Raw genomic sequence first — 72,089 nt, forward strand, 5'->3', positions numbered from 1 at the left:
ACCTTATCCAACAGACTCCCACTTGGATAAGTCTAATAACTATATTTGCGTATGTTACTTCAGGAACCAACCAGTAATCGCAGCTCTCGAAAACTCCGTTGAACTATGAAGCGCCATTTTAGATAAGTGATCATTTAATCCTCTGTTCTCATGATATCAGCCGGACAAATACATGGAACAACGTCGTACTTATTGTCCAGCAGTTTGGTTCCCGATTTCCGATTTGTTTGACAAAGAACTTAATCGAACACATCAATTTAGTTCTGACCGGCCGGTACATAGGTCACAACAAAATCATCAAGGGGCCCAGATATCGCTTCTATTTCTAGAAGGAACAGATAAACTTCGACTCATATGCTTATTCTACTACTTGTTGAATTGTACACAAAGGCACGTTTTATAACATCAAGTTACTGATGCGTTTATGTGCAATCAATGCACAACCAACTCATAGGTAACAACTCATATCTTTAGGTTTGAAGATTTATATGATATTACCGTCTCACGATCACTCGAGATAAATTCCACGAAGTGATACAAGTGAGCGTGGGTTTAATCCAATACTCATAACTTATGAGCACTCATGAATGTTGTAGCAACCATTGCTATGACTAAACCCATTTAGCCATCTACAAACTCGATTCATGACAGTCTTGATTCATACCTACTTCCAACATATGAATGACTGTGGAGTGTTTAAATAACTTAGTCATTCGGAAAGAATAACCTAGCTATTTTGGAAGTCAAAACATGCAAAGTGAAACACAATAATAATCGAATCCAATATGGTCTCAGAACCCTTTTGAATATAAATAGAACCACCTTTTATTTATCACCATATTGATTACACATTATTCATTGTATAATGTTTCAAACAATCAACTTAAGACTTGAATAAAACAACAGTCGTCCCATGCTCCTAGCATGTACACTTTGTTTTTCTAAACAATAGTTATGCCATACTCCAAGTATGCACACTATGTTTGTCTATGATCCTTACATTGTGATGTAGATCAATTGAACATGATTCCATTGATACTCATTTCACAATCCCAAATCCTTATTGTAAATGTGAGAATCCCCAATTCCTACCATTTACCAAAAAATCTGTTAGATTTTTAACTTTTATGCAATGTTCCTCTTGTAATGATTATGCACAAAGTCACCAAAACCTTGTCACCAGTCATTACCGAGTATTCCAAAGAAGGTCAACCTCTATGGAACGGAAGTCTCATATTCAAAGTACATTGCTTTGAACATCCTTCTTGCATTAAGATTTTCTAATCTTACATAGATTGAATAACTTCCACCTATGGAGACATTTCCATAGTCCCATTTTGACTATCACTTCCGAACAAGAGTTACTTCTTTTCAGAATATGTCAATATGGTCCTTTCCGATAACTTACATCATACTTCCAACTGTCCCTGAGCAACCAATCTTTGGCGAACCTCAGATTTGTCCTTGACAATTGCTTAATCACTTTAGTCATATCCAATTCTAGACTTTTCCCTTCTCAATGCCTTAAGCATTTGGAAAATTTAGAAAAGATGAATATTATAGCACATGCAATCGATCCTATATCCGAAGCATATGGGACACGATTCGTGATGTTTGACATAAAGACATGATACTAGACCGGTCTTTTGCTACAATATTTTTATTTGCCATGTTTTCAAAATTTAACTATGAAGAGGGATGTCGTAATCATAATCAAATTTTGAAAACGTAATATATATAGAATTTCTTCAAGTTGAACCATTCCAACATAAAATTCATATATATGTATATATTCTTGACTAAAGATGATTAAAATCTCAATCTAAGCTTTAGAACTGAAATGAAGTATAATTTCCTCTCCCTTAATTATAGCAAAACAACTTTTCAACCCCTGCAACTTCACGAATTGAAACTTTGTTTTCTATAATTAACATTGCTAACTTGCAACACTAAACGTAATAATCATGCTCCCACTAACATGATGAATATCAGCATAACACTTATGCTCCCACTAGCTCTGACATATTTCCAGAAATCTGTTGGACTTCTGAATTTAGATTCATACACCCTTTCTTAGATAGCTCACATGTGTGTCTAAACAATTTTCAGAACTATGAAAAGGGATACCGTAATCATAGTCTTAATTTCTTAGACCTTTGCCATTTCTCACAAGTCCATGTTAGTGTGCCGGTTAACCACACACGCTCCACTAACGACTTTTGAAAATGCAAATAACATAATTGATATCTACGTAAAATCTACTTAGTGAAAGCGTTTCCTCACCATCATTTTCATGAATCGGAGAGAAACCTTATGACACTTAGATTTTATAGTGTATGAGTTCCTATCCATGTGAATTTGTCAAAACCATAATCACAAGATAAGGTTAGTGACAAATTCAGCCTTACATGGATTAAACTTGTTCAATCTTAGTTTCTTGTCACCTTGGTAGCACAAGGCCCACCAATGCTTCCAAGTTGAACTCTGATAACTCACATGCAAATTCAACTTATTTTGAAGTAGGTACAGAAATAAGAATTATGTCAACACGATAGGTTGCAAACCTTAAGTCATGTGCTAGTGATAAATTACAGGTTTTACTCTTGATTAAATCTTGAAACTCTTTCTGGATCTTTAAGGCTCCCACTGTCCCCTTGACATATAAGTTTCCCCAGTCAAGAACCATTCCTTGACAAAACAAATATTCAAGGGATAGTGCGGATTCTTATCAAGACTAACACTTCACACAATTGGTCTTAGTTGGTCTTTGTCTCATCCAAGACATCACAACTTACCAATCTCAAATGTACAAGAGTAGGAAACATTTTACTCTTACATTTGAAAAGTACAACTAGTAAGGTCTCAAACAGTGAATACAGACCGCAGACAATATCAAATGAAAGTTACGTCCAGCGAGGTCTAAAACAATGAACACAATGAATACAGTGGATTCTATGAATACAGTGGAGACAGACCCCAGACATCATCAAATGAAAGATACGTCTTGTAAGGTCAAAACAGTGTGACTCTGAAAATGAGTTACCAGCATACAGTGTAAATTGCTGGTGAAATACCGTTACCTCAAAGCCAATGAATTATAAGGTAACCCGGGATACTCGTAACCATACTGACTAGAGTACCAGACGCCCTACAAGCGTCTAAAATGTGACATTTGTCACCCGTTGGCTTGGTAGGCCGGGACTGTAGCTAGCAATCTGGGTGCGGGGTTGTCAATCCCGTATAGATCTATACACACAATGTCCGCTCTCCCTACAGGAGACTCTGGTTACCAACTAGACGACGGAGAAAGCCGTGTCCTGAAGATGCATCCCAAATAGTGGGTTTCTAATGGAAGTTTTGAACTAGAGGTAGAGACTTCTCAATAGTGGGTTTCTAATGTAAGTGTAGACTAGAGGTAGAGACTCTTAACTGAATTGACTGAAGTAACCTGTATGCCTAAGCTTGTATACATAGTATATAACTAATGAATCAAATGACTTTCGGATGGACATTCGATCCCACCAGACCACATCTCAACGAAGAAAAGGAAATAGGGCGGACAAGCCTTCCTAAGTCCTTCAATTATTATTTATATGCCTCTATACAAGCACCGACATACATCTAACTACGCTTGAGTGTGTATCAAGTAGAAGTGATTCTTGTGAAGTAGGAGTGTCTAACAAGTGAAGTAGGTGTGTCTAACAAGTGAAGTAGGAGTGGTCGCAAGTGAAGTATAAGTGTCGAATAAGTATAAGCGTATCGCGAAGTAGAGACGACAACAAGTGAAGTAAGAGCATATCGAGTATAAGTGAAGTAGAGTCGATCTCAAGTATAAGCGAAGTAGAATCGTATCACTAGGTAACAGTGTGAATAAGTATAAGCGTCATCAGGTATAAGTGACTTCAGGTATAAGTGAAAGTGTTATAGAGTAGGAGTATAAAATAAGTATAAGCGAAGCAGCAGTAGTTAACAAGTAAAGTATACGTCGAAAAGGGAATCTTTGATGAAAAACCTTTATACTCGGGAAAATCACAATTTGTATTCTTTTGTAAAAACATGTTTGAAAGCCTTTGGAAATCCTTCATAAACCAGTTTAAAGTGAATTTCGATAAAACAGTACAAGTAAGAGTTTTGAATTAAATGAAAATCTTTTAGAAAACCATTATAGTGTCCTACTCAGTAAAACAGTGTACATTATCGTAAAATCTTGTGCATCGGGTTATCAATCACATGTGATTGATATGATAACTGACATGTTTAACTTGTATTCCCCCCTATAAAACGTATAAAAACATTTAAAAGGTTCATTCAGGGGTATGAACTCACCTGGTGTAAGTAGGTCCGACGAAGGTGCCGTTTGGGCGTTCGGTGTCACGCAAGGACTCGAACACACACAATGACCTATTTAACATATGATAACATATGTTCACATACAATTAGCATATATAATACTAATTAAACACATATACACGCTCACAGGAGCGGAAAACACTTTGGCTAAGTGTTTGGGTGTCCCGGGTAGCGTTTAAGGGTGTGTATGGCTAAGGAATGGAGTTTAATTTCCAAGAATAAACCCTTATCAACTAGTTTACGGCCCAGGGACATCTCACCATGCGTTTACGGCCATAAACTCATGGTGATGGGTTCTAGGGTGTTTAAGGCTTCTAGCTTGCTCATGGAATTATTCTAAGTACTTTTCATAAAAGGCATGAGTGGTTTTGAGGTCTCTAAGGGCATTAACTAGGAGTTTACGGCCTAGGGACACTCCTAAGGGAGTTTATGGCCATAAACTCTCACCCTTAGTGTTTTGTGAAGTTTCAAGCCCCTATTACCTTTCTAGCAATTTCTAATGAAGTGTGATGCTATTTTGGGGGATTAAATCTAACATTTGGATGTGTTTTGGGGAGTTTACGGCCTAGACACTAGCTTGGGCCGTAAACTCCTTTTTACCCCTCCAATTCATGTGTTTAAGCCCTTAAATCCTTCCTAGTATTTTATGGTAAATGTCTAAGGTCATTTGGGGGACAAAAACCAACATTTTGGCTTGGTTTGGGGAGTTTACGGCCTTGGTATAGACCTGGGCCGTAAACTCCTTTTTCTCCTTTAATTTGATGTGTTTAAGTGATCAAAACCCCAATTACTAAGTCCCTAAATTATGTGTTAAGCCCTAGTGTGGTTTGGGAGTGTTTTGGAGGCATTTAGACAAGGTTTTGAGGGGTTTACGGCCTAAGCATGTGCTTGGGCCGTAAACTCACTTTTATGCCCCCATTTCATTGTGTTTTGATGTTTAAACACTCCTAGGCTAGATCCCTAACTAGTTTCCAAGCTTAAGGGCAAGTTTAAAGGCATGTTTGGCACCATTTTAGGGGTTTACGGCCCTAGAGTGTTCCTGGGCCGTAAACTCCTTATCCCATGCCTTCTTTAATGGTTTTTGGGCTATAACTACAGCTAGTAATGTTTAGAACAAGCTAGGGTAAGCAGACTTACAATTTGGAAGCGTTTGGTTGCGGATTCGGGGCGAAAACGGGTCTAGAGATAGTGTGTAAAAAGTCTCCAATGGACTCCACTCACCCTTATATAGGGTTCACAGTCGGGGCTCAGTGGAATTTTACCCGATACTGCCGTTAAACGGGGCTTTTGGTCGCACCCGATTTAGTGGTCGTAATAATAAATCTTAACATTTTCCAAATAAATGGAAATGTGTGTCCTGTGTTTTTATTCCCTTTTATCACGACTTAGCAGCATGTTAAATGTAAACAATTGGGATATTTATTAAATTGACGACCTCTAATTAACGGAACTTCTATACAGTGGAATATTCCGTTAACGGTAACGGGGAAATGTAACGGGACAACTTGGGTTGTCACATCATCCCCCCGTTAGAGGGAATTTCATCCCGAAATTCAGTTCTAGGCAAGGAAGTAGGTATGAATGGCCAAGTAGAGGTAAGTGAGCACTTCCTATACGGTCGTCCTCGCATTCCCATGTGATCTCTGGTCTATGTTTGTCATTCCAACAGACCCTCACGTACGGGATGCGGATTCCGTCTAGTGTAGCTAGTGGGTTTCCAGCTTGTGTATCTACAAGGTTAGGGTTCTCGATGGATTCTATCAAGATGAGTGAGGCACGAAGAGTGTTGTCGGGAAATCACATATCAAGTCAAGTCATCCGAAGGTAGTAGCGGCCTGAATAGGGTTGGACCATGACTCCATGAGGATTCTCGGATGGTCCTACGCTCTCGGAAGGGTAGAGCTTTTCAGTACTTAGAACATAGTGTACTTATATGGAAAGATTATCACTGGCGTGATCGCTATTCCGAAGTTCCTAACGTTCTCTCTCGTACTGGTAGTGTAGTCCTTCAGGTTGGTTCTTAGAAATCTCAAGTGGTCTTTGGTTTCGTGTTTTCTGTCAACTGGCTGATAGAGACTTTCTAGATCGTCGAGTGGGTTGCGTGACTATGGTTATCGGTTTGCTGTAGAGTGTCTTTCTCAAGCTTGTGCAAATTGGACCTGCACTAACGAACCTTAAGATACGGAAACCCTGAGGGTCGGGGAGATAGGGTTTCACCAGACGACTGTTGGACTATCTCGGGAGGTGGTTCTACTATCTCTGCGTGAGATAGTATTCGTGGAACACCTAATAGTCCAATGAATCTCTAAGATTGTGGTTTATTCTAGCGTGGAAAGTGTATGCTCCTGCATAACCCTTCAACTAACACCAGGACTGGTGTCAAGTTTATAACCTCTTCGGGATCAGGGTTATGAGGCTTAACGCAACTACTTTCTCACTTGGCCAAGTATTCTTGGCTGCGCAGTTTATCCTGCGGTTCTCGGTATCCTAGTGTTCAATTCGGAAAGTGTAATTCATCGTCTACAGGGCGACGACGATTTCCTCCTTGAGAGAGGGTGGAGGATGATAAGCACCACTTGTCTATAACTGGGTGGACGAGGTGCATTAGTAGTGCGAGCATAATCTGCAACTACTCCTCCAAAGGTTCTGAGCTTTCTCGGTTTAGGTCAAATCTAGTGGGTATAGGGTCTCCTGGGGGATTCTACAGAGTATGCTTCAGATGGTGGTCGTCTTCTTAGAGTATCTGCAGTGTCGTTTACTTCGGTGTCCATCTGACTACGAGGGGTCGGTCAACAGTGTGCGGTACCCTCCCTTGGGTACTTCGGAAGGTTTGAGATAAGAGGGACGATTGACGGATCGCATTAGGTTTGATTATTTGTGTTGGGTTTAGGTTCGGAAGAACCTTTATTTGCCGACATGGCTATGGAGAAAGTTCTTTTTACACAGCACTAAGGATGAACACATAGTTGCGCGAAGTCAAATCATGATCAATAGAGTCGTCGAAGTTGGCACACTCCGACATGATATAAAGTGAATATCGATAGAGTCATGTGCCGAACAGGCACACAAGTTCTAGGCGTCTCGGGTTCCGTCCTATGTATCACTACCGCGGATACTTGGATCGATAGAGTCGACGCGGAACTATAGAGAGTCCTAAGTGTTTCCGAATAGAGTACCTTTTCATGAACGGATTCTCACGAGGCATTTCTATAATCGCCTCACATATACTAGTCATGTATATTTAAGGTGGGGAGGACTGTTGACTGAGCGACCCCGCCCTAAATCCACAACCAAACGAGGAACAGGAAATGAGGCGGCATTCGCTCACTCTAGGTCTGTCCATCTTAAATATACATGGCTGTAACGTATATGTTTAGCCATTATAGTTTTACCTAATGAATTTTAAATTTTATAACAGTGTTGCGACTTTCGCCTTACTGGAAAGAATTTACACTTGAATTAGTCTTTTATCGTTCTTAGTTTAGTTATCCGAGATCGAGAGACGTACCAAAATCTAACGAGTTCGTTGCCGCTTCTCCCTAAGCAGTAGTGTCAGGCTCCTTCTGTGTCTTTGTTTTTCTCTTCGGTTGGGCAGTCCTTCTTGAAGTGTCCCATTTTACCACATAGGTGGCAAACTGTACGGGTCGCCACATTGGTGGTTGATGTAATGAACTCAACCGGGGTTCGGCAGACGCGAGCAGTATGCCCCAACATGTGGCACCTAGCACAATAGAGCTCTCGGCAGACTCCATGATGATGGTAGCTGCACTTGCTGCAGTGGGGAAGGTCTCCTAGGTATGGTCTTCTTGAGGTCGGGAGGGAAGGATTTACAAGAGCATTAGCCGTCTCAGCTTGTTTCCCTTCGGAAGGTCCTTGAGCCGAGGCACTTCCCTCCTCTATCTTGAGTTTTCTCTTTAGTGGGTTTAGTGGAGGTTCTTGGGTGGCTGAGTATGGAAGTGTTGGCTGCTGTTGTCCATTGCCAAGATTGGAAATCCCGACAGGGCCCTTGCTAACATTGGCGGTGTTAGCATTCAGGTGAGCTATGACAGCTGCTACGGCTGCTAAGACTGCAGCTTGAAACGTAGCTTCATTGAATAAGAGAGCAGGTTTCTTGCTTGTGGATTGGTTACGCTTCTTCGGTTGCATGGTTTTCCAACACGGAAAGGAATACAAGGTAATGAGAGACGATGGTTAACCCTAGACATTTCTGTCCTGAACGCATTAGGCATAAATTTTTCCCGTGCCTCGGGTACTGGTTGTCTGAGTGCCGACCTACATCCCTATGATGTAGTCCTGGTAATCGAAGTGAGTGTATGAGTATCGGAAAAAGCCATAAGATGCGAGTCGTTCCTACTAAGTTACCTTTATACTGGAGAAGGTTTCACTCTCCGGCCTGGAGAGATTTGAGAACAGTTCGGAACGAAACTGCGGAAATAGAGGCTCACAAGGGCAGATGGCTAAAATTCTCTCAATAGAGATGCGGGGATCCGCCCTAATCGTGTATCTGTGAACAGGAAACGACGATTTACCTAACACATAGCGTGAGTAGTGTAACCACTAACTCACTAAATTGTATTATTTTTAAGGGTGAATTATCATGACGAATACGAGGAAAAGACAATTCCCCAGGTTTCATGTACAGGCTCCCTCGGTCTGCCTCGTATCTTTGACTGGAATCGGCGTTGGTTTCCTTCGGATAGTTTCCTAGGGTTCTCTTCTCGTATAGACATATTGAATTTCTACTCCGTCTTCCTTCTGATTCCAACTCTGGGTGTCATCACTTCATGATGGATGACTGGGAATCTCCGAAGTTTAGGCGAATCTCTCACCACTGTCCCTAAAGAATATGGGCACTTGAGGCATTCAATAGTCTCAGCCCAGTTCATTTATTTCCGAACAGGAAATCTTCTCAATGAACCTCCTCGGGGTCAGAATCAACTCTTCTGTCAAGCACTGAAGTGGATAGGGTTTTCTACAAGGTTCGTGCGAGAATGGAAATGTCTAAAGAATCTTAAGAGATTATTAACAATCCACTGGATGATCCATATCGAGTCCTGCTACGATTACACAGGGTATACAAATCATATATATAACTTAGATCCGATAGGCCTTCGAATATGTGATACTGCTCGGAATCCACATCCAAACAAGGAAAAGGAAGTAGAGCGAAACCACACATTCTTAGCCTATGGGATCCTTATTATATATAACCTTGGGAGTACACCCTCTGTAGTTGTAGGTATATCAATAAGGATCTTTTTAGTTATTCACGCAAGGTTGTTTATGTTTTCTAAAATACCCCTATGGTATTTTAATTCTTGTTTGTTTCTTATCTTCTGAGTTTCATTCTGGGATTAGTGTGAATCTTTTAGCGTTCTAAAATACTCCTATAGTATTTTAACTTTATGTTTGGCTCTAGTAGTCCTAGTTGGTAAGTTTCAGACCTGTTGTACACCACTATCACTCACGAGCACACGTCCATCGCATCTCGGATAAATGTAGTTGATCAGGTTACATTTATCCCAGCTTACGATTACCTAACTGCCCAGGTTTGACTGTAGTGCTCAACATCCGAAGACTTTTATTATTGTTCTTCTTGTGATACTTTTGTTTGAGTGTTTAGATTCTGGATGTTATTATACTTTGGTAAAATATGGTTATATTTTAAAGTATAATTCTTGGTCAGAGTGTTTTATCCCATTGTGTTTATAGGTGGTATATCTTTTATGAATTGATATACTTAGCTCACTATAAACAATGCTCTGATACCAATCTGTCACATCCCAAAACCGGAACGGCGGAAACGTTCTGGGGTGGATGACGTCATGTCAAGTATCACAACACATGCATATAGTAATCGAAGTACAACAAAACATTGCATTAATAGTAATAATTTTTACATGGTTACATTATAATACATCAAAGTAATACAGACAAATATAATAAGTACAGCAAGGTAATAAGCTATCTTCGTCAACTGCTCCTGGGATGTACCTGTCTAATGCTAACCTGAGAATACAAGTTATTTGAAAAGCGAGTATCAGCATTTTTACAAATGCTGTGAGTTCATAAGCATTTAGTGACATTTTCATTCAAATAACTTTAATGAAAGTAGTAGCTTAAGAGATTTCAGTATATTAGAGTCCTTTCCAGAAAATCCTATATTTTCTTTAACAATAGCAGCCTTCTACCAAGACTGGTCAATGATGTGTGGTAAAAAGTAGTTTTCCCTAAGTTGCTATCATTATCAAAATACTGAATTTGATTATTGAGGAAAGCAAACGACATCAGGGAATATCATATGCCTCAGCAGTAAGGACTGCTGACTAAGGCGAGGAACCATAGACTCCAGGAAAGTATCAAACGAACGACACGCCTGGTTCATTCTAACAAGTGGAGACACAGACCCCAGAAGGTACCAAATGAAAAGTACAACTAGTAAGGTCTAAAACAGTGAATACAGACCGCAGAAAATATCAAATGAAAGTTACGTCTAGCGAGGTCTAAAACAGTGAACACAGTGAATACAGTGGATTCTGTGAATACAGTGGAGACAGACCCCAGACAGCATCAAATGAAAGATACGTCTTGTAAGGTCAAAACAGTGTGACTCTGAAAATCAGTTACCAGCATATAGTGTAAATTGCTGGCGAAATACCGTTACCTCAAAGCCAATGAATTATAAGGTAACCCGGGATACTCGTAACCATAATGACTAGAGTACCAGACGCCCTACAAGCGTCTAAAATGTGACATTTGTCACCCGCTGGCTTGGTAGGCCGGGACTGTAGCTAACAGTCTGGGTGCGGGGTTGTCAATCCCGTATAGATCTATACACATAATGTTCACTCTCCCTACAGGAGACACTGGTTACTAACTAGACGACGGAGAAGGCCGTGTCCTTCAATTATTATTTATATGCATCTATACAAGCACCGACATACATCTAACTACGCTTGAGTGTGTATCAAGTAGAAGTGATTCTTGTGAAGTAGGAGTGTCTAACAAGTGAAGTAGGTGTGTCTAACAAGTGAAGTAGGAGTGGTCGCAAGTGAAGTATAAGTGTCGAATAAGTATAAGCGTATCGCGAAGTAGAGACGACAACAAGTGAAGTAAGAGCGTATCGAGTATAAGTGAAGTAGAGTCGATCTCAAGTATAAGCGAAGTAGAATCGTATCACTAAGTAAGAGTGTGAATAAGTATAAGCGTCATCAGGTATAAGTGACTTCAGGTATAAGTGAAAGCGTTACAGAGTAGGAGTATAAAATAAGTATAAGCGATGCAGCAGTAGTTAACAAGTAAAGTATACGTCGAAAAGGGAATCTTTGATGAAAAACCTTTATACTCGGGAAAATCACAATTTGTATTCTTTTGTAAAAACATGTTTGAAAGCCTTTGGAAATCCTTCATTAACCAGTTTAAAGTGAATTTAGATAAAACAATACAAGTAAGAGCTTTGAATTAAATGAAAATCTTTTAGAAAACCATTATAGTGTCCTACTCAGTAAAACAGTGTACAGTATCGTAATATCTTGTGCATGTGGGTTATCAATCACATGTAATTGATATGATAACTGACATGTTTAACTTGTATTCCCCCCTATAAAACGTATAAAAACATTTAAAAGGTTCATTCAGGGGTATGAACTCACCTGGTGTAAGTAGGTCCGACGAAGGTGCCGTTTGGGCGTTCGGTGTCACGCAAGGACTCGAACACACACAATGACCTATTTAACATATGATAACATATGTTCACATACAATTAGCATATATAATACTAATTAAACACATATACGCGCTCACAGGAGTGGAAAACACTTTGGCTAAGTGTTTGGGTGTCCCGGGTAGCGTTTAAGGGTGTGTATGGCTAAGGAATGGAGTTTATTTTCCAAGAATAAACCCTTATCAACTAGTTTACTACCCAGGGACATCTCATCATGAGTTTACGGCCATAAACTCATGGTGATGGGTTCTAGGGTGTTTAAGGCTTCTAGCTTGCTCATGGAATTATTCTAAGTACTTTTTGTTGGGGTTTGAGCAATCTAACACTTCCTAAGTGTGCATGCAACCCTAATAAACCTTGGATCTATGTTTGTCTAAATACATGCAAAATAATAATTTTCCAAGGTTCATAACCTATCTAACATGGCATGAGGTACTTTTAAACATAAAAGAATTAGATGAGATTACATACCTTTTGATGATGAGTTCAATTCCTAAGGAGTTTGAGGGCCAAGCACCAATAGTGTGAATGCCTCAAATGGAATCACAAAACACCACAAACTCTTGGAAAACTTTGAGAGAGTATACACACTTGTATTTTCGGCCACACACAAGCACACACATACTAGTTCACTAGTTACCCCTTTTTGGGGGCCATTTCATGCAACATAAGCATGCTTATATAGTGTACATGATTAGGGTGAAACCCTAATAACCCATGTCTTTTCCTTTCTAAGGATCCATGGGTTAAAAGCTCCATGGATCATCCATGGACTTCCATATAAGCCTAGCCCATTAACAAATGAGTGTTAGCCCACACCATATAAAACCAATAGCCCACAATCTAATTAGTCTTTCTTTTAATCTCTAAATTAATTCATAATTAATTTAAGACTAAGACTAATTAAATAACATAACCTCATATTAATATATTATAACTTATAATATATTAATAAACATATGTGTATAACTCTCATAAAATTATCCATAAATAGTTTGGATGAGATGCAACCCAAATGGACCATGCCGAGTCGGGTCAAGTATGTACCAAATAAGTTATGGACTTAGACACCTTATCCAACAGACTCCCACTTGGATAAGTCTAATAACTATATTTGCGTATGTTACTTCAGGAACCAACCAGTAATCGCAGCTCTCGAAAACTCCGTTGAACTATGAAGCGCCATTTTAGATAAGTGATCATTTAATCCTCTGTTCTCATGATATCAGCCGGACAAATACATGGAACAACGTCGTACTTATTGTCCAGCAGTTTGGTTCCCGATTTCCGATTTGTTTGACAAAGAACTTAATCGAATACATCAATTTAGTTCTGACCGGCTGGTACATAGGTCACAACAAAATCATCAAGGGGCCCAGATATCGCTTCTATTTCTAGAAGGAACAGATAAACTTCGACTCATATGCTTGTTCTACTACTTGTTGAATTGTACACAAAGGCACGTTTTATAACATCAAGTTACTGATGCGTTTACGTGCAATCAATGCACAACCAACTCATAGGTAACAACTCATATCTCTAGGTTTGAAGATTTATATGATATTACCGTCTCACGATCACTCGAGATAAATTCCACGAAGTGATACAAGTGAGCGTGGGTTTAATCCAATACTCATAACTTATGAGCACTCATGAATGTTGTAGCAACCATTGCTATGACTAAACCCATTTAGCCATCTACAAACTCGATTCATGACAGTCTTGATTCATACCTACTTCCAACATATGAATGACTGTGGAGTGTTTAAATAACTTAGTCATTCGGAAAGAATAACCTAGCTATTTTGGAAGTCAAAACATGCAAAGTGAAACACAATAATAATCGAATCCAATATGGTCTCAGAACCCTTTTGAATATAAATAGAACCACCTTTTATTTATCACCATATTGATTACACATTATTCATTGTATAATGTTTCAAACAATCAACTTAAGACTTGAATAAAACAACAGTCGTCCCATGCTCCTAGCATGTACACTTTGTTTTTCTAAACAATAGTTATGCCATACTCCAAGTATGCACACTATGTTTGTCTATGATCCTTACATTGTGATGTAGATCAATTGAACATGATTCCATTGATACTCATTTCACAATCCTAAATCCTTATTGTAAATGTGAGAATCCCCAATTCCTACCATTTACCAAAAAATCTGTTAGATTTTTAACTTTTATGCAATGTTCCTCTTGTAATGATTATGCACAAAGTCACCAAAACCTTGTCACCAGTCATTACCGAGTATTCCAAAGAAGGTCAACCTCTATGGAACGGAAGTCTCATATTCAAAGTACATTGCTTTGAACATCCTTCTTGCATTAAGATTTTCTAATCTTACATAGATTGAATAACTTCCACCTATGGAGACATTTCCATAGTCCCATTTTGACTATCACTTCCGAACAAGAGTTACTTCTTTTCAGAATATGTCAATATGGTCCTTTCCGATAACTTACATCATACTTCCAACTGTCCCTGAGCAACCAATCTTTGGCGAACCTCAGATTTGTCCTTGACAATTGCTTAATCACTTTAGTCATATCTAATTCTAGACTTTTCCCTTCTCAATGCCTTAAGCATTTGGAAAATTTAGAAAAGATGAATATTATAGCACATGCAATCGATCCTATATCCGAAGCATATGGGACACGATTCGTGATGTTTGACATAAAGACATGATACTAGACCGGTCTTTTGCTACAATATTTTTATTTGCCATGTTTTCAAAATTTAACTATGAAGAGGGATGCCGAAATCATAATCAAATTTTGAAAACGTAATATATATAAAATTTCTTCAAGTTGAACCATTCCAACATAAAATTCATATATATGTATATATTCTTGACTAAAGATGATTAAAATCTCAATCTAAGCTTTAGAAATGAAATGAAGTATAATTTCCTCTCCCTTAATTATAGCAAAACAACTTTTCAACCCCTGCAACTTCACGAATTGAAACTTTGTTTTCTATAATTAACATTGCTAACTTGCAACACTAAACGTAATAATCATGCTCCCACTAACATGATGAATATCAGCATAACACTTATGCTCCCACTAGCTCTGACATATTTCCTGAAATCTGTTGGACTTCTGAATTTAGATTCATACACCCTTTCTTAGATAGCTCACATGTGTGTCTAAACAATTTTCAGAACTATGAAAAGGGATACCGTAATCATAGTCTTAATTTCTTAGACCTTTGCCATTTCTCACAAGTCCATGTTAGTGTGCCGGTTAACCACACACGCTCCACTAACGACTTTTGAAAATGCAAATAACATAATTGATATCTACGTAAAATCTACTTAGTGAAAGCGTTTCCTCACCATCATTTTCATGAATCGGAGAGAAACCTTATGACACTTAGATTTTATAGTGTATGAGTTCCTATCCATGTGAATTTGTCAAAACCATAATCACAAGATAAGGTTAGTGACAAATTCAGCCTTACATGGATTAAACTTGTTCAATCTTAGTTTCTTGTCACCTTGGTAAGACAAGGCCCACCAATGCTTCCAAGTTGAACTCTGATAACTCACATACAAATTCAACTTATTTTGAAGTAGGTACAGAAATAAGTATTATGTCAACACGATAGGTTGCAAACCTTAAGTCGTGTGCTAGTGATAAATTATAGGTTTTACTCTTGATTAAATCTTGAAACTCTTTCTGGATCTTTAAGGCTCCCACTGCCCCCTTGACATATAAGTTTCCCCAGTCAAGAATCATTCCTTGACAAAACAAATATTCAAGGGATAGTGCGGATTCTTATCAAGACTAACACTTCACACAATTGGTCTTAGTTGGTCTTTGTCTCATCCAAGACATCACAACTTACCAATCTCAAATGTACAAGAGTAGGAAACATTTTACTCTTACATTTGAAAAGTACAACTAGTAAGGTCTAAAACAGTGAATACAAACCGCAGACAATATCAAATGAAAGTTACGTCTAGCGAGGTCTAAAATAGTGAACACAGTGAATACAGTGGATTCTGTGAATAAAGTGGAGACAGACCCCAGACAGCATCAAATGAAAGATACGTCTTGTAAGGTCAAAACAGTGTGACTCTGAAAATGAGTTACCAGCATACAGTGTAAATTGCTGGCGAAATACTGTTACCTCAAAGCCAATGAATTATAAGGTAACCCGGGATACTCGTAACCATACAGACTAGAGTACCAGACGCCCTACAAGCGTCTAAAATGTGACATTTGTCACCCGTTGGCTTGGTAGGCCGGGACTGTAGCTAGCAATCTGGGTGCGGGGTTGTCAATCCCGTATAGATCTATACACACAATGTCCGCTCTCCCTACAGGAGACTCTGGTTACCAACTAGACGACGGAGAAAGCCGTGTCCTGAAGATGCATCCCAAATAGTGGGTTTCTAATGGAAGTTTTGAACTAGAGGTAGAGACTTCTCAATAGTGGGTTTCTAATGTAAGTGTAGACTAGAGGTAGAGACTCTTAACTGAATTGACTGAAGTAACCTGTATGCCTAAGCTTGTTTACATAGTATATAACTAATGAATCAAATGACTTTCGGATGGACATTCGATCCCACCAGACCACATCTCAACGAAGAAAAGGAAATAGGGCGGACAAGCCTTCCTAAGTCCTTCAATTATTATTTATATGCCTCTATACAAGCACCGACATACATCTAACTACGCTTGAGTGTGTACCAAGTAGAAGTGATTCTTGTGAAGTAGGAGTGTCTAACAAGTGAAGTAGGTGTGTCTAACAAGTGAAGTAGGAGTGGTCGCAAGTGAAGTATAAGTGTCGAATAAGTATAAGCGTATCGCGAAGTAGAGACGACAACAAGTGAAGTAAGAGCATATCGAGTATAAGTGAAGTAGAGTCGATCTCAAGTATAAGCGAAGTAGAATCGTATCACTAGGTAACAGTGTGAATAAGTATAAGCGTCATCAGGTATAAGTGACTTCAGGTATAAGTGAAAGTGTTACAGAGTAGGAGTATAAAATAAGTATAAGCGAAGCAGCAGTAGTTAACAAGTAAAGTATACGTTGAAAAGGGAATCTTTGATGAAAAACCTTTATACTCGGGAAAATCACAATTTGTATTCTTTTGTAAAAACATGTTTGAAAGCCTTTGGAAATCCTTCATAAACCAGTTTAAAGTGAATTTAGATAAAATAGTACAAGTAAGAGTTTTGAATTAAATGAAAATCTTTTAGAAAACCATTATAGTGTCCTACTCAGTAAAACAGTGTATAATATCGTAAAATCTTGTGCATGCGGGTTATCATTCACATGTGATTGATATGATAACTGACATGTTTAACTTGTATTCCCCCCTATAAAACGTATAAAAACTTTTAAAAGGTTCATTCAGGGGTATGAACTCACCTGGTGTAAGTAGGTCCGACGAAGGTGCCGTTTGGGCGTTCGGTGTCACGCAAGGACTCGAACACACACAATGACCTATTTAACATATGATAACATATGTTCACATACAATTAGCATATATAATAATAATTAAACACATATACGCGCTCACAGGAGCAGAAAACACTTTGGCTAAGTGTTTGGGTGTCTCGGGTAGCGTTTAAGGGTGTGTATGGCTAAGGAATGGAGTTTATTTTCCAAGAATAAACCCTTATCAACTAGTTTACGGCCCAGGGACATCTCACCATGAGTTTAAGGCCATAAACTCATGGTGATGGGTTCTAGGGTGTTTAAGGCTTCTAGCTTGCTCATGGAATTATTCTAAGTACTTTTCATAAAAGGCATGAGTGGTTTTGAGGTCTCTAAGGGCATTAACTAGGAGTTTACAGCCTAGGGACACTCCTAAGGGAGTTTATGGCCGTAAACTCTCACCCTTAGTGTTTTGTGAAGTTTCAAGCCCCTATTACCTTTCTTGCAATTTCTAATGAAGTGTGATGCTATTTTGGGGGATTAAATCTAACATTTGGATGTGTTTTGGGGAGTTTACGGCCTAGACACTAGCTTGGGCCGTAAAATCCTTTTTACCCCTCCAATTCATGTGTTTAAGCCCTTAAATCCTTCCTAGTATTTTATGGTAAATGTCTAAGGTCATTTGGGGGACAAAAACCAACATTTTGGCTTGGTTTGGGGAGTTTACGGCTTTGGTATAGACCTGGGCCGTAAACTCCTTTTTCTCCTTTAATTTGATGTGTTTAAGTGATCAAAACCCCAATTACTAAGTCCCTAAATTAGGTGTTAAGCCCTAGTGTGGTTTGGGAGTGTTTTGGAGGCATTTAGACAAGGTTTTGAGGGGTTTACGGCCTAAGCATGTGCTTGGGCCGTAAACTCACTTTTATGCCCCCATTTCATTGTGTTTTGATGTTTAAACACTCCTAGGCTAGATCCCTAACTAGTTTCCAAGCTTAAGGGCAAGTTTAAAGGCATGTTTGGCACCATTTTAGGGGTTTACGGCCCTAGAGTGTTCCTAGGCCGTAAACTCCTTATCCCATGCCTTCTTTAATGGTTTTTGGGCTATAACTATAGCTAGTAATGTTTAGAACAAGCTAGGGTAAGCAGACTTACAATTTGGAAGCGTTTGGTTGCGGATTCGGGGCGAAAACAGGTCTAGAGAGAGTGTGTAAAAAGTCTCCAATGGACTCCACTCACCCTTATATAGGGTTCACAGTCGGGGCTCAGTGGAATTTTACCCGATACTGCCGTTAAACGGGGCTTTTGGTCGCACCCGATTTAGTGGCCGTAATAATAAATCTTAACATTTTCCAAATAAATGGAAATGTGTGTCCTGTGTTTTTATTCCCTTTTATCACGACTTAGCGGCATGTTAAATGTAAACAATTAGGATATTTATTAAATTGACGACCTCTAATTAACGGAACTTCTATACAATGGAATATTCCGTTAACGTTAACGGGGAAATGTAACGGGACAACTTGGGTTGTCACATAATAGCAACTAACACACTAAAACAAATCAAAGTGTAATAAAACATGTTCCTAGTTAACGATTAAATAAACTAAATTATGGACCTTCACTCTTTTGGTGTTGAAAGCCTCTTCCCAGAACTTTTCTCTGCTCAAAATCGCCTTCTGGAACTCCTCTCTCTAGCCAAAAGCCCCTTCTATTCGTAATGGTCAAGGGTTTATATAGTTGTTGATTTTCACAAATTCACGTCGTGAATAATAAGATATTCACGTCGTGAGTTTCAGATAACTGTTCCCGTCAAGGATTCCTTCACCCGCGTACATATCTTCTAGAACCAACTCTCACGTCGTGAATCTTCAAGTTCCCACGACGTGAGAACGCTTTTTCTAGATTTTCTTTTCTTTTAATCTTTTAATTCCCAAAGTTTCTTTCTTTAACGCTTTTAGTCCCTTTTCTTCAAAATGTCTTCTTTTTGGCTGCAAATAACATTTAAGCTCATAAGTACCATTATTCTAAACAAATTACCAACTTATTAATAAAAATGTACTTTAATATTGCCTAAAAATAGGTATAAATATGGCAATATCAAAATACCCCACACTTAGACTTTGCTTGCCCTCAAGCAAATTTAAACTTAACCCTTGATTACTAACATCACATAGAACAATCCGACTCCAGCTCAGCCATTATGCCAAGACCTCAACGCATGCATTTGTGTCTAAAATTTTCCTAAGGTACCCCCCATACTTTAAATACTCACAATCTTCATAAACACTTGCCCACTTTTTCAGAACAATGCTCATTTTATACAACCCTTCGAATCCATCCGCAGAAAACCTCCTACCATCAAGGTATTTTTAGTTGAGCAACCTAAGAATACATAATCTAGAATTACAATCTATGATACCACTATGGAGCTCTTTTGGAATTCTTCATTTCTTTGACATTTGTTCTTTGATTTCTTTGAATTCACCACCTTGTTGTTTGATTTTTGGTATCTTCAACTTTTTGAATTTCTTGGAACTTTGATCTTTTGATCTTCACTTTAATTGCTCCAAAATTCTTCAAACATTTCTCGCAATTCTCTTTTTTTTTATTATTACATGTACCTCACTTTTTTCACTCAAAACCTACATGCTTAAGCAGAGGCGCTCAACCTCAACCTTTATTGGTTAATGATAATAATTTTCCTGGATACATTTCAGGTTTAGGCTGCTAAACATATTGCATCCCTCAAACCAAGCGGGGTTATGTTTTTGTTCCATGATTTCACTAAAATAAGGGAGGCCACAAATGCACTATAACGTGTATTGGCTCAACTAAACATTTGAACTTTTATCGGATCATCCCACATAACACTAGCAACTACAGTTCAAATTATTATTACTAGATTCAATTATTAAAAATTTCAATTTTCAAATTTTAATTTTTTACTATCAAATTTTATCATTATCTAGCAATTTACTTTCTCTACCCCTACCCCACACTTATTTCATACAATGCCCTCATTGTATGCATAGAATAAATCAAAACTAAAGAAAAAAGGAGAAAAAGGAACAGACTCCCCTGGGATAGTGGCGTAAACGTCTCCAAAAGTGTGGAAAACGTGCATCTTGAAATGGACTCTTGAGAAATAGAAACTTGGATCTTGAACTCGCAAAATAAGGAATGTACCGGCAAAACATGAAATCGAGCCTTCAATCGTCTTCAAATGTGGTGTAAATCTCCAAAATAGAACGAACAATGTGGGAAAGCATACGCCACATTGTATGGTAGTGAAAATGAGCCAAAATAATCTTCAGAATTATGACAAGAAGAAAAGTATCAACCCATGGAATAAAAATATGTCAAGAGCCTTGAACTTATGAAGAACATCGATTCACGTCGTGAGATCAGAAAAAGTCACGTCGTGAAGTTGTGTTAACGCGTATTATGGGAACCTCCTGAAAACTGACTCACGACGTGAATAATTAGGGTTCACGTCGTGAAAACTGGGCAGACAGAAATACATTGCCAAATAAGATACAACCCAATGTCTTAATGTATTCACCAGTTTTTGGACTCTTTCGCTGACTTTCCACTCTCTTGACTCACCCCACACTTATTTTGAAAATATGGGTCTCGACTCTCGACTTTAAACACTCCTGGCTAAAGACGTACACACTTATACCTCGCTATCCTTTCTAGGCGCTCCTAGCAATTTCTGAGAAACAACCACCAAAGAAGAATAAAAGTAACATAATATTTAAATAGTTCTTACAATACCAACAAATAAAGCATAATAAAAACAAACTAAAACCAATAAAAACAAAAATAAACAACAATCAATCATCCTCCTCATCATTATGTGATCCACTAGTGCCAGCTCCATCGCCTCCACGTCCACCATACTCCGTCCATCTTGGGAAAATCGGGTAATGATACCCCAAATGAGGCGGTGATGAATGGAGAAAGTGATTAAACGATGGATGAGGCGGTGTATCGGCTTTTGATGCTACTCTCGGGCGATGCACCGAAATTAAACACTCCAGTGGCAATGTTACTCCAAAACTATGGCCCCAAAACTCCATCAGCATAGACCCGCGTGGCATCCCTCAAAAACAATATAAACTCATGAGTGATGGTCTCATGAGCTTCATAGAGCCCCATACGGCGAGAAAACTCCACTAGACTGCACTCCCGATACTCCCCGCCTAACCGAAACACCAAAGCACGGGGAAAAGTGGGATCTCTGACATTGTCATGAAATGTGACCGTGGAAAAGAACTCCACGCATAGCTCCTTGTACACACGCTCCTGGATGTTAAAAAGGTTGAACCACCCTTTGCATATGAATTGGAATCCGTTCCCCAAAAAGATTTTTGTGAGATATTGGGACATCCTATCAACCAAGCCAACCTCCCTCAACCTCGCCCACTGAATAGTGGGAGCCACAGCAAACTCTTGATTGTAGAGCCATCCCAACCGAATATTCCATCGCGTGTAAATTTCCCGGGGTGTAGTGGTTGGAAACTCGTAAAATGGGTGTAAGTTTGTGATTCCAAGAGGTAAGTCTCTTCTAGGTGTCATTTCTGCAAAACAGGGAACCAACACAGCCAAAACAACAACCCAACAATTTTGAAATAATAAAAAAAACAAAGAAACTTCACAGTTCAGAATTCACGTCGTGAATTTCTAAGAATTCACGTCGTGAGTTCGTAGACAGGTTCGAAAATTCGTTCTGGTTTCTGTATGAATCGGCCATGATAGTGCTTGGGGTTTACTCCTATAGCGTTTTCAACCATTAATCAACTACATTCCAAGAGTAATTTACGAATCTTAGAGCTATTTCATACAATTTAACATATGAACAAACCCTAGCCCTAATTTCAACTATTAAAGAAAAATGAAGCTTCATAATTAGAAATCGTTACCTTTGATGGAAGTAGTTTGTAAACACAAAGAAAACGTGTAGATTTGTCGGCTAAAATCACAGCAATGGGGACCAAGGGGGGGCCAAATTTCGCTTCTACTTTGTGCGGTATAAACAAATGGGGTCAACTAGTTTGTTTATGGCTTTATTCTGTGGTCACGTGTAATTGACAACTCACGTCGTGAATTCATAAAGATTCACGTCGTGAATGTCATCTGGACTAAAAGTGGGCCATATACTCAAGGATTGATCTTGGGCCTCTTAGTCTAATGGGCTAAACTATATCATTGAGTATTTATCCGGTCCATTCACGATTCACGTCGTGAATTTCTAAACTTCATGTCGTGAATAAAGTCTGGAAGAGAAAATTTATACTAATTCAATTTTGACTTTAAACTAAATTTTCAATTATTACTACTTCCATTTTAGGGTTCTTACATTCAGTGTTTAATTATGTTCTAATAGATTTGGATGACATGATCTATGTTTTTTTTAAGACTAAAATGCAAAAAGAAAAGAAAAGAAAAATTTTGCAAACCAAACTCGGGTTGCCTCCCGAGAAGCGCTTCTTTTTCTTGGAGTCTTGAGTTGGACTCCGTGCCTCCTACGTTGAGTCCTTGGAAGAATCCACCACTAGGATCTTTTGTTTTTTGAATCGCCTCTTGTAAGCTTGAACTCGCCTTTTGTACGCTTTTTTTGAATTCTCTTTTTTAGCTTTGACCTCTTCTTCAAGCTTGCGTTTGGTCCCTTTAGTTTCTTCCTTGCACTCCATAGCATCTTCCTCCTCTTTCACCACCGACTTTGTCACCCTTGAAGTAATCTCCTCTTCATCACTTGTCATCTCATCATCTTCTTTGCTTACCCAAGAAGGTGGACTCTTGTAAGTTATGACTTCAACCAAATATGGTATAAATGCTCTAGGTTTTGTTCTTTTGACTTGATGAACTGCCTTGATCTCTTCTTCCATAAGCTTTTCTAGTTCTTCTAGTTCATTATCTTTATTGATTGTGAACACCTCTTCTTGAACATGTTCCTTTGGAAAGCCATCCAAAACTTCTTTTTCATCACCAACCCTCAAGGTGAGCTTAGACTCATGAATATCAACCAAAGCTCCAGCAGTGTTAAGCAATGGACGTCCAAGGATAATCGGAACATCGGGATCTTCCTTCATATCCAAAACTACAAAATCTATTGGAAAAACGAATTTTCCAATTTTCACCAAAATATCCTCCACGATTCCTCGGGGTTGTGTCACTGAACAGTTCGCCATGTGAATAGTCATTCTTGTAGCCTTCATCTTCTGAATTTCTAACTTCTGATAAAATGAATAAGGCATCAAATTAATGCTAGCCCCATAATCGGCTAAAACATTAACCTTCATTTTGTCGGAAAATTCACACGGAAGAGTGAGGCGTCCAGGATCTCCTATCTTCTTCAGTGTCTCTCCCAACATAGCTTTTGAGCTTTGTTCACTTAGAATCACCTTAGAATGCTTCTTTAATTGCTTGCGAGTGTCTATCAAATCTTGCAGTAATTTCTGATGCTCGGGAATTTTGGATAAGGACTCGACAAAGGGAGTATTAATTGGGATCCACTTCACATGCTTGACAAACTTTCTATGCTATCTTTCTAGTGGACTAAGGGTAGCTTGGGAAGGAAAAGGAAAAGGCGGCTGATAAACCGAACCAACTACAAAAATTTTCTGTTCATGACGGGCCCACGTCGTGAATTCTGGAATTCAGCAGCCTCATGATTTTCGAGCTTGGTCTTCTTCAGCTTTGGATCGGGCTGTTATGGTTCTTCTTCCAATGCCTCCAGGAACTCAGAGATGGCTTCTTCTTCAGTGTCTATGGCCATTACATGAGATTGGGTCTTCGTTTCGGGATTTTTCGAGGATAACTTCTCATGAACTAGAGTGGCTAGTTTCCCAACTTGTACTTCAAGGTTATGGATGGAGGCTTGCTGATTCTTTATTAAAGTTTGTTGTTCAATAATAGCAGAATCGGTGGCATCGTGTCTCTTTTCCGAAGCTTCCATAAACTTCATCAACATGGTCTCTAGATCGGGTTTCTTCTCAACTGGTGGCTGCTCCTTTTGATAGAAGCCTCGACCTGTCTGCCTATACTTCTCTTCTTTTTGCTTCTTATACTCTTCATATGGCAGCCACTCCTTCTTCGGTTTCCTCCAGTCCTCATCAAACTTATCCCCACTTGAGTAGCACACTTGAGCTTTTCTGTTCCCAAACTCATCTAAATTGCAGTCCTTGGTCAAGTGTGGACCACTATATCTCTCGCAACCCACTCTTATGGCATGTATTGACTGGTCCATTTGTGTTATCATTCGATCCAAATTATTCAGCATAGCCATCACAGCTACTATTTCTTCAGTTTGGCCCCCTCCACCGCCTTTGATTCCATCTTGCCTAGGGTTGTGGTATTCGCGAGAGTACTTCACGAATTCTTCAATCAGCTCCTTGACCTCCCTTGGATTTTTCTTTGTCAAAGGTCCTTGAGAGTCAAGGAGTTGTCTCTTCATAACGTTGACCCCATCATAGAAGATTGACATCTCTTGTTGCACATTTAGATCATGTTGAGGTCAATTTCTGAGCAAGCCCTTGTACCGCTCCCATGCTTCGTATAATGACTCCCCCGGCTGTTGCTCAAAGTTGGCTATTACCTTCTTGAGTTTGGCTATCTTGGATGGCGGGCAAAACTGGTCCAGGAATTGCTCACGCATTTGAGCCCAAGTGGTAATTGTACCAGATGGAAGTGATTTTAACCACTCCTTAGCAGCTCCTTTGAAAGTGATGGGAAGCATCCTAAGCAAGACGGTGTTTCTGTTGACATTTGGGACATTGAAGTAATCCGCAATGTCGTTGACTTCATCTAGATGCTTAAAAGCATCCTCATGATCTTTCCCAAAAAATGGGATATCCTTCAGTGCAGTCAAGATGTGCCGCTTCAACTCAAATGTGGCAGTGGCAAGTATTGCGGGTTGGACTAAACCGGGACCCACATCTACTCGGATCCGCTTCTTGTAAGCTCCCATGGACATCTCTTCAATTGTTGTCATCTCGTTCCTCGGCTTGTTCTCGGGTTCACTCGTATGTTCTTCAAATTCTGGCTCGGTATCTTATTCGGATTCAGTTTGGACGGGTATTTGATCCAAGTGTTCAAAATTGCTCTTGTGCCTTGAGAATGAACTTGACTCTCCTGTCTTCTTTCTCGACTTTCTTGAAAATGCTGACTTTAATTCTTGCAGTGGCGTCTTCTTATCAGTCTTCTTGTGAAGTGCAGCTTCTGGATCTTCAATTGGTGGCACCAAAGGTGTGGTAGATCCTCTGGTCATGAACTCCTGCAACACGCTAAACTAAAAACGTAAAACTGAACTAAAATAAGAAAATACTAAAAACTGAAAATCGCAGCTTTCACGTCGTGAGTTTATAAAACTCACGTCGTGACTTCTGTGACAGAAAACAAATTTTTTTGTTATATGCTAATCAACTAAGCTAAGCTAATAAACAAAAATAAATAACCAATTAACCTTTTTGTAGATTTTATTCCACAAAAAGGGTCGATAAATCTAATGCAACTAAATAAACTAATAAATGCGCCGTTCCCGGGCAACGGCGCCAAAAACTTGATGTGCACGAAAGTACCCACTAATTTTAATATTTATAACCTAACAAACTTAAACTAACTATGCACTTATAGGCATTGTACCTAGTCAGATTACAGTATAGCTTGGGTAAGTCAGGTGTCGATCACAGGGAACGGTGTTACTAATTAATCTATTTACTATTAAATTAACCTAATTATTAACAAGTTTAAAAGGGGGTTTTATCTGATTTTACAAGATCAGATGAACTTTACTCAAATCCAATCAATAAGTAAAAACACACTCTTGTTTAGTTCGAATCCACTTCATCCTTATGGCTAGCTAATTATTATGGATTATCAAGTTGGTTGTAATTGTATTAGTAATTTAGTTCTAACTTTACCAATAATTAATTAATTCATGTCAAACTATGTATGGTCACACACAATTGAACACATAATCAATTATCAATATAAATATGCTATGTAAGATTTATTATCAAACGCAATTATAGTCACAATCCAAGTTCACTAACACGGCTAAGTTTATTTACTCTAATTACTAACTAAGATTGGTCAATCCTAGCTCTAACAATTTAATGTTCACTAAATCATTAGGTAGACAAGTTCATGCAGTTAATGGTCACTAAGCTACACAGAACATGTAATCAAGCAAATAGAGAAACAACCACAAGCATGCTAGGTAACTACAAATCAAACACAAGCAATTTACCAACTAAATAAATCCATAAAGATTAAGCTATTCATAAGTTAGAAGCTTCATCTAGCCAAACAAGAATAGCTAGATTCAATTGCTCATAATAGCAACTAACACACTAAAACAAATCAAAGTGTAATAAAACATGTTCCTAGTTAACAATTAAATAAACTAAATTATGGACCTTCACTCTTTTGGTGTTGAAAGCCTCTTCCCAGAACTTTTCTCTGCTCAAAATCGCCTTCTGGAACTCCTCTCTCTAGCCAAAAGTCTCCTCTTTTAGTAATGGTCAAGGGTTTATATAGTTGCTGATTTTCACAAATTCACGTCGTGAATAATAAGATATTCACGTCGTGAGTTTCAGATAACCATGCCCGTCAAGGATTCCTTCACCCGCGTACATATCTTCTAGAACCAACTCTCACGTCATGAATCTTCAAGTTCCCACGACGTTAGAACGCTTTTTCCAGATTTTCTTTTCTTTTAATCTTTTAATTCCCAAAGTTTCTTTCTTTAACGCTTTTAGTCCCTTTTCTTCAAAATGTCTTCTTTTTTGCTGCAAATAACATTTAAGCTCATAAGTACCATTATTCTAAACAAATTACCAACTTAATAATAAAAATGTACTTAAATATTGCCTAAAAATGGGTATAAATATGGCAATATCAGCATATCAAGGTGAGCTTCGCCTCACTATACCCGTGGGTCGAAGGCACCAATGAGGGACCACTAGTTTTGATTATATGTTAGTAAAGGGATGCGCTAGGGACTGTATATAGTCATGTAGGATAGTCTGAGGACTCTTGATCTAAGCTCTTTTATCTGTTCCTTGTTTGGTTGTGGTTCTAGAGTAGGATTACCTTTTTGGGTAGCTATCTCACCTCTGAGTATATGCGGCCATGCATTTCTTGGATTGTTGATATTTACTATGCTGCTATGTTGTAGTGATTTGTAAGATTTGTATTCTGGTGTGGAATATGTTATTATGTTGTAGTGATCTATTAGATCTATGTTCTGGTATTGAGTATGTTGTTATGTTGTAGTGAATTGTAGAATTGTATGTTATATGTGCTTGATGGTTATCATCTATGGAGTGCCCTTATGGACTGTATGTGGTTATGTAGGATAGCCTGAGAACTCTTGGTCTGGGCTCTCGTACCTGTTCCTTGTTTGGTTGTGGCTTTAGAGTAGGATCCTCTGTTCGGGTGGCTATCTCACCTCTGGTTACTTATGGTTAAGCATTCTATGGAGGTTAGCTTGTAGCAGGACTATATGATGTGTGAGGACTAGTATCCAGTAGTGAGCTGTATGATTTCTGGTTGCCTGTATTATGTGACTAGTTGATCCTAATAGTTTATATGTCGACATGTTGTGTTTGGTTTGGGTTGAGGCGGTCCTGCTTTGTGTTATAGACCAAGATACCCGGTGCGAGCCGGCTGTAAGCCGTAGGCACGGAGGTTCGGGAAGAGCGATAGGGTTGAGGTGGTAGGACAACAAACCCCAGATATTTCAGCTCGATGCCTGATTGGACCCATTGTATATTGGCTTTCCAACCTAGTGTATTCCATCCCAAGGATGACTGGACCCGGAGGTTGACTGGGTCTGGGGTATTCCAACCCGATGTTTGGCTGAACCAGACATGTTTGATTGTATATGTTATCCGTTTGTATAGTGGTATTTTGGGGAAAACTCGCTAAGTTTTATGCTTACCCAGTTGTTTATTGTTTCAGGTATCACCGGTGGCTATGGGAAAACGAAGGAAGGACTGTACACACGAATCAGCAACATTAAGGATTCCATGTTTTCTATAAAACTCTAATTTTTTAAATAAATGTCTTTTGGAATAAACGTTTTTCTTAATAATGAGTTTATAAATTAGAAAGTTTTTACCTTAATAAAAATGAAAAATTTTGGTTGTGAAAATGACACATTACAAGGAGCACTATGCTTCTCGTTTTAATGACTTTAGCTAGAAGTCAACCGATCTCTTTTTAACTTTTCACGGTGTAACTTTTTGTGTGCGGTTGATTTATATATCTTATAAAAAATCATCTCTTCCATATGAAAACGGATTTTTACAAATTTATATTTTCGAAATCACGTCGACACGTAGTTTCCAAATATGTTATCCAATTTGTAAGGTATTATATCTTTTTGCGATCCTAATTCTTGGTTTTTGTCCCTAATTGGTCGTGTTTTTACAAATATGTAATTATGAAATCTTTTGTCTTTATAAATATAACACAAACATTACAACCTTAGTCTATTACATTTATGTATATTACTATTCCTATCGGTGAGTGGTGGCATATTTTTCTCCATTGTCGCAGTGATCTTCGTCTTGAATGGAAAGAATATGTGTGCTTGAAGAGGCCTCCTTTTTCCTATCGCTCTTCCGTTTGGTGGAAAAATTGGGGACCACTCACACCATGTGAACATTATGTACGACAAATTGTACAACGTAATTGCCTTGGTATCGATTGCACCGATCTTTGTTTTATGTCGATGTTCCTCATCCTTATCGACACTATAAATGTCCGAAACCTAAGACCATTTCAACCTTCTAATGTGCTTTCACTGTTTGATCCGAGGAATACTTTTATTTAGACGCAACACAAATTTCTTCTAATTATATATAGGGAAACATCTCGCATATTTACATCAAACAAATTGTCTTCACAAAATTATAAGTATTGAGATAAAAGCATTACATTTAATAAAATTATATGAATATTTTTTCTTATAACAAATAAAGCTCTAACATCCTCGTCTGAAACAGTAAAAAAATGCGCCTTGCTATAAAATGTTCCAAACATATAACAATTAAGGAATTGTCTGTATTGAGAACATCCGTTATCAGAAAGGCCAAATGTCATTGTCCTATTTTGTAAAAATATTCTAATTCTTTTTCTGATTGAGGACATCGTCGAAACCAAAAACCCATGTTCAAGCAAAACTCTTCGACCCCAAACCATATCTTTACTAGAAAATTGAAAGTATAGTCGTTGTTCAATGTTCATTTTATCGGTAAGACCTAACTCATGAAAAAAAAAACCATGACGCAGTAACGAATTGCACGTCGTTATCGATACTTGTAACCATTCTCCGAATGTTGTCCTTGCAAATAAGTCACGATGTCGACCATCTAAATGACTAAATATTTCCCATAAATTATAATGGGATGCTTTTATACTTACACAACTATGTAGTCTTTTGTTCATATGCTTATTAAGCATTAAGAACTATTAAAAAGGGTAAATTAAAGATACTGAAAAACAAAATTGCATATGTGAATGACCTCAACTGTGGTTTCGTCAATCACCCACGATATTTTTTTTTTTTGGATCCAAGCCAAATTCATACGAAGTACTACTAGATATTTTTGTAGTACTACATAACAATGCAAAAATGCAAACAAAAAGGATAACAAAGGGGAAAAGTAATGAACGAAAATGAAGATGAGATTGCTTCATCTACGGTTTCGTCACTCATTTGTGGTTTTGTTCGTGTGCTTTTTCGGATTCAAGTCATTTCGTCACTCATTCGGTGGATTCTAGGAATGAGATTTAAAACCGGAAAATCGGACCCGTACCGGAATTGGGTCGGAACTGGAATTTTTATAATTGGAATATGTAGAACCGTTCTGGTTTCCAAGTTAAAAAATGACTTTATTCGTGGTTCGGGTAATCCGAGTTTGGGTCCGCCAGGTCCAGATAAATCGGGTTTAAGAACCGGATTGACATATGGTTTTTTCCAACGTGTATTTTAGAGTTTGTATATAACTTTAGACTATAATTTTGTCGATTTTGGTTTTATATTCAATGAATTACAGTCCTTCAAAGTCTACATATCGAAGTTGCAATTTTCAGTTTTTTAGTTTTTTTTTTTTTTTTTTTTTTTTTTTTTTTTTTTTTTTGTGAAAATTTTAAAACATATCTATCTAATTCGTTTGAGGTCGGATAAACATGGATTTGTTCCAACGTGTATTTTATTGTTTTTGCATGATTTTCAACTACAATTTTGTCATTTTTGGTTTAATGTTCGATGACTTGTAGTCACCCGAAGTCGTGATGACATCAAAGCTGGAATTTTTCATATTTTCAGCCATTTGTTTTTGTACTTGATATTCTATGAAAATTTTATAACATACATATCTCACTCATTTGAAGTCGGATTCACATAAGGTTTTTCCAGTATATAGTTTAGAGTTTATACATGATTATAGACGATAATTTTGTCATCTTTGTTTTCAAATTCAATGACTTACAATACCCGAATTCTGGATATCAAATGTGAAATTTTTCAAAGTTCAACTCACTAAGTAATTACCAAATAATTTTTGTTTTCCATATTTTCTGGTTCTAAACTCACTCTATCCGGTTCCACCCTACCCAATTTGACATTTTCGAGTTTTCTGGTTGTAGACCCATTTTATTTGGTATAATACCTGGAACTGAACCGGAACAATACTTTTATACCGGCCAATCTAGTTTTTGGTGCTACAATCAATGTTTTAAAAACCGGTTTTTTTAGTTGAACCGGTATAGTGACCGATTCCCGGTTCAACTGGTTTCTATAATTTTCATCTTTTTTTCCCTACACATACATACATATATATAAATTATGATTTTGACGTTTACAAGTTTAAACATTAAAAATATACATAAAAATAAGTTGTAGATCAATCCAAATACATTAAAATAACAAATAATCATAAGTTTAATTGTTTTACATCAATTCATATACGTCAAAAAAAAAGTATAATACCGAAACAAAACATAGTTTAAGATGAATACAACACATCAAAAAAGTTTATAACATTTACCATATGTTTTTATTTAGAGAAAACTAAATATATTTGAAAAAAATCACCAAATTTATTATGCAAATGGTTCATTTTCATATGTTTTTATTCGGTTTAACCGGTTCAAACGCTCTATTTTGATCGGTTCAACCAGATTTTTCTAAAAACCGTCCGGTCCAATCCAATTTAAAAATCGACGTAAAATCGGTGTTAGTTGAACCGCTCCCTCCCCCGGATCCCGGTCCAACCGGTTTGACTGGCTGGTTCAAACCGGTTTTTAAAACATTGCCTACAGTATCTTTTTTGTTTCTTGTTGATGGCAGGGGCGGAACTAGCTAGGAATTTTCGACAGGGGTAGCACATTTTTTCCCGATAAAATATAAAAAGTAATACCAAATTAACCACAAGAAAATTCACTGGTCATATAACTAGTAATATACAAAGAGGTTAGTTGCATTCATATAACAAACTTTTGATCCTGAAATGTTTATAAATTCATGCATGAACATTAACCACTAAAAATAGAAAAACCAACAATGATCAAAAGGAAGTCAGCTTGAAAAGACAAAGTCTATGTATGTTGTGTCCATCCACATCATATTTTATATATAAACAGAAAAACACACTACAAGAAAAAGGACCTATAGGGACGACAAATGTCGTCTCTATAGGTTAAAAATTCGTCCCTATAGGTGTCCGGGACGACATGTCGTCCCTATAGCTTTCGTCTCCATAGCCCCGTCACAATATATTTTTTTGGTCATCGCTATAAATATCGCCACAATAGGTATCCTTTAGAGACGGCATGTCGTCTTGTTCTGGTTCGTCGTTATATGGTGCTGGTCTCCATGGATGAAGCTATAGAGGCGACATGCTGTCTCTATAGGTGTATCTATAAAGACAACATGTCATCCTCATAGATAGAAATGTAGAGTAGATGCACCACTAGAGACATGTCGTCTCTATAGGTGTATCTATAACATGTCGTCTTCATAGATAGAAATGTAGAGTAGATGCACCAGTAGAGACGACGTGTCGTCTCTATAGATGCACCTATGGAAACGACATGTCGTCTCTATAGGTGTGCCCATTCAGCTAATTTTTTTTTCTCTATAATTTCCTAGTTTTCACATCAGAAAATGCTAAAGCAATAAATTTACAATATAAGCTGAAACGGTAAATTTAATTGCAAAACAATAAAATATGTTACAATCTCAAAAATTTACATTATTGCATATATAATTCATATGAAGAACAAAAGTATTAACTTGAGGAAATTTGCATAATTATCACATGTCTTATCATTTGTGTACATAACACTACATTCTACATGATTTATAAAAAAAACACCATCAACAATGGATTGCTTCTCATATGTGCCCTTCTTTGCTCCCTAAAGCTTCTTGCACTCTTCCCGCTTTCATTATTTGAACCCCCATCATGCGAGTTACTGTTGCTACTGGAAGATGTCATCTCTGCAAAACAGTTTCATTTTCTTGTAAGCAATTTGCAATATATATAATATTAAGAATCAACAAAATAGAATAATACTAAGACATTTGCAAAGTATATTATCTACCAGATGTTGTATCTTACTTAATATTAACTAATATACTTTCCAAATGGTTTAGTATTTTGATGTTTTAAACCAAAAAGTTGAAGAGATGACTCAAGAAACTAATTCAAACTATTATTCACCAAATGACTTAAGAAAGTCAAATTGGGGTGAATTTAAGTGGGACATATAAACAAAGTAGGTTGCACTAGATAAAAGGAAAAAGAAAAACAGAATCGAAGAAGAAGGTAATTACAGCTAAATTTTATATGCACCTACTTGAAAATGAATAAAAACCTGAGCAGACTGTGGACTCTTATTTGAAGCTCAACAATATTGAGGACCAAGCAAGTAGATGATCGTGCAACCACCCCATGCAACAACTGAATCGCCCAACATTTCATGGTTGTTTGGCGTAAACGCTGCATATAATCTTCCAGATATTCCTGCAAATAACAAAAAAGATTCGATTACAATTTGGTACAAAAATAGTCAATTACAATTTGGTCCCTGAATATAATATAGATTTCTATAAATTTGGTACAAAAATAGTCAATTACTTAAAATAATGACCAAAAACGGTACAACCCCAAGAAAGGTGGGACAAGGACTTTGTTCTCAGTCTGTCGTATGTGCAAAAGATGTAAATGCCCTCCTCTTCAATATCATGATAGACTTACAATTTGGAGACCGCTAAATATACAGTAAAAATCCTTTGATGTTGTAATGCCAATAAATCTGGCCTTTGGTGCAGCACTGGTAAAAGCAAGGACACTTCTGGTATTCAAGTTGGCCTTGTACAATAAATCTGCAACAGCCAAAAAACGATTTTAAATCTTTCAAAATTATTAGTTTTATAAATAATCCCTTAGTTTTTTTATAAGATACACACACACACCAGCATCTTCAGCTTGTTTTGACATTGTGTAGAAGGGTGTGGAGTTTACAGGGTTGCTGGATACAATGGCAGCAGTAGTTGACTTGAAGAGAGTGACAACAGGGGTATTTCCGTCTTCTTTGACCATCTGCACCAGGGATTAAGCCTAACCATGAGGCCACTTGCATGAATTGTGTTGTGTCAATTTCTCTCTGTTGATCATATTCATACCATACAAAATTACAAGAATAAGAAGCAATTGTTTATTTAATATAACAAATAACAGCAAATTACATTTTTGGTCAATGGGTATAGCTGATTTTTCAATTTTGACCTTATTTGAGGTTGTTGTAGCCACTTTTGGTCCATGTTCCAAGTTAAATGAACCAATATTGCAAAAACCAGCAATAGTCGGGGACCAAAAACCTCAAATAAGGACCAAAATTGCATAAGAAAACTTTTTGGAACCAAAATTGCAAAAATCATCTATATTCAGGGAAAAATGTAGCTTACTATAATATAGATAATAAGAGCAGGGAACTTACCAAAACTATATCAAGCAGGCCATCCAATATAATGCACTTCCAACCTCCTTAATCCCATGTAGGATCTCTGCTTTAAGTTCTGTTTTTGACTTCCACTTAAGAAGTTCTTTCACAAGCCTCATACAGCCTAAAAATATATAAAAAAGTTTAGATACTTACCACATAAAAAATAAAACATTTTTGTTAAAGATTAAGTCACCTGTAACGCCACCATCAAAAGGGAGTAAACCAATGGATTTGGGCAATGTTTCTTGTAATCTCATTACCATTGGTTCTAGGTAGTTATATACGATTAAAGACCATCCTAATATTCATTGTGTCCTTCTCTATTTTTGTGTACATATTGCCAGTATGGCAGGTTGTCTGTTGGTCATAATTGTATACTTTTCTCAAGCATTGGTAACTAAAACAACTACCAATGTGCAGCAGAGAAATTGCATGTTAAGGAAATTTCACCTTGTGGTTGCTGCAAAAAGTTATGTTGTTGGTATTTATGTTGCAAAAATTACGAAGATGTCCTCACACGGTCTTGATTTGTGGAATGGTAAATAAGTCTATGGGAGGATCAAAATATGATGTTGTTGTATCTGATTCCCTACAAATTGGGTTGCTGATGAGTCTGCAAAAGAACAAAAGACATAAATACCCTCCTCATTCTCATTTTCAAAAACTCATGGTTCAAGAGAACATACATGAGATAACAGAGAATCGACTTCTTTATGTGTATCCAGAAATTAAGATATTTGTCATATCAATGAAATGTAAACGGTTGCTATAAGAAGCTCCAAAATCAAGGATTCCATTAAACTGGTTGTTTCTTAGTACCCTATGAAAAACCATTTTCAGTATTTTAATTTTTAAAAAGAAAATAAAATAGGTAAAATTACGAAGATCTCCTCACATAGACTCTATTTGTGGAATGCGAAATAAGTCAACAGGTACTTCTCCTCGAAGCCTTGTATCTTGCATCATCCTGAGTTCCTGACATTAGATGAAAACAACCAAACTTTTAGATGAAAACAAATATGAAATGTTTCATTTGGCTTTATAAAAAATCATAATAACTAATGATACTAAAAAGACCTCAATGTAGCACTTGGTTCTTGGTACGTATTCTTGTATTTAATTATGTTAATGATTTACAATTTTGGCCTTGGACTCGGCGAGTTGAAGGACTGACTCACCAAGTAGAAGCGGGATGAGACGCAGAGTTTAAGTTGCGGACTCGGCGAGTAGCCACTGTCTGGACAAAAAAACCCTAATCCAGGGGTTTGCACCCTATTTAAACGACCTTATGTAGCCTCCATCACTCCTCTATGCTCCCAAACACCCCTCACTGAAACCCTAGCCGTTTTTGAAGCAATCTAAGCCTTGTTGGTGGATTTTGGTGTTGTGATCTTAAGGAAGGAAGGAGAGAAGCTTGAGGAAGCAAGTAGAGATCAAGGGAACCTGAGTTTGTGCACCTTCTTCAGCTCATTGAAGGTAAAAAGCTGTGATCTTGCTCATTCATTTGTTAGATCCCTCTTTGGGGAGGTTTAGGGCTTTTATGAGCCATTTCTGGTGGCCAACCATGTGTGCAAACATGGTTGGGGGTTTAAGCTTCTGAATCACGTCATGAAATGAGTCACTAGGCAGATTTGGGTTGCTTTTGCACCCATGAAAGGTCCCATGTGCCATATGAGCTTGTTTTATGTCCTTTTGAGCTCAAAGTCCCATGCAAGCACATACAGTTTGTAACTTTACGTGCTAGATCGATTGTAGAAGCTTAGATCTATCTTTTGATCAAAGGATGTTCATCAGAAAGAAAAGATTTAGGGAGTGGACGTGACCAACTCGACGAGTCCATTCTTGGACTCGGCGAGTCTAGGGGGTTCTGTCCCATTCTGTTGAGGGTCGAAAGGACCCAGTTGAGGGTGGAAAGTTTTAAGGGGGTCTCCGAGGAGTGACCCAACGTTCTGGACTAAGCCATTGATCTGGAAGTTCATGGGACTCGGCGAGTGCATGAAGGTGCTCGGCGAGTCCAAGGCAATCTTCATAGAACTCGACGAGTTGTTCATACAACTCGGCGAGTCGAGGACGGAACGTGTTCATCGGATGAAGATTAACTCGACGAGTTGTTCATATAACTCAGCGAGTAGTATGAAGGACCATTGGGTATCAGTTAGGAAGTGAACTCGTCGAATCAATGCCTAACTCGACGAGTAGAGACGGGAGTAAGGACAAGCGACTGGATATGGACTCGACGAGTTGGCAAGCCAACTCGACGAGTCGGGTCAACTGGAAGTTGACTTTTACCTTGACTTGACTTTGGTTTGGAATCGGTCAGGGGTAAAATATTCTTTTTACCCTGGGAATAGTATCAATTTCTGATTAAGTGTTTTATGGAAATATAGCTGGGGGATCACCGGAGCAGCTGTCAGACATTTGCAGATCAGCTTTTTAGCAGCTAGCTTTTTGAGGTGAGTTACCTTCCAATAGGGGTGGGTCTAAGGCCACAATGTCGGCCCACCAAGTAGGAGTATTTTAGAAGATGATTGTCTTTGTGATAATTATCTTGGTATGGATACGTGTTTGGTTATGAGATATATATGTATGATATGTTACGTGCATCATAGGGATAGTTTTCCCTGACAGTGGTCCTTAGGACCGAAGGGTAGGTCAGTACTCGGATATGCCTGATTGTATGCTTATACCTTGTTGATGTATGCTACTAGTAGGGGGTGGAATAGACCTCAGCTACCGGTTGAAAGATACCGACGATGATTACCGGTTGAAAGATACCGATGATGATTACCGGTTTTAAGATATCGATGAAGACTACCGATTGAAAGATACCGATGATGATTACCGGTTGAAAGATACTGATGGTATTGTATGGTATGTAGTATGATGGGGGAACTCACTAAGATTTGTGCTTACGATTTCAGTTTTTGGTTTCAGGTACCTCTTCGTCTAAGGGGAAGGAGCTGGCGGCGTAGCATGACATCACACATACATCTCATTTTACGCACGAAGTTTTTTGGGATTGTACTCTGATATGATATATGTTTATGACATGGGTTTCGGACATGATACATTGTTTTATGAAATGTCGTGTTGGCACGGTATTTTCTAAAGAATGTTTTTATGAAATAAATAATTAAAATGAAATTTTTGGGCTTGAATTTTGGGTTGTTACACTCAAGATTATAAACAAGTCCTAGTGTCAATGGAGAAGTTCCTGTTAACTGATTTTCTTCATATAACTTGCTCAGTTACCAATCAAAACACAATAACAATTTAACAAATCATATCTATCAAACTTCTGAAAGATTGTTATTCTTCTTACACATGTTTAAGATACATTTTGGAGCTGAAAAATTGTTATTCTTCTTACAAGTGTTGTTCTTGAAAAACCATCTTATGGAAGTTAAGAATATCATTCTTATGGAAGTTAAGAATACCATTCGATTTACAACACAATCAGTTAGTAGATCAGTAACAGTTCTACAAAAATCAGGTGCTTTCACCAGTTTCTTCATATTAGTTCAATAACCTACAATCATCTATAAGTCATACTAGATTACTACTGATGCAAGTCAATATCATTAATACTTCCCTATATAGAAAAAAAATCCCTAATTATTGACCATTATAACGAATGAAATACAGTGAAAATTCTTCCTTAATAGACAAATTTTCATAATCCTAACTGTGAATATATTACTTGACTATATGTTTATATGCTAAAGTTTATCAATTACTAATAATCTTTTTCATCACTTTCAACAGGTCAAGAAGCACAATGTATATAGAGAAAGAGAATCATATCCAATTATGAGGCATGTTCTAAGTTCCTAATTCCCATTACAGGTTGTCATGACAGTGATCGGTGCTGAAAGCATATCTCGGTGAAAAAAAATACCTTTCAATTGCAGAAGCAAAATCCACAGAGAAATCATATTGAATAACGAATAACTAGAAGGAAAATCAACAAAAAAATCGTTGATGTGGTTACAATTTATCAATATTGCATCTTCAAAACGAGAAGCTGTGAAACCATAGAAAATCACAATTCTAGTTTCAAACACGTAATTGCTAACATAAACCCCAATTTCAGTTTCAAACAGAGAATTACTAACCTAGGTTGCCGGAGTCGGATATGTATTCGTTAGAATTCGTAACCGGAGGTGAAAATGAAGCTGGTAGTTAGAATCGCCAACGTTGAAGGTAATCACCAGTGGTCTTCAGCAACTAGCATGAGGATTGAGAGAGAGGAAGAAGATTTGTCGGGAGTGGGAGGTGAGGAAGTCACTAGGGGAGAATTGTCGATCGATCGATCGAGAGAGAGAGAGAGAGAGAGAGAGAGACTGATGATTGAGCGTGCATGAATTAAACGAAGGGACCTGCTCTCGTAATTTCAGGCATAAAAAGCTATTAGGACGACAAGTCGTCCCTATAGTTGGATGTCCCAGTTTTATTTCGGTGAAATTATTAAAAAAATATGTTATTTTTAATTTTTGTTATTTGTTGGAGCGATAATTCGTTGCCACAGGTTTTTCAAGAACGCGCCAAACCCACTTCATTTCCCGCTTAACATGTTGAGACGACAAGTCGTCGCTGTAGCTTCAAAAGTCAAAAAAAAGATCGTCAACTCTATAGCGACGACAAGCCTATAGTGACGACAAATGTCGTCCCTATAGATGCTTATTCTTGTAGTGACACTCAAATATTGTTAGTCATGATCAAATTGTTTCGATCTAGAACGCATAATGAAATAACCGTGAGCACTTACCAATTTCCAGCAATAAGGATTGCCCAAATGACTTAAAAACTTATCAACAATTGCAAATGAGATTGATTATGAAAAAAAATACAAAAACCCATTTGGAATATAAGTCAAAAACGAATCGGGAAGGATATGATAATGTTGAGTCAGCTTTGACTCTTTCAAAGCAATCGTTAGGATATCTTTGAGAAAATGGAAGCACCATATTGAGAATAAATTAAGTGGGTTAAGATTGAATCGAGCAAGTAGACTTCCTGAACAAACATTGAGTCGATTTTGATCAAGTAAATTGAGTGTGAAAGTGATTATTTGAAGAACCAATTTTAACAAAATCATAATTTTGAGAATAAAGTGGGTTAAGAACACATTCTTCATCTAATCATCTTCCTCTACAAGGTCTAAGAAGTAGCATCCGGGTAAAATCTAGTAGTAGCACGAGGGAACATCAAAAAATTTATACTTCTCTAACAAACTTGAGGGGTAGCAATTCTACATGTGGGCTACCAAACAACAATCCATTAACCAAAATCGAAGTCAAACACGTGTGTCAAATGGCCAAACTGTACGTAACATCAGAAACCGTATGTTAGTTAATCTTGTCTACAGTTTATATGACTATTTTCCGAAAAAATGATAATTTTTTGCTACTTTATGAATAGTCATTAAGGGATTAAGGGATTAGATTGTGCTTGTAATTTTCTCATTAAAATTAGCGTAAAATAAAAATATTAGCAGAAAAATTCAATTAAGTATGGGCCGAAAAGGATTTATTAATTGTACACTGTTATTTAAAAACACTGTAAGATTAAGATAAGTTTAGTTTTATCAGTATACTAGGTTAAAACCCGTGGAACCCACGGGTGCTAATTTTGAATTGAATTTAAAAATTAATTATTTAATAAAATTATATTTCATTAATTCTGATAACTTATGAATTTTAATATTGCATTTTTCAATAATTTTTTTATTTGTAAGTATTTAATTACAAAGTAAATGGGAAGTATTTAATTAGGAATGAAGATTTTTGAAAACTCTTATTTTTGATGCATGATTCTTGTTGGACATATGCATATGATGCATTATGAATGTGTGTAATGAAATTAACATAAAATACAACAATACATAATTATAAAAAAAATACAGTAATATGATGGATTAAGTGTGATTTGCTAAAAATGAATAAAATATGTTACAAAAAAGTTGGCTACAATTTTCGAAAAACTTCCTTATAAACAACATTGGAAGTTTTATTTGTGGGTTTTCCATCTTTATCTAAAATTAATAATTTTAATCCCTCTCTACTCTGAACTCTAGATAAGGCAACATACAATTGTCCATGTGAAAAAAATGGATCTTTCAGAAACAAACCAACCTTTGATAACGATTGTCCTTGACTCTTATTAATAGTCATTGCAAAACATACGGCCAAAGGAAACTGTCTTCTTGTGAATTTGAAGAAAATCTTTTTTTCTGATGGAGTTAAAGACATTCTTGGAATATAAGTCTGATTAGTTCCAGTTATTATACGTTCCTCAATAACACGTTCGCCCAATGATAACACCTGTAGTCTTGTGCCATTACATAAGCCGTTTTTCTGATCAATATTTCTCAGTAACATTACTGGAACACCAATTTTTAAAACTAACTTATGATTTGGTAAACCGGATACTTTGAGACCATTTAATACATCAGGAGAGTATAAATTTGAATCAAATTGATCATGTAGAAATTCGGATTCACATATGATGTCTGAACTTATATATTCAACTTCATCTCCTCGAAACTTCTTAAGCAGACGGTCGTTTATTTCCTGGACAACTTCATTTTTTGGAGCAAGTATCGCTCTTTCTTGGAAATAACTTATATCGCTATAGTTCTCTAAAATTGAAGGATATACAAACTCAATTAAGGAATCTATAGGATCATGTGAATCATTAATGAGAATATCATCCGGAATATCGATAATCGTTTCACCGTCGTTCGGACCACCAAGTTTTCCTTCTCCTATATCCAACAACCAATTTGCAAAATCTCTTATTTTTCCTATATCTGATTGATCATTTCCAACAGTTAGCCTCATGTTTTTTTGTTAATCTATGGACTTTGCAATATTCCCATAAATATGAAGAACTCAAAGAAGCATTTACAATGTTCTGTTTACTGCCACCCGGAACAACATGTAGAATCTGTCTAAAATCTCCTCCAAAGACAATAACTTTCCCTCCAAATGGAATATTTGAGATGGTTAAATTTACGCACCTTAATAAATCCTTCAAAGTTCGATCTAAAGCTTCAAATGCATGGTTATGGACCATAGGTGCTTCTTCCCAAATTATTAAAGAGGTTTTTCTTATTAAGTTAGCCAACTCACGGTTTGGATTTATGTTACAAAAAGAATCCTCTGTAAGCTCAAATGGAATTATAAATCGAGAGTGTGTTGTTCTACCACCGGGCAATAATAAGGAAGCAATACCGCTTGAAGCAACATTTAATACAATATTTCCTTCAGATCTAATTGCTGCAAATATTGTCTTCCATAAAAAAGTTTTACCCGTTCCACCATAACCGTAAACAAAGAAGACACCTCCTTTATTTTCTTGAATAACACTCATGATGTTTAGGAAAATGTTACGTTGCTCATTTGTTAATGCAAGAAACATACGATCATAGTCATTCTTTATCACGGGAATGTCGTAATCTAGCTCCTCGGTGATAAGTCGATTGTTTGAAGAAGAAACGGATTCAACATCTGGGTATGGCATGTTTTTGAAGTTTTTGAGAGTAGAGGTGTTTCGAAGTAAAATTTGTTGTATTTCGAACAAAGTTAAGTTCTTAAGTTCATCTACCCCGAGTGACAATTCTGCACGAAAATATTAAATAATTAATAAAATATGTGGTCGATATTTAATAATTTTATTACTAATTATTTAATGGTTGTTGAATAATAAAAAGAAATTAATTTTAAAAAAAAAAATAAGAAAAAATGTTATACCTGCAGACTTAAATCTTTGTCGTTGGCTATATAGAATTCCATCTGCCAAATATTCCCATGGATTTTCCCAAACGACCTCTGGTTTTGACATACTATTACACATCAACAATGTAGCAAATAAAAAGCGCAGATAAAAAACAGATCCAGAATGACTTGCTTCTTTAATTGCATCAATGTATTCCTTGTCATCATCTAATATCCCGAGTGCATAACAAGCATCTCTAAAAGAAGAATGTGTTTGACCATTTACCGTGCGAATTTCATCAAATGATGTTGGTCCTTTTACTTTATTTAAAAGAATCCTTAAGAATATGCTTCACCTAGTTTAGGTGAAACAGAATGAATTCTACCGATGGCTTTTCCCACTTTCCTTCGCTTCTAAAACCTACCATTTAATATCCAAACAAACTTTGTAGGGAATTCAACATATGTGAGTTTTCGTGCTTCACTGTCGATTGCATTACACTCCATCCAAGCTGTGAACTTTGAAGCCGCAACAGAAGGTTTGTCAAGAACATCATCAATATCATCGTCTTCGCCATATACAATATGTTGTTGATTAGGAAGATGAAAAGGTATTCTAACAACAGAAGGATATCTGCAATGAACATCATATCTAAAAATTCGCCATGATGCTTCACATGCTGGTAAATATCTACAATCGTAATATACAGCTATTTCATCGACCGCATCATTATTTTCACATTCATTATTGGTTGGTACAACAGCAACTGTAGCTCTATCAGGACCCTTGTTTATGTATTTAAACAAATACTTTATAGAAGATCCCTGATTGCACCATTCAATATTAATATGTGCCTGATATCTTTCAATAGATATTTGTTGTATGGAACAACATTTCTATTATCCAACCTTACACCTGATTTTTCTACAAAATAACCATCGTTTCTTCGCATATATAACGGAAAACCATTCTGATCAACAGACGAATGATTACTGAATTGTTTTGGAAAGTTTTTAGAGCACTTTTTATCCACCATGCATGGAGAATTGATATTTTCAGCTCAACATGGACCATGAATCATAAACTCATTTGCAAGTGAATACAATTCAGGATCTTCAATTTTGTCTGGTATCTCTGCTAAAATTATCGGATCCATAAGTTCAACAGTTGGTAGCTTGTTGTCAGAATGCATGAATAGACATATATGACTATGCGGCAAACCTCTTTTTTGAAATTCAATGGTATAACACATCTGTAAAAGATTTTTCCAAAAAAAATGTGATTAGATATTAAAACATATTTAAAATATAATAATAAGATCAATGTTTTATAAAAAATTATAAAATATAGTTTTAATTACATGCTTGAACTTTGCCGAAAATTTGTTTCTCCCTTAAGTCTTTAATGAATGCATCAAGCTTGATCTTGAACAACCTACATAGTATATCAGGCCTGTCTTCTGGTTGAAGTGAAGTATCCTTAAGAAACCTTTTAATCTCAGGCCATTTGGGATTACATGTAAAGGTTATGAAGAAATCAGGATATCCAAACAATTTACATAGTGACATGGCATCCAAATAGTTTTGCAGCATATAGCGTGCACCACCAGTAAAGGATGAAGGTAATATGACACGTTGGCCGACATTCGAGATATCATTCGTTTCTTGAGCTTTTTGGTTACGTAAATTTTCATAAGAATCACATCTAAGAACATGTTGTTGCCTACGTATGTAGTACATTCTCTCTGTTTCCATCATAGTATAGGCATCTACCAGAAATTGTTGAAACAACCTTCTTGAATTAAGTATGAGAGAGAACGAATGATCTCTGTCTTGAATCCTATAAGCGAAATATTCTCTCATTGTACATTTCGCACGCGTGCTGTCGGTCGTAAATGACACACCTCTATGAAGAATGTCTACACTGTAACCATCATCCCCATATGGAAATAGCAATGGATATTGGAGAGGAAGGTACGAAGGATGCAATTCACTGATACGTTGTAGACAACCATTTTTTGTTTGAACGATGATATCCCTCTTTTCGATTGAATCCGAAATGTCACCAATTATTAAAGCAGCAACCTCAGAAGTAATCGGTAGGTTATATGTTCTTCCATCTTGCTCCCTTCTCCCAATAAGTCGTAATTTCATATCAACTTCTGGATTTTTCTAAAAAGTATCTTTTACCATCCTATAAGATCTAACCAAGACATTATTTGAATCCAACATCACCTTAATATCTTCAATAATATCACTATCAATTGATGTTGATTGATCCTTTTCACCACTAAAATAAATAAATTTATACATAATATTAGTAATATATATATATATATATATATATATATATATATAATTATGAAAAAGAAGTTTGAAAAAATACCGAAAACATCTTTGTCTATTTGTAATTTCGTTGTCAGTGTCATAAATGTATAACTGAGAGAATTTTGGTTCCGATCCTTTTGCTGGTAGACTTCCAATACTATGATAATTTTGACCACCCAATCTAAAAATGTATGGAGCGTTTCCTCTATTGATTGAAGAATCAATTTTACCACCCATCAACGTAAAAGAAAACATTGAATTGTAACGTCGAATGATGTTCATGAAGTGTTTGCTTTTTGAATCCATATTTCGGAACATTCTTTCATAAGTCGGGGGTGCATTCTTTAAATCTGGAAGTTAAACTTTGCCATAAGCATAGGCGGATTATGTATAGGGCTAGCAGGGGCTTTGCCCCCCCCCCCCCCTGAAATTTTGGTTATAATAGCAAATATATCTTCAAAAAATTTAATTATAGGCCTGTTAGTTTTAAATTTGGGCTGTGGCCCCTCCCAATTTCAGTCTGATTTCCAAACCAAACGACAAGAAGTCAAAATTGATTCGTATCCTACCCAGTTCCTCCCCATCGTCGCTAGTCGCTACCTCCTTACCTCGATTAGCCGCTGCCTGTTGGTCATGCCATTCACCACCGCAACAACTGTCACCGTTCATCGGAAATTAGGTATGTAATACTCAGTGTTTCTTTCTTTTCCTGTTCTCTCGTTCTCTTAATCTCTCGGATTCATCTCCTCTTGAAATTGGAATAGTATAATTAGGAATTAGAATTTACAAATCTGAAATCTCAATTCTCATATCCTGAGTTAGTTTAGGGTTTCTGTTTTTTACTTAGTTGTCTAGTACTCTAGTTGATGATTTGTTTAGCTCATCAAGTTGATGATTTGCTTAGCTCATCAAGCTATCGATTAAGGACACCATAGTAACATAAAAAAAATTGATTTGGTTCTCCTTTAGAGAAAATCAAAGTAAACGTGGGGCCCCACGATAGGTTGGATTGTTAAAAACTTCATACGACAATGGAGTGTCCGACGCCTGCCAGTCACCACCATCCACCTACTGTTGAGTTGTTCTGCACTTCTGATGTTCTTTCTTGTTCACAGAACTGAAGAAAATCAGGTATGCTCCTGAGTGATCTCCTGTTTGGCTGTTATGTCTTCTCTCTTTTCCAATTCTACTAGAAATTAGCAGCTAATCTATTGAGTATTGAAACTAGAATATTGAATTCGTTTCCTCCGTTCCCTATTTTGCTTGTGGTTGGGATTTGGTACTCAACTAATTATGATTTCACACATATTTAAATGGATTTTTGTAGATAATTTATAATGTTTTTCTAGAATGCGATGATTGGAATTTGGGAATCAACCAATTAGGACTTCATACACTGTTAAATGTTCTCTTTTGCAGAAATTTGCTAATGTTTTGTCTAAATTGAGCTGATGAGTGATGAGTGATGAGCATTACTTCTGTTTATCTAATATTTGATTTGTATTGTCCTAATTTTGATTTAAGTTAGAGGCTGATTTTGAATGAATTTTTCCTCCATTTTGATTTTTATAGATACAATCATGGTAATTTTTGGTATTTTGATGTTTAATTGCTGAAATTAGGTTTCTTTATTTATAAAAACGTTAATTTTAGTTTCTAATACTTACGCCCCCCCCCCCCCCCCCCAAAAAAATTATATGTTCAAGCTCCGCCCCTGGCCGTAAGCACAACATAATGAATAATTTGTGTTCCCCTTTTCTTTACCTCTAATGGATTCATTTCTCTATAACTTTGCACGACATGTTTGACATACAATATCTTGATCACCATGATCCAAATATTATGTAAAATAAAAGTGTTGAATAAAATATCAATGAATTTTATAAATATATACAACATAGTATTTGAAAAATTAAATATAAATAAAAGTTAATAAAATGAATTGAAAAACCTTTTGAACAGGCTGTACAACATCATCTGATTCCAAAGCAACTTGATTTAAGGAGACAGATTGAATACTCTAAAAAATAAAATGGAAATATGTTATTCCATATGTATTTAAACAGTAAAGAATTATAAATGTTCAACAATAAAAGGTTATGTACCATAAGTTCTATTTTACTTTCCAATTCAGAAACAATTGACATATCTTCTGTAACTCTAAGAACTGTGTAGATGTTATTATAGTTGTTGACATTGTATTCTGTAATATCTACAAGAAAACCAAACTTGCGGTTTTTCAAAACGTTAAGTTGCATTGGAAATAGTCCACCACTGTCTCCGGCCTGTAAGATATATTTTAATAAATTAAAAAAAAAAAGTAAATGTTTTATGATTTTAAGATATGAATAATATACCGCTTCATGTATCTTTTTTAACTCGTATGCACTTATATTTAACAGCCTCTTTGCTTCCCTATCAAAAAGAGTCAATCCAATGGTTCCAGTACAATCTTGTACGTTGATTGGAATTATATACCTAAAACAAAAAAATTATGTCATTGTTAGTTTTCTTTACCGATTGATAAAATTAATAGAAATAAATATGTGTTTACTTTATAACTGTCTGAATTTCAGATTTTTTTACATTGTGCATTTGTACACCCGACAACAATAGTTTCTGAAATTTTTTCAGGGTCGGTATACGAATGATTGGCTTTGGGAACAGGGGTTATATTTTTTCCACATATGTTGCATGCTTCATAATACCATGATAGATTCTGCCTTATATTAACAATGGAAGCAACTAATAATAACTTCATTTCCTGTATCAAATTAAATGTAAAAGTTATTAAAATAAATTATGCAAAAATAAAATGTAAAACATATGAAATAATGCAATATATCTTAATTGGTTCGGTGATCTCACAAACTGTTTTTAATGGAAAATTGCCCTTAAAGTCATCTATATATGAAGAAGAGTAGCTTTGAAGTGTAGTTATGTTTTTTTCAGTTATACGAAATTGTCATGACATTTCAATTTGTGATGTTTAAATTAAATTAAAAAATATTAGGATTTGTATTATTTTAACTTAAAATACATTATAAAAATTAAAAAACAATTGTAAACTAACTTATTTTTAAACTCATTTATTTCATAAATGTCAGAATTTATGAACAATTTCGTTACTTTAAAATGACTTTTAGCTTCACCAATACCTGTAAAAAATGTGTACCCAATTAATAAAAAGTATATAAAAACAATAATTATAAACATGTATATATAAAGAGTGAATACAAATCATTCCAAATGTTTAGCTTCAAAAACTGCATCACGATAACAACACAATTAACAGTCGGGTTATTTTTTAGGTATTCTGACATTTGATATGCTTAACTTCCAAAAATAGTAACCTTCAAATGTACAGAACTAAATAAACTAGAAAATCATATATTAATATTAATTTGTGAATAATTAAAGATAATAAATAAATTAAAAAATATAATTTCACTCTAGGTTGCTAAGCGTGAGTTTTATATAATGCTTGGATTCTAATAGATTTGAAGTTTCAAGAGGCCTAAATGACACAATCTGTCCAATAACATCTACACAGGAGATAACACAAGATAAACTATTGCATTAATATCATAATATTTAAATAATAAAATGTATAACCAAGAACACAACTGATAAAAAATGATTTGAATAAAATTTTATAACTAACCAAAGAATGTGTCTCTTGGGCATGTTTGTTCTATGATAGAATTAAAATCAACAAACATAAATCCATTGACCGGACCCGAGAAATCATCACACTTTTTTAGGATGCTTTTCCAATCCAAAGTTAAGGTTTGTTTATGAACTGTATAACTAAAACCATTAGTAACAACAGCCATATTGAGTTTTATAACTATATAACTTTCATCTTCCTTTAAAAGATGATGAAATCTGGAGAAATTTTGATTGAAGACACGAGCATGGTATTGTGTACCCTGTTAAAAAAAATTAAGAATAATTATTTTGTTGAAACATGTGTAATATTGAATGATGAATAAAAAATATATGAAATACAACAAACCTCATCATCCATCAGGATCATTTCAATTGAACAAACTTTATTATTTCTCACAAAGTTCCAAATTTTAAGCACCCGAACCTTCATATGTGATTTTTCATCTATCTGGTCAATGTTTTTTAGGTAAACTTTATTTCCTATATTCATATTATGTAAGAAAATTTAAACCATATATAATTGTAAGGGAAAATAGCAAACTTCAAGAATGTACAGAACATCCTAACTAACAACTAAAACAGAAAAATTATAAATCAGCACATGACAAAAACCATTAATTCATATGAAATAATTTTTTAGATTCAATAAATATTTTTTAATAAAATGGAATACAAACAAAAACCAATAATTTATATGAAATATTTTTTTAGATTGAATAAAACTTTTTATAATAAAATAGAACAAAAATATAAATTGCCCCGCTTCTGTTTTAATTTTTAATTATTTGATTGCATTTTTTTATGTTAATTTTTTCCAGATTTATTTTCCCTGATTTAACTAATGGCATTTTCGGATTTACAGTTTGAAAAAAGATGGCATTTTCCTAAATTAAAAATCACAGCAAAACAATATATTTAACATGTAGATATATTTAAATATAAAATTAACATGTAAAAGACAATTATACCGACAATGCCCCTGCAACTCACTAATAGATAACATAACAATTAGTAATGGTAATGTAAATATCTTGAATTTGTACTGCTAAATGCTCATTTATTCATCTACATTCATACGTAAATAGACAAAGTAATAATAATTGACATCATAAATTAGGTTTACAGTAACAGCAAATAAAAGTAAATGTAACAGCAAAATAAAAAAAAACATATTCTAATAGTTAAAGCTTCAAATCTGAAGAAGACTATTCATTTTTTTTAAAGAAAATGAAATTCTCATGTTCATTAGTTTTTTCGTCCTCATCTACATTCATATGTAAATAGACAAAGTAATAATAATTGACATCATAAATTAGGTTTACAGTAACAGCAAATCAAAGTAAATGTAACAGCAAAACAAAAAAAACATACTGTAATAGTTAAAGCCTCAGATCTGAAGCAGAGTATTTTTTTTAAAGAAAATCAAGTTCTCATGTTCATTACTTTTTTCGTCTTTTTAACTGAAAAGGTAGAAGAAGATGATGATTAAGAAGAATTAGTAAAAAGAAGAAGAAGAAGATCACTCATATAATGACAAAATGATAAAACTGATAAATCAGACCATGAAGAGCATAGAAATATTAGTAATCCTGATATTTTAATACACTAACCTGATATTTGATTTTTGAAGCGTTGCAGAATGAAGAAGAATAAGTTTGCAAAGATTTCTATGGAGTAGAATGGTAAAAACAAAAGAACCGTATGAATGGTATTTATGTTTGCAAAGATTTCTATAAATCAATAAGAATCAAGAAGATTAGGTTTGCAAAGAATAATATTGCAGATTTTTAGGGATTTAATGATTGCAAATTATTTAATTTGCAATCAAAATAAACAAACTTTCAAAATTAATCGGGAATTTCAAATCTGAATATTGATTAACCAATTTTTTCAAATTATTTCCATAACTTTTATTCATTTAAAATTATTGGTTGAATATTTTGAAAGCATTTGTTTGCTGAATTGTCCGGATTTATTATATTTGGATTGAATGACATTTACCTAAATATAGATAAATAAATGAGCGGGAAAACTCGATTTTGGGGGTTCTATAGATTGACACGTGGCAGAGTTGTACTTATTTATTAGGATTAGGATAGGATTTATTAAGTATTATAATAATTTAATATAGTGCATTTATTACATTAACGAGATAAAAAAAAACAAAAGAAACTTAGATTTTGAAAGTTAACCATTTAGTTATTGATTTTACGTGGAGACGAAGTTATCCGGATGTATGTACAATTAGAAGCCCACAAGGAAGCTTTACATCCAAAACCCTAATATTTAAATATTACATTCCTAAATTACCAATACACCTCTAATCTTCATTCCCCCTCCATATTCTTACCGATTTGAACATGGGCAATTTGGTCATTACACATAACCATCCGAACTAAAAAAGGAAACTACATCCGGTATAAATCCACATCTCCTCTCAATCTTCATAATACACATACCAACATAGCAAAATCAAATCGGCAAGATCAGAAGGTGTTGAAGCTCCATGGATATTGAAAGCAGTTGGAACGATGGGTTAGAAACCGATAAACTGTTCTTCGAGAAGCTAACTGCAGCCTCCAACAACGACGACGTTGAAGGACATACACCCATGTTGTTGGCCTACAATGATCATGATCGTATCCGACACATGCGGAATTTCCTGCGTGTCTACCCTTTAACTAAACCTAGAGACGATGTGAAATCCATGATCATGAAGAAGAAGAAGAATTACTTGCATGAAAAGATTTCAACGTTTGTTTCTTTGTTGTCGTGGACAATAAGGACGATAAAGTCTGATTAATCTTAATTAATTGATCGATGTATATATATGGTTAATTTGGCGTTTAAAAGCTTTCTGTTCGTGTCTAGGGTTTTTGGTTGCAAATTAATTATTCTTAATATTTAGTTAACATATCATACTGCATATAACTTTTACCTACGATCGTGTCTTTTATGGGTTTGGATATTTGAGTGATATATATTAAAAAAAATCATCATTTAACCTTTTTTTAAAACGATGATTATAAAGGTTCATGATGAAATCTTCGCGTGACTGTCTTTGTTCAACATTTATTTATTTTAATTTTTTTTTTGAACCGATCAAATAACACCTGCTAAGTATCACTAGTACAAAACTGATTTAATGGTGCGATGCCTAATTTTTTTTTTTTTTTGGTGTGGTTGATGTTCAAAATCACATCATTAAATAAGATTTGCATCATCAAACAAAGAAACTGAATCATTTAATATATTTATTGGTGACGTTTTCATATAATCGCATTAAAAAGAATCACAAACGCATTTATTAATGCGGTAGACCAAAACCGTACCATTAAACATGTTTATTTGGTGCAATTTTTTTGTAAAACACACCCATAAATAAACCGCACCAATTAATAAGAAAACCGCATAAAAAAAGCAAATCGCACCAATTAGTAATAAAAAAACCCGCATCAATAACTTCTTAATCCATCATTATTTTCAATTACACGACTAATATGAATACAAGAAACTAGAGTATTACTGGCGACAAATGACGTCGTTAAAAGTGGGGCTTGTCGCCGCTAATAGCATTAGCGGCGACGTGTCGTTGCTAAAACATCGACGCTAATGTTTCGTCGCTATTAATCGAGTTGTCGCCGCTAATACTTGTTTATCGTCGCTAAAGACGTGTCGCCGCTAATAAGCTCATGTCGCCGCTAAAAACCTGTCGCCGGTAATAACCGACTGTCGTCACTAAAGGCGTCGCTGGTATTGGTGTTTTTCTTATATATATATATATATATATATATATATATATATATATATATATATATATATATATATATATATATATATAGAGAGAGAGAGAGAGAGAGAGAGAGAGAGAGAGAAAGAGTTAGGTTCAAATGTTTTCACTATCTATTGTGTGCATGTATAACTGATTCTGGACCAATCATTTTAGTTATTTTAAGAAAGTAATTAATATATATTAAATGTTGAAGATGTAATTAATATTCATTATATCTTCAACATGTAATATGCATTAATTACTTTCTTAAAATAACTAAAATGATTAGTTCAGAATCAGTCATACATACACACAATAGATAGTGAAAACAAAATAACTTAACCCTATATATATATATATATATATATATATATATATATATATATATATATATATTTCATATTAAAATTGAAAAAAAAAAAACTGGTATGATATTAATTAATCTAATCCTACATTCAATTCCAAAATATTAATACAGTATCCGTTTAAAATACTTGTCTGATTTAACATATAACAAAATAACGAAAATAGTAGTCTAAAATACTTGCACAGATAAAACATAAAAAAATCCTACAACTATCTACTCGTCATCATCGCTCTCCTCGTTTCCTCCAATTTCATTTCGTTGTGGCAACGAACGAAACCAATCTTCAAGTGCAGCACTACATGCCGGATCTTTTAACATTGTTTGAAGCATTTCCAACTACAAATAAAACAACATAGTCTTATAAGTTAAACTTGCATTATAACATTCTATATACAAAATATACACTCCATATATCAAACTATAACCAAACTAACAATTACCAAGCTATAAAATACCAATATATCAAACTATAACAAAACTAACAATTACCAATATATAAACTATTATCAAACTAACAATTACCAATTTTTGAAACTATTACTATACCAACAATTACCAACATTTTAAACAATTACCAAAATTAAATAGTCTTGTCACCTGTGATTGTGGTGGTGGCTGTGTTAGTGGTTGTTCCTGATCGTACATCGACACAACTGTAGAAGGTTTACGCCCGATGCCTATGATATGGCCACGTGGAACACCCAATATTTTTTCAAAACAATTTTGTGTATCCTTCGATGTTAGACCGCTGGCTTCAGAAGAAGCTTGAGTTTGTTGACTGATCTCAAAGAGTAAAGCATTCTGTATTTTCAAAAAAAATAAAAAATATAATAAAAATTAGATTACTAACTACCTCTTGACGATATAAGCACTTATATGAAAATACAAATTAACCACTTATGTATTGTTGCTCGGCTGTAGGACTATTAAACACCCCTTGGCGATCAGTATTGGCCTTACGAAATGCTTCGATTAGAGCGATGTCCTATTTTACATTAAAAATTAGATTAATTATAATTTAAATAAACAGTTAAATATATCATATCTTATTTCTTTGAAACATGCATTGCTATACGAGCACGATCCCCCTCTGTTTACAAATTGTTGTTGTGCACGGACTCCTTTGTTTGACGCCGAACGCTTTAGAAATTTAGGAGTTTGAAAATGCTCGACTACTTGCGCCCAATTTTCACGTGACATACCATCGTGGGGGTTGGCTAGTGCCCTTGGGATATCTGTATGCCCCCCGACATTCTCAAAATAAGTATGCGCTTTATTTTTCCGACCTCTATAAATTCTTTGCAATGTCGCATCAATGCTCTGCAACAACTGAGCACGCTCAGGATCCAAGTTAACCTTATCTAAATCAAACTTATTCTACAAATACAAAAAAGTTAGTTAGTTAAATACCAATTAGAACTAAATTTAAAATATTGTCCAAGTTACCTTTAAATGAACCACTGTGGCATTCCTTAAAGCGGGGAAACATTGTCCCAACCAGATACGTTCAAGGGGATGTTCATCCATATATACTTCCCAATCTCACGGGTAAACCAATTACCATGGTTCCCGATAGGGGAATATGTCATCTCCCTATCGAAATCCAAATCTACAGGCTTTCCCTTGTTTGCCCGTATTATCTTTGATAGTTGAATGTTTTTTGCTAGGCCTCTTCTTTTCTTAGGGAGCTCGGCTGAAAATATAATTAAAAATATTAGTCACGATAGCTTATAATAAATGGATAAAAATATCTAACAAATATATCATAATAAGACTTACCATCCTGTTCGTGTTGACCACGACCAAAGCCTCCGGGAGGTGGTGGATCCCCGGCTCCATCACCTCCATGTCCTAAGCCCATAACATCCGCCATCACGTAGAAGAGTATCGCCCAACTAAACCCCATATATAGCCTACAGAATTACAATATGAATAGAATTTACACATATTACATATACAAAAACAATACAGTTTCTATTATAACATTGTAGTTTCCAAATTGCATACAAATAAATACACAATATAACATCATACTTTTTTTTCCATTATTGCATCCTACTTTTTTGTTCAATTTTTTCCATGCACAAATTCATTATACCAAAATATACTTCTAAATAGAAAATCATATGTATACCAAACTATTAAACCTAAATATCACATAATCATACATATATACAATAGATTCAATTCCATTTTTTCACTTTATTTTAGACATACAATACAACTTTCATATTCCAATTAATTTCATACAATTAAACAATACATCCAATTTCATACAATACATCAAATTCAAATTCCATTTTCAAATAATTAAGCAATACCTTTAATTTCATACAATCCTACCATTTTAGACATCCAATACCAATTTCATTAAAAAATATACACCTAAATACAAAATCACACAAACCATGTGTAATTCCATTTTCATGCCAATACACCACAATGAGCATAAACACAAATCAATTATACAATAGGCTGCATAAAATATGATAAAACATACATAATCACTCAAAAAATATCAATTTACAGCCAAAAAAAGACTTGGTCGACATTAAAAATCACTAACAAAAAAAATCTTAGAAAACATAGAAATCAAAGATACAATCATGTTTGAATGATAAAACTAACATCAAAACACAAGAAGAACAGAAATTAGGGAAAGAAATTCGACCTTAGGTTGCTCAATTTCACTTAAATGTTGCTGTGGATGGAATTGCCATCAATAAAGGTGGGTCACCGGTAATGAAGGTGGGTCGCCGGTAAACAAGGCCGGTCACCGGTAAACTGGCTCTCGGTGGTCGGAATCGTAAGGTGCAGATGGTGAAGGCGTAGCCGGTTTGTGAGATACAGCAATAAAATGAAAGAAGGTTCGACTGGGGGGTTATCTGTCGCAACTCAATAGCGGCGACAGGAAGGTTTTCGCGGCGACATATTGGTTTTAGCGGCGACACCCCTGGAGGGAAAAGAAAGCGCGCGTTTTAGGAGTTTACAACCGTAGGATTGAATAATGATCGAACGGACAGGGATTATTTCACGCGGATCGCCACGGTGTCAGCAATAGCGGCGACGCTAAGCGATAGCGGCGACATGTAACGCATCAATTACATGTCGCCGCTGTTGCTTGTGGTCGCCGCTAAAGGTGTTGCCGCTATTGCTAACATTTCTCGAACCACCAATTTATAAAACTTCTTCATGATCACCCCTCATCAAAATTTGTGCTTTATCTCTGCACCTATTAATAAAAAAAACACATCAATAAATTGGATGTTCCCTCTACAAATTTTTATTCAAAATTTTTATTCCCGCGAACTTATACCACTCAATCCCAAAAAAAAAACCATTCACAATTCATATTCCGATATAACCTTCAATCTCCAACGTCGTCACATCGTCACCATCAGTTATAATGAAAATAAATTACAAGTTGGTGGCAAGCTTCGTGTCCCACTTAGATGTGTGTGTCATACAGTTAGGGCCTGTTTGATACCCATCTGACTCGGTTTGTGTCAGATGTTTCAACTTATTCGGTCAGACATTTGTGTTTGATAAGAGTTGTCTCGGTCAGATTGTCTGGCCCAAATGTATGTCTTGGTCAGATGTGAAGAAGTCGCGGACTCGCCCAAAAGACACTCCTGCCCTCAATAATCTTCTTGTGACCTAAAAGAGACAAATGCCTCCTCTATCGCCTCCATCACTCCCTCCCAATCGTTGCATCTCGCTTCGGATCTCCTCCTCCTTCCTTTAGTCGAATCTTCATCTTCTCTGGCAGGTAAGATTTTCATCCTCCCAATCGCTACATAACCTTTAAAATCATAAGTTCTTTGTTTATAATCTCTAAAATCAGAATTATTTTTGCTCTATTGTTATGAAATTTGTATCCTTTTTTGTTGTATTGTTATGAAATATGTATAAGCTATGAGGAAGTGTCATGTTTTTTGGTTGTATAATATGTTGGACAAGATCATACGAAATAGCTCTTAGCAAGTCATGTTTTTTATTGCAAATAAGCTGATTTGAGAGCTTAAAAAAGTTCATATGACATTATTTGTGCTTAATAGGACACTGGATTGCTCTAATATGTCTTCTGGTCTTATAAGTATATAATTCCATACAAAGATAAATGGACTTGCACATGATGGATGTTGATATATGATTCCTTTTTTGGTTGTACACTTTTATGATTGAATTAAGTATACTTGATTAGATTATGATTATCATTGTGTTTGTTAATTACAACTCTCTATAATTCATGTCATGTTGTATTGTTATGAAATATGTATAAGCTATGATTAGATGTGCTATTCTTATGAAATTTGAATCCTACCCTCTAATTTCTACTTCTTCTCGTGACCAATAAGCTTTAAAATCTAAAATCTTGTGTTTAGATGTGCTAATGTGATAAAATCAGATTTTTTTTTTGTGTATTGCTCTAATTTTATGAAATCTGAATTTGGTTATGATATGAAATCATAATTTTTCTTTGTGTATATAATCTACAAAATTTGAAATCTTCTATTTAGATAAGCTATTGTTATGAAATCAGAAAAAAAAATTGTGTGTATAAGCTATGAAATCTGAAATTGATTTTATTGGTAGAAAATTGTTTTATGCTATGAAATCAGAATACAACTGTCATGAAATTCTTTTTTTTTTGTATAGTTGTGCTATTTTTATTTAGCATGATGTTGATTTCGGTAGAAAATTGTTATTTATATTTTAGGATGTTGGCTTGGAATGAGTGTGAGGATAAAACCTTTCTTCATGCATGTATCCACGAACTAACCATTAATGGTCGTGAGGGTTCTGGGCTTAAGGCAAGTTCATGGAAGACAATACGTGAAAAATTGATCAACGAGCATGGTAAAGAGGTTGATCAGAAGCAAATGAGAAACCGCTTTGACTACTTCAAATCAAAGTATGTTGCTTGGGTGAAACTGAAAAACAAAACCGGCAATATATATGATCCTATAAAAAAATATTTAATCTGACGAATGAACAATGGAAGGAAGAGGGAAATATAATATTTGTAATGCCCAAATTTTCAAAATAATTTTTCACATTTTATAAAACACATTTTCATTCATAATTGTTATAAAAAGACCATTGTATCATATAGTCAACCATAACATCACATCCCAAGATCAAAATATAAAAACTCCTCGTGTGTGTACTGATCAGGTCGGCGCCTTCCCGCGATCCTCACTGGTACCTGAAACACATAACACAACACTGTAAGCATAAATGCTTAGTGAGTTCCCCAAAATACCACACACAATACATATCAGCCACTCGAGGCTATAACTCTGGTTGACCCTCTAGTCAATGTGTCTCAGTGGGACCCTCCAGTCCCATAACTTTGTGGGCCCTCTGGCCCTAACTCTGAGGACCTTACGGTCCTAACTCTAAAAAATCTAGCACATACATAGCATAAATCACATAGAAATCACATCATGCAAAAACATACAAATACTCTGTCACATAACTCTAATTACCACTCTAGGTAAAGTATAGTAAGAAGACTCACCTCAATGAAGTCGGAGAAACTCTCGTGCTCAACGTCCCGACCTAGCCTCCTCCTATTATTCAAATAACATTCCCGATCAATACTCTCCCATGATCTCATCTCTACAGACTGGGTAGAAGGCCATTCTACCCTTCCCTAAACTCTCCTGAATCAGTCTTGACCAGAACCCTAAAGTCAACGAAACTCAACGGTCAACTTTGACCGGACTCGTCGAGTGCACAAAGGTGACTCAGCGAGTCCAAGCGGGTCCTCTGAATCCTTTCAGGCTCTCATGGCTCGTCGAGTCTTCCTTCCACTCGACGAGTTACACCTGTCACAAATCGCGGGGCAACCCCGACTCGACTCGTCGAGTCCGCTCATGGACTCGGCGAGTTCATTCCATGCTCATACTCAAATGAACTTCTAAGGTCAGATCTGTTCCTCTAATCCATAGATCTAACCTCCCCAAGATCAATAAACACGTAAAGGTTCAAACTTGATACTCATGCAACGTTCAAATGACACTACTTAATGATTTAGCCCCAAAAACAACATCCTAAGTCCATTTCTTCCATAACTCCTCATAAAGCAAGATGGAATAAGTTCTCTGGGCCACTATGGATCTAGATCCAGTATCTAAAATGATAAGGGACCATATTCCCAACAAATCAACCCAATAAATGGTATAGAAAACCCTGGATCCATGGATTCTCTAACAAAACAGAAAAAGGATCGATATGCTACCTCAAGGATGATGTCCTTTGCTTGCAATGCACAAATAAGCAACCTCCTTGGCCTCCTCTAAGCTGGAATCAACTTCTTCTTGCAAAACAAACCCACAAAGGTCCAATAATGGCTTCTTCTCCCTCACAAACGCTCAAGCACTATTAGGGTTTCACTCAAGGGTCTGGTAGCCGCAAATGGTGGCTATAAGGGTCATTAAATAGGTCCCAAACCCGAGAAATTAGGGTTTCATTAAACAGCGTGGACTCGCCGAGTCCTTCATTAAATCAGACCAAAAGATGCGCGATCCTACTCGGCGAGTCTGAGCGCCTACTCGTCGAGTCTCACTCATAGATTCCATATAAATACTTAACATAGGATACCTGGGAATCCGGATGTTACAATTCTCCCCCACTAGAATCAAACTTCACCCTCGAAGTCCTGCTCGAAAAACAACTCTGGATGTTGCACCCGCATCTCCAACTCCGATCCCAGGTCAGCTCGGATCCTTTCCGATGTTACCACTGGACCTGGACCAGTGACACCTCCTTGTTCCTCAGAACTTTGATCTTCCGATCCCAGATCACGATTGGCCTTTCCGCTTAATTCAGACTCACATCCACTTGATATCCTCCAAAGGTACCACTGCCGACTCGTCTGCTAAACATTTCCTCAACTGCGACACGTGGAAGGTATCATGAATCTGGATCACTCTGCAAGTAGCTGTAATCGATATGCTACCCTGCCCACCCTCGCAATAACCCTGAACGGTCCAATATACCGGGGCCCCAACTTGCCCTTTTTCCTGAATCGGATCAATCCTTTTCAAGGAGACACTTTCAGGAGTACAAAATCTCCAACCTGGAACTCGAGCTCGGATCGACGCCTATCTGCGTAACTCTTCTGGCGACTCTGGGCCGTCAACAATCTCTGTCTAACATGTTGTATCTGCTCTGTCATCTGAAACACTATCTTAGTGCTGCCCATCACTCGCTGCCCTACTTCTCCCCAACAAATGGGAGTCCGAAACCTCCTCCCATAAAATAACTCAAAGGGAGGCATACCAATGCTCGAATGGTGGTTGTTGTTATAAGAAAATTCAGCCAAAGGCAGATACGTGTCCCAACTTCCTCCGAAGTCCAACACACATGCCCGAAGCATGTCCTCGAGCGTCTGAATCGTCCGCTCACTCTGTCCGTCCGTCTGCGGGTGGTAGGCGGTACTGAAATGCAGCCTAGTACCCAACTCCTCATGGAACCTCTTCCAGAACCTAGAGGTAAAACGCACATCTCGATCCGACACAATCGAGATCGATACACCATGCCGCGATACCACCTCTCTCACATACACTTCTGCCAGTCTCTCTGCGGAAGAGCTCTCACTGATAGCAAGAAAATGAGCGCTCTTCGTCAGTCGGTCGACGATCACCCAAATTGCATCGACGCCTCTCGCAATCCTCGGCAATTTGGTGATAAAATCCATGGAAATCTATTCCCACTTCCACTGGGAACCTCAGGTGGCTGCAACTTGCCATGCGGACACTAGTGCTCAGCCTTAACCCTACGACAGGCCAAGCACCTCTCTACAAACCAAGGCACATCCCTCTTCATACAGGGCCACCAATAATCTCTTTTCAGGTCCAAATACATCTTAGTGGCCCCGGGATGGATCGAAAACCTCGACCTGTGTGCCTCCTCCATCAAAATAACACGTGCCCCACCCTCAAATGGCACCCAAATTCGGCCCTGGAAGGTCATAAGCCCCTGGCTATTGGAAATGAACTATGATATCTGCCCAATCACCCGCTCTCGCTTGCGGTTCTCCGGTCTCATGGCCTCCACTTGGGCCTCCCGAATGGTGTCCAACACCGGTGTCATCACTGTCAACCTCGTACAAACATCTCGCAAAGGGGCACTCTCTGCCCTGCGACTTAAAGCATCGGCTACTACGTTAGCCTTGCCCGAGTGGTACAGGATCTCACACTCATAATCCTTTACCACGTCTAACCATCTCCTCTAACGCATGTTCAGGTTGGGCTGACCCTTCAGATACTTCAAGCTCTTGTGGTTCGTGTATATGGTACACCGAACCCCATACACATAGTGACGCCAGATCTTGAGGGCAAACACCACAGCCCCCAACTCCAGATCATGCGTAGGATACCTCGTCTCATGAGGCTTCAGCTGCCTCGATGCGTATGTTATCACATGCCCTCTCTACATCAGCACCGCGCCCAGACCCGATATCGACGCGTCACAATATACCACAAAGCCCTCCATTCCCTCCGGAAGGGCCAACACTGGGGCTTCGCACAATCTCTGGCGAAGTGTCTCGAATGAGGCCTGCTACTCCGGGCCCCAACTGAAAGCTATGCCCTTCCAGGTCAGCCTGGTGAGAGGAACCGCAATCCTGGAGAAATCCTGAATGAATCCCCGATAATATCCGGCCAACCCCAGGAAACTCCTGATCTCCGAAGGGGATCTCGGTACCTCCCAGCTCATCACCGCCTCATTCTTGGTCGGATCGACCAATATCCCATTCTGGTTGACGAGGTGCCCTAGAAACTGGACCTCCCATAACCAAAAATCACACTTGGAGAATTTGGCGTACAGCCTCTCCGATCTCAGAACTCTGAGGATCTCCCTCAAATGCTCCTCATGCTGCTCTCTGGACCTCGAATACACCAATATTGTTGGATTAGTGTCTAAGCCCGTAACCATATTTGGTAAGTACTTGACCCGGTTGTGCATGGTCCTTTTGGGTTGCTTTCATCAAAGCAACTTGACTGGAGAAATTAAATAGAGAGAGAGGTTATTATGATTTATTAATATTTTATAAGAATAATATATTAAAGGAAAAATCATATTTGTTTAATTAATATTGGTCAATAATTAATTAGGAATTAATTTTGTGATCAAGTGTAATTAATTAAACTATAGGGGCTGAATTGTAATTATGAGATAGTTGCAAGATAGGGCAATAATTATCCTTGTTAAAGGATGGACGAATTCAAGGATAATGATATCCTTAAAATCGTCCAAGGTCCAAGAGATAAGGGTTTTTCAAGGCTTATCTTGTGGTTGCTTGATGGGCAAGCAACTGGATAAGGATAAGGACTGAAACCCTAATCTAAACCCTATATAAAGACCCCTGGGCCTTGAGAATTCATGTACTTGCTTCTAAGAGCTCCCATTGGACGATTTCTACCTCCTCCCTTCTCTCTCTATAGCCTCTCCATTTGCGTGTGGTGTTTGTGAGCCATTAGAGGCACTACACTTGTGGTGCTTGCTTTCAAGACTTAGGGTTTGAAGATTTAAGTTGTTATTGCAATATAACAACAAGAGGTATGTAATCTAACCTTATATATTACTTTCGAAAATAGCATTGTACTTTAGGGTTTTATTCTTGTGTTCATAATGTTGTGTATCTAATAGCAAAACATAGATCCAAATCTAGGGTTGCATGCACACATAGGATTGTTTGTTTAAAACCCAACAAATATATCATCGATGAACACGATCACCGAACGATCCAACATCGGCCTGCACACCCTATTCATGAGATCCATGAACACGGCAGGTGCATTGGTGAGCCCGAAAGGCATCACCACGAACTCGTAATGTCCATAACGAGTCCTGAACGTTGTCTTCTAGATATCCTCATCACGCACCCTCATCTGATGATATCCAGACCTCAAATCAATCTTGGAGAACCAAGATGCTCCCTGCAACTGATCGAACAAATCATCGATCCTCGGTAAGGGGTAACGGTTCTTGACCGCCAGCTTGTTCAACTCCCGGTAATCAATGCACATCCGGTGTGAACCATCCTTCTTCTTGACAAAAAGGATCAACGCTCCCGACGGCGAGCTACTCGGCCGTATAAACCCCTTCCCCAGCAGCTCCTGAAGCTGCGAGGACAACTCCTGCATCTCTGGAGGTGCAAGGCGATAGGGCGCCTTGGCGATAGGAACTGCCCCTGGAACCAAATCAATACGGAACTCCACCTGCCTCTCGGGAGGCACACCCGACATCTCTTTGGGGAAAACATACGGGAACTCACACACTATCGGGACCTCATCAACCGACCTCGGTCTCTCTGCACATATCCTTGTATCCATCACATAAGCCACATACCCACTACAGCCCTACTGTAGACTCTGCCTCGCTCTCCCGGCTGAACAAAATGCCGACCCAGAACGGGTACCCTCGCCATAAACCGTAAGAACTCCCCCACTAGGGTCTCGTATGGTTACCAGTTGTCGCACGCAGTCGATAACCGCTCCAAATCTGCTCAACCAGTCCATGCCCACGATGACACAAACATCCCCAATAACAATCGAGACCAAATCAATCGGAAACTCAACGCCGAATATCTTGAGTACACATCTTCGAATCACATCGGTGGCATACACTGCTCTCTCGTTAGCTACGGAAACTCGTAAAGGTCGACTCAATGCCTCACGACAAATACTGATGTGCTGACTAAAGGATAACGAAACGAAAGACCGACTCACACTCGAGTCAAATAACACCAAGGCAGGCACAGACCACACAAGAAATGTACCTACACATATAGCAATATAAGCATAACACCACAAACTCAGAATAAACATAAGAAAGAATACATACCAGCCACAACATCGGGTGCTGCGTGGACCTCCTCCGTTGTTAACTGGAAGGCTCTCCTGCAAGCCTTCGGCGCCTCGACCTTCACCGGCCGACTCTCTGTAGCTCGAACAACGGCAAGGACAGACCCCTGAGAAGCTCCCTGAGCCGACCCTCGCAACTGCGGACACTCGGCCTTCCGGTGTCCAGACTGGTTGCAGTGAAAACAAACTGCAAACCCCTTGGGGCAATCCATGGCCATACGCCCCTCCTTGCCACACTTGTAGCAAGACCCTGCTCTGCACACCCCCTCATGAAACTTGCCGCACTTGCCACAAGTGCGGCCCTTCTGGTTCCCAGATCTCGAATCGGCGGGATTAGCCGGCTTGGCAGCCGGCTGGGACTGCGCCGGTCGTCGATCCCTCCCCTGAGACCCGCCTCCTCCCTGGCCTGAGTCTCTAGCTCAATCTCCCTCTTCTGGGATTTTCCTGAAGCTCGGCAAATGTCTGGTATGTCGAGTTCGCCACGAACTCGTAGATGTCTCTCCTCAAAATGCTCAAATGACGGCTCATACGTGCCTGCTCAGAAGACACGTGCTTAGGGCAGGATATCTCCCTCTCATGAAACATCCTGGTGATCACAGTAACAGACTTTATACCCTGCTTGAGGGTCAAGAACTCCTGGGCCAAACGCTCCCTTTCCACCGGGGGAACGTACTCATCATGAAACATAGCGGTGAACCTCTCCTAGGTCACCGCAGCAAGCTCTGCAGAAGAATAGTGCGTTGTCACAAACTTCCACCAACCCTTCGCCCCCAAGCGAAGCTAGTTCAGCGCGAACCGAACCCTCAGATGCTCCGGACATGAACATGTGTAGAAGCACCCCTCAATGTCAGAGATCCACCTCATCGCAGCTATCAGGTCTTGAGTCCCATCAAACTCTAATGGCTTCGTGTTGCTGAACTCCCGGTATAGCAACACGTCACCCCCCTGCGGTCTGGCAGCAGCAATGGCCGCAGTGGCTGCAGCAACAGCAGCATCAGTAAGAGCAGCATAACGCTCATCAAAAGTCTCGATCAGGGTGGTCTTGATAGACCCGAACATCTCTGGAATCTCAGCGCGGATGGCAGCAGCCACCTCATCATGAATCATCTGGCGAAGCTCCTCATCGCTCAAACCCCCCTCACTAGTCCCTGGCATGTGGTGTGTCCCCACCATGATGTCTCTCTGAAATACAACACAAGATATTAGAGACTTGCTCGAGTGTACACACACTCGATATCCCAATCCTACTTGATCCTTGGTACCCTAAGGATTCTTACTTGGGTTGCGCACTGATCCGGTGCCTTCGGTAGTACAGGCCCAATACTACCGTCCACACCGCATCAATATTCACCCCAAGTCTTCCTCCTAGGATTCCAAATCCCAAGTACTTTATTCTCTCTCTATGCATAGTCCACTCTCTAGCAGATCTCTCATAAGCTCCTCGTTGCTATCTATTCACTCTCAAACATCTCCTAGCAGCAAAATCCCTAGGCTAAGGCATCACAAATCAGGCCACTCTAGTTCTAATAAGAATACCTAGCCTACTCTAGCATGCATTATCATATCATAACATATCTCATAACTCATAATGCAAGGGTATTTTGGGAAATCACCATTCGGGCGCTGGCTGATCGTACACACTGCTCTGCTCCGCTCTTTCAAAAACTTTTTACTCTTGAGAAAATTTTGTAAATTTTATTTTGAAAATCTCCCAAATCATCAGTTTGAGTTCAATTACGCCCGAAGGTGTACACGAATCCCTCAAACCAAGGCTCTGATACCAACTTATAACACCCAAATTTTCAAAATAATTTTTCACATTTTATAAAACACATTTTCATTCATAATTGTTATAAAAACACCATTGTATCATATAGTCAACCATAACATCACATCCCAAGATCAAAATATAAAAACTCCTCGTGTGTGTACTGATCAGGCCGGCGCCTTCCCGCGATCCTCACTGGTACCTGAAACACATAACACAACACTGTAAGCATAAATGCTTAGTGAGTTCCCCAAAATACCACACACAATACATATCAGCCACCCGAGGCTATAACTCTGGTTGACCCTCTAGTCAATGTGTCTCAGTGGGACCCTCCAGTCCCATAACTTTGTGGGCCCTCTGGCCCTAACTCTAAGGACCTTACGGTCCTAACTCTGAAAACTCTAGCACATACATAGCATAAATCACATAGAAATCACATCATGCAAAAACATACAAATACTCTGTCACATAACTCTAATTACCACTCTAGGTAAAGTATAGTGAGAAGACTCACCTCAATGAAGTCGGATAAACTCTCGGTGCTCAACGTCCCGACCTAGCCTCCTCCTATTATTGAAATAACATTCCCGATCAATACTCTCCCATGATCTCATCTCTACAGACTGGGTAGAAGGCCATTCTACCCTTCCCTGAACTCTCTTGAATCAGTCTTGACCAGAACCCTAAAGTCAACGAAACTCAACGGTCAACTTTGACCCGACTCGTCGAGTGCACAAAGGTGACTCAGCGAGTCCAAGCGGGTCCTCTGAATCCTTTCAGGCTCTCATGGCTCGTCGAGTCTTCCTTCCACTCGACGAGTTACACCTGTCACGAATCGCGGGGCAACCCCGACTCGACTCGTCGAGTCCGCTCATGGACTCGGCGAGTTCATTCCATGCTCATACTCAAATGACCTTCTGAGGTCAGATATGTTCCTCTAATCCATAGATCTAACCTCCCCAAGATCAATAAACAGGTAAAGGTTCAAACTTGATACTCATGCAACGTTCAAATGACACTACTTAATGATTTAGCCCCAAAAACAACATCCTAAGTCCATTTCTTCCATAACTCCTCATAAAGCAAGATGGAATAAGTTCTCTGGGCCACTATGGATCTAGATCCGATATCTAAAGATGATAAGGGACCATATTCCCAACAAATCAACCCAATAAAGGGTATAGAAAACACTAGATCCAGGGATTCTCTAACAAAACAGAAAAAGGATCGATATGCTACCTCAAGGATGATGTCCTTTGCTTGCAATCCACAAATAAGAAACCTCCTTGGCCTCCTCTAAGCTGGAATCAACTTCTTCTTGCAAAACAAACCCACAAAGGTCAAATAATGGCTTCTTTTCCCTCACAAACGCTCAAGCACTATTAGGGTTTCACTCAAGGGTCTGGTAGCCGCAAATGGTGGCTATAAGGGTCCTTAAATAGGTCCCAAACCTGAGAAATTAGGGTTTCATTAAACAGCGTGGACTCGCCGAGTCCTTCATTAAATCAGACCAAAAGATGCGCGATCCTACTCGGCGAGTCTGAGCACCTACTCGTCGAGTCCCACTCATAGATTCCATATAAATACTTAACATAGGATACCTGGGAATCCGGATGTTACAATATTTTTATAACAAATACTATTATGATTATTTTTATAAAAAATACTAATATTTATAAAAATTATAAACAGTTGAACAAGTACGTGTTGTCACTGAAAACTAAACCCCTACTGTTTCCTGATCTTTGCACCCAACTATTTGAAGGGTCGACCTCAACCGGCTTTCAACGTTGGGGGCAATCTTCTACACTCCCTCTTCTTGTAGAAGAGTTTAGTGAGCATGATTTTGATGATGATGTTCCAATGGAAACCTCAACACAACATGTAGGTGCAAGTGAAGAGTCTTCGGGGCGTTCAAAAAATACGAAAATTGGTGGAAACAAAAGAGTTGGTGGGAAAATAGAGATGCAATGACATTAGAAGTTGAAGAGGAGATTGTCAAGCTTGCAAGGTCGTTAGCGGGAAAAATGAAAGAATTGAAAAAAGTGAAATGGATAAGGATGTTGATGCGTGTACGGAGAAATTGAACAAAATGGAATGGGGGAGAAGAAGATGAAAGACACAAGACCGCTCTTTTGCTATTTGGTGAAAGTGCTGATGTTCGAAAAGTTTGGTTACGAATTTCGCATACTAGTTGTGAGTCGTGGGTGATGGGTGCAGGTAGGAAGTATGGTTACCTTTGATGGGTGCGAGTAGAAAAATTTGGTTACTAGTTTTTTTGGATCCTATGTTTGATAACCTTTTTGGATGTTACTTTGGATGATGTTTACTAGTTTTTTTGGTTACTTTGGATGATGTTTGATGACTTTCGCATTCTATGTTATATGAATTTTGTTACTTTGGATGATATTTTATTGGATATTGAATATGACTTTTGGTGCATGATTTTTTTTACTTCAACATGTTATCTAATTGTTTGTAACGGGTCAAGTATGGTTTCTGATGGTGAAGTTGTAGCTTTTCTTTTACTTGTGTCTTATTGGTTGAGGTTAAACCAGCGCAGACTAATCGGAATTCATAGAATTAGAGATAATGATTCAAGCGGGTATGCGTATACGCAAGATTTGATGTACGAAGACCGTACACAATGTTTCGATATGCTGCGTCTTACACAAGAGGCATTTGCATTCTTATGCAACCATTTTACCCAAAAAAATTGGTTGCAAGCTAGTAGGACAATAACATTGAAGAGAAGATGGTTATGTTCTTACATGTTATAGGACATAATGAACGCTTTCGCGCGGTTAAGAGAAGATTTCATCACTCCACACAAACGATTCATCAATGTTTTCACAAGGTCCTAACTGCAATGATGTGTTTTGCAAAAGAAATTATAGTACCAACAAGACATAACTCGGAACGACATAGACGGTTAAAAATACTTTTTCCGAAGCAATAGGTGCATTAGATGGAACTCTTGTACATGCGATTGTACTCGTTGATTAACAAACTCGTTATAGGGGAAGAGGAAAAGGTGAATGTTTTCAAAATGTAATAGGAATTTGTGATTTTGATATGATATTCACCTTTTTTTAGGCTGGATGGGAGGGTATAGCACATGATTCAAGAGTTTTGAAAGAAGTTGCATTCAATTCGACTTTTGGATTTCCATTCCTCCACTAGGTTTGTAATCTTTATATAATTTTTATTATCTATCTTCTTTATATAATATGTGTCACACTCATTTGTAGATAAATATTACCGTTGTGATGTCGCATATACAAACACTCGTGGGTTTATGGCTCCATAACGCGATACTAGGTATTGGTTAGCCGATTTTCGAAGAGGCAGACCTTTAACTAGAGAAGAAAGGTTCAATTATGCCCATGCACAACTTAGAAATGTTGTTGAGCGTTCTTATGGTGTATTGAAGGCAAGATTCCCAATCTTAAAACAAATGGCTCCTTATCCTTTTACAGTGCAAAGAGACATAGTCATTGCTTGTGTCACGGTCCATAATTTTATAAGGAAATACAATATAGAAGAGGACTTGTTTACAAATTTTGAGGAGGACAGTATCGTTATTCCTGACCGTGGGGGAATTGATAGAGAAAACGTACAAGGCATAGAATAGGATCCAGAAGTCGTTGAATATATGTGTGTTTTGCGTGATCAGATTGCAAATCAACTACTTTCACCTACTTTACATTAAATTATTATGTTATTTTAAATTTCGTTATGTTTTTATTTGGGTATTAAATGATTTATGTTTAATTTAAATTTTGTATGACATTTTTTATTTGTCTATAATTTACATTTTATATGACAATATGTATGTTTTTATAATTATTCAGCAACTTTATCCATCACTATATATAACAACAGGGTAAAATGGTTATTTTTCATCACTCAGCACATTCAGTCAGATGTACAGTCAAACAACATTAATTATTACTTAGTTAGGATCAAGGTTGTAAAAATCGCTTGACGGTAGCTCGACGGTCGACTGGTGTTAAGAGATTAATCGGTCTTGGCGAGGATTAATCGGGGACCATAGATTATTAATAAAATATTAAAATTAATTAAATATGTATATCTTACGAAAAACAAGTACTTCAAAATTAGAAAAAAAATATTGTAATTTGGAAATTTGGAAATACGTAAATATGAACATTTTGGTATAATATTTGAAAATTTGAAAATTTGAAAATTTTGGAGTAAAAAAAGAAAGTTGGTTTTTTGAATTTTTTAAAAAATTTTTGACATTTTTCTTGACTTTTTTAACTTTTTTTTTACTCTTTTCGATTTTTTTTACTTTTGTTGACCGATTAACCTCGCCAAGGCCGATTAATCCCGCCAAACCCGATTAATCCGAAATTTCCGATTAATGCCCTAATCCTCGACGGTTGGAGAACGCCAAATGATTAATCCCGATTTCTGCAACCATGGTCAGGATTTCTTATCCAGACAGACATTTTCCAGTCAGCAACTATCAAATGGGACCTTAGTCAAACCACGGCCGGAATCAGGTTTCTCTTGACTTACTTGATTACTTGGGACGATTCAGTCAAGAAAATTAGTAAACAGTTTGATGTGAAATTTCAAGATTTAGTTTTGGAAAACGGGTTTTCTTCTGTTGAAGATTTGATTTTTCCGTTCACTACCCTTCTTGTTCCTCTCTCCACCGAACCTTTAGGTTCTCAAACAAGAACATTAGTCCAATTTCGGAATCGGATTAACAAGTTGTCAAAGAAAAGAATCATAATCGGGACGATATCAGGTGGTTTCTTGGCGATTCTTTGTGGTGTAATTGTTATATATTTTGTATCGAGAAGGAAAAGAACGAATAAGGGTAAAATCGTAAAATGGATATTGCCTAAAGATATCCAACTTGGTATTGCTAGTGTTGATCAAGTTCTCAAAATCTACAAATTTGAAGAATTAGAGAAGGCTATGGACGGATTTACCCTCGAAAACTAATTTAATTCCATCGGTTTATAAAGGAAGTTTAAAGGGTAGCAAGGTCACGATAAAACAGACGGGAGCACACACAAAATAAAGAGGTGAAATTTCTACAAAAAATTAATCATTTCAATCTTATCAGTCTTTATGGAGTTTGTGAACACGATAAATCTTGTTATCTTGTTTATGAATTCATGGAAAACGGTTCTTTAAACGAATGGCTTCGAGATTTGACTTGTCAAGAAAGTCAAACATGGAATAATCGTATTCGTATTGTTTTAGATGTTGCGAAAGGTCTTTAATATCTTCATAATTTTGCGAATCCAACATACATTCATAAAGATTTCGAAATTTGGTCTTGCAAAGTAAATAGAGAGGGGCGGAAACGGAAATTCATCTATAACATGTCGGTTTGAGTCAAAGGGGTACCTTGCACCCGAATATTTAGAGGCGGGATTTGAGACAACCAATACTGATGTGTATGCATTTGGAGTTTTTTGTAACTAACGGGAAAAAAGTAGTCTATGAGATTGATGATAATGATGATGGGGGACAAGTGATGTTGTGTGAAGAAGTTGTTTCGATTATGGGTGATGAAAATAATGTGAAATGTAAGGTTAATTACATTATTGACCCTCGTTTGAAAGCTAGACATGCCCTCGGGTTTGTTATAGATCAAGATGAACTTGAACTGCGTTTGGTGAAACCGAGTATTGGTTGTTTGGAAAGTGAACCATCGAGAAGATTAAGTATGAATGAGATTGTTTCTACTCTTATGATGATTCAAATGGATGCACAAAGGTCACATACCATGTTTATGGTGTAGGGTTTTTAAGATTAATTGTTTTAAGGTTAAACTTTGATGCAAAGAATTTGTTGAAGGATGTATAATTGTATATTCAAGGAGTTGTCGGTTTCTAAGGACAAACACTTACATAGAAAGCAATGGAGACTTAAAATCATAGTAGTTGAGTAGTATAAGCCCTAGTTCATTTTATTTGATTATGCTTTTCATACAATATAATAATATATACCTTCGTACTAATTATTTTTATCCTTTATGTGAGGTACGACTACATACTTCTTACTTCTTTATTACCTAAGTCCTATAGGATCAAATTCATGTTGTAAATTTACCATGAATCATGATGTTAATGTTTGGAATTGATGGACTCTTTCTCTTTGGTATGTATATTGCAAAACAAACAATGAAAGGAAAATCATAAAAGTGGGGTTTTGTTTTCTAGCTAACCAACTTTTGGTGATGTGTGTATAAGATCATCCTACAAATAAATAAATTATTTTAACATCTTGCTACAAAATTGATAGTGACATATAAACAACTTGACTTCTTATATTCTAAAAGTCATATAAAGCATTTGTTAATGATGAGATCATCGTATATCCTACTCATGTCACTAAGATAAGAATCTTAAGCAAAGAATATAAAAACATAAAATGTTCTTCAAATTAGAGAAAGTATCTATCTCAATGGCATCATGTATTCAAACTCTCAATTTCACAAAGATCTTTTTTATCATTAGTAATTGAAAAACTATCATAATAAACTCTATAAACTCTTTGAAGATCCACACTCATTAAATCATCATTCATCTCTACACTTTCTTCTTCTACATATGCAGCCTCCCTCAACTTTCCTTCTTTCCATAAACTCTTCACAAGCAAACTCTTTGTAGAAACATCAAGCATCAAATCACAACTTTTCATATCTTCAAAAGCTCTAAAACCCAAAGCAACTCGATTTAATTTGCAATAAACACAAATCAAAATCTTAAACATATCACTATTTGGTTGTAATCCACTTTGCTTAACCATCCAAAACAACCTCTGAACCGTTTTAACATCCCCCTCAACTCCAAACCAATGCATTAGTTTACAAAAAGTTTGAATTTCCGGAACTACCCCTGATAAAATCATCTCATCTAATGTATCCAAAACCTCACAACCCATCTTACATTTCCCTAATGTTGTCAAGAGAGATGAGTATAGGGACAAAAGAGACTTTTTTGACAAATTCCCACAAAGGGTATTTAAATCTTGAAAGATTTTAAGAGCTGCTTCACCATTGTGTGAAATTCCGTAGTAATCAATAACTGTT

At 37.0% G+C, this 72,089-nt stretch overlaps 2 protein-coding genes and 1 non-coding gene across 4 annotated transcripts in view; 1 reads left to right on the plus strand and 2 right to left on the minus strand.

The window, feature by feature from the left end:
- Positions 1 to 24,983: 24,983 nt before the first annotated feature.
- On the plus strand, positions 24,984 to 25,090 carry LOC145103429 (small nucleolar RNA R71). Its single transcript, XR_013706522.1, has one exon. It is a non-coding gene; the product is annotated as a small nucleolar RNA R71 (small nucleolar RNA).
- Positions 25,091 to 35,214: 10,124 nt separating this feature from the next.
- On the minus strand, positions 35,215 to 50,139 carry LOC145099812 (uncharacterized). The gene is made up of 18 exons (XM_079037317.1): positions 50,061 to 50,139; positions 49,832 to 49,951; positions 48,568 to 48,701; positions 48,214 to 48,481; positions 47,679 to 47,707; positions 47,258 to 47,313; positions 46,907 to 47,027; positions 46,655 to 46,834; positions 46,501 to 46,569; positions 43,593 to 44,393; positions 43,326 to 43,474; positions 43,136 to 43,214; positions 42,647 to 43,046; positions 42,258 to 42,536; positions 41,427 to 42,125; positions 40,638 to 41,314; positions 38,402 to 38,454; positions 35,215 to 35,323 (listed from the first exon to the last, which is right to left on the minus strand). The coding sequence occupies exons 1-18, from the start codon at positions 50,137 to 50,139 to the stop codon at positions 35,215 to 35,217; spliced, it is 4,302 nt and encodes a 1,433-aa protein (XP_078893443.1).
- A 21,315-nt stretch (positions 50,140 to 71,454) lies between these two features.
- The window catches only part of LOC145097766 (Tetratricopeptide repeat (TPR)-like superfamily protein), a 2,381-nt gene continuing 1,746 nt past the window's right edge, over positions 71,455 to 72,089 (minus strand). For both annotated transcript variants that reach the window (XM_079035407.1, XM_079035406.1), the window contains one exon: positions 71,455 to 72,089. This exon is cut by the window's right edge. In XM_079035407.1, the coding sequence (XP_078891533.1) occupies positions 71,468 to 72,089 (622 nt within the window). In that variant the 3' untranslated portion in view covers positions 71,455 to 71,467.

This window comes from Lactuca serriola, chromosome 4 (genome assembly GCF_051521515.1).
Source record: "Lactuca serriola cultivar US96UC23 chromosome 4, Lser_US96UC23_V15, whole genome shotgun sequence".
NCBI classification, from domain to species: Eukaryota; Viridiplantae; Streptophyta; class Magnoliopsida; order Asterales; family Asteraceae; genus Lactuca; species Lactuca serriola.

Bases quoted from the DNA above. Each gene is read 5' to 3' on its own strand.
- LOC145099812 (XM_079037317.1), bottom strand. From the start codon at position 50,139: ATGAATAAAAGTTATGGAAATAATTTGAAAAAATTGGTTAATCAATAT. The intron at 44,394-46,500 runs GTTTTTCAATTC...GATACTTTTTAG, and splicing joins TTGTACAGCCTGTTCAAAAG to AAAAATCCAGAAGTTGATAT. The intron at 35,324-38,401 runs GTATTTTTTTTC...GGTTTTTCATAG, and splicing joins TTTGCTTCTGCAATTGAAAG to GGTACTAAGAAACAACCAGT.